Below are 61,868 nucleotides of genomic sequence, written 5' to 3'. Positions count from 1 at the left end.
CCCCCCCCTTCACCCCCCCCCCCCCCCCCCACAAACTCAACATCCTCAAAGAACCTAACATTTCCTATCTCGAAAATTGCCTTAGTTGTGGGATCATAAAACTTATAACCCCTAGACCTTTTAGAATATCCAATGAAAAAACAACTGATGGTCCTTGCGTCCAGTTTCTTTTCATTTGGCTTATAGGGCCTTGCCTCAACTGGATACCCCCAAATATGTATATGCTTCAAACTAGGCTTTTTGCCCATCCAAAGCTCATATGGCATTTTATCAATGGCCTTAGTTGGAACTCTGTTGAGTATATAAGCTGCAGTCTTTAATGCTTCACCCCAGAGAGATTCTGGTAAGGTAGAATGACTAATCATACTCCTCACCATGTCCTTAAGCATTCTGTTTCGTCTCTCAACAGCACCATTCATAGTGGGTGAACTCGGCATAGTGTACTGTGGGACGATACCACATTCTTCTAGGAATTTAGCAAATGGTCCTGGACGCTGTTCACCTGAACCGTCATATATGCCGTAGTATTCACCCCCCACGGTCAGACCTGACGCTTTTAATCATTTTGCCGAGTTGGTTCTCAACTTCAACTTTATAGTTTTTGAAGACATCCAGTGACTGTGATTTTTCATGAATGAGATATACGTAGCCATATCTTGAAAAATCGTCTATGAACGTTATAAAATATTGTTGACCATTCCAAGAACCCGTAGGGAATGGTCCACAAATATCCGTATGTATAAGTTCTAAGACGTTCGAAGTCCTATTGGCTTGAAATCTCCTTTTATTGGTTTGTTTTTCCCTTATACAGTTGACACACAAATCATAATCTATGAAGTCAAGAGGGTCGAGAATCCCGTCAGACACAAGTCTCTCAATTCTCCTTTTGGAGATGTGACCTAATCTCTTGTGCCACAACGAGACACAATTCTCGCATTTAATTTTTGCTTTACACCTTGAGTACTTACATGCAAGGTTTCATTATAAGAAGCAATTGTATCAATTGAATAAAGATTATCGTATCATGATAAAGAACCGGAACCAACCAATTTTGAATCATGAAACAAACTAAATTTTCCATTTCCAAATGAATAAGTATAACCAAATTTGTCAAAAATAGAAATAGAAATCAAATTCCGTCTAAAAAACGGTACAATAAATGTCTCAACAAGATCCAAATAAAATCCAGTCTTTAACAATAATTTAAATTTTCCTATTGCCTCTACTTCCATTCTTTTGCCGTCACCAGCATAGATGTATCTTTCACCATCACTTGATTTTCGACAACTCAGGCAACCCTGCATAGACATACTGATGTGAGTTGTTGCACCATAATCTATCCACCATGTATGTCTAGGTACCGAAGTTAAATTAACCTCAGAACAAACCAAATGAAGAAGAGTACTTTTCTTTACATGCCATGTATGATAATTGGTGCAATTCTTCTTCTTATAACCTACATCTCCACAGAAGAAACAACTACCTTCAGTTGGTTCCTTATGCTATTTCTTTTGCGATGCCGTACCTGCAGCTTCCTTATTAATCTTCCTTTTCTTGTTGCTTTTGTCCTTAGAGGTGGTGGCCAAAAGAGCAATTTCTGTCTTCTCATGCTTCAATCTTTCTTCTTCCTGGACACATTGTGAGATGAGTTCATTAAGGGACCATGAGTCCTTTTGACAGTTGTAGCTCACCTTGAATTGACTGAAATGTGCCGAAAGGGATATCAGAACCAAGTGCACCAACAAGTCTTCAGATAAATTCAACTTGAGTGCCTTTAGTTTTGAAGCAATGTGAGACATTTCCATAATGTACTCTTGAATGTTTCGTTTCCCTTTATACCTCATTGAAATAACATTTGTCAAAAGTGTACTTGTTTCAGCCTTTTCATTCTTGACAAACCTCTTCTCAAGGTCCTCAAGGAAACTCTTAGCCGTAGTCACCTTATCGGACATAGTGCCCCAGAATGCTTCTGGAATAGCACGCTTCATGACCATTAAGCTTATGCGATTCGATCGTTCCCACTTTTTCATCACCCTCTTGTCATCAGAGGCACTCTTATCAGTAAGTGCAGCAGGTTGATCGACCCGTAAAGCAAGGTCTAGGTCCATGACTCCGAGAACAATCATAACATTCTCTTGCCATGCCCTGAAGTTTGTGCCATTTAACATTGGAATGGAATTGATGCTAGCAGAGATATTAGCCGCAGAATCTGAAACTGAATTAGAGAACATTTATTATGAATAGCTCACATGAATATCTTTAATATGCAAATAATAATATTCTCAAATAGTGGTAGTGCCCATCACAAGATACCAAGCACAACATCAATATCTAGTCTTTGGATAGAGATATTGACTTGTAAGCGGTACTCTTGGCGTAGTGATCAAACATTGACGATAAAACAACGTGTCAATCAATAAATCTTTCTTTGGACCGATTTATTGATCACACATTAAACCAAATAATCATCACACATTTATCACCACAAGTGCCCATGTATTCGACTAAATATTGACCTTCCTTTGGACCAACCAATATTCCCATGAATAACACATGCACAAACACTTTTTAACATTCTAAGTTAGTCAATTTTCACAAGAGAGGTTGCTTCGGCAACATGTTGCTTCAATTAACCAACTTTCGAATATTATATCTCATAAAAGAGTCTTTAGTACCGAAATTTGAGAAAGAGAATCACCAATTTTGCATATTTTGATTAGTTTTAAACTCTAGGGGCCTTAGGATTAATAATTCAAAACTTTAAGGGGGCAAAATTAATTACTTCCAAACTTTAGGGGTCGAAATAAATAAACTTGAAACTTTATGGACCATAATTAATTAATTCAATACTTTAGAGGATCAATTAGAACAAATTTTAAAACTTCAGGGGCCAAAATTGACCAATTCAAAACTTTAGGGATCAAATTTTGAAAATTTGAGACTTTAGGGGTCAATTTGAATTAATTATGAACTTAGGGGGCCAATTTGAATTAATAATTAAATTTTGAGGGCTTTAATTACAGAATTCAGAACTTCAATGGCCCGAATTAATTAATTTTAAACCTTAGGGACTGAATTATTAAATCTGAAACTTAAAGGCCCAAATCTTAATATAACTTAAAGGTTAGGGACTGAAACCTTAATTTTATAACCCTAACCCTAATTGCAACCAGGGGCCTCAACTTATCTAATTTACAGAGGAAGCCCCCGTCCCCAAATTCAACAAAAAAATGAAACCCTAATATTTTATTTTTTATTTTTTTTCTCTTGGCGTGCGCCGCCCGAAGCACACCAGCGCCATAAGCAGCATCGGCAGCGCTGCTGTACGTAGCACTGCCGGCTGCGTTGCTGTAGCCTACTACCGGTACAGCCCCAAATTTTTTTTAAACTGTACAGAAATATAAATCCAAAATTCGAAATTCCAAATCTGAATTTTTCTTAACCATTAATCCGAATTTCGAAAATAACAAAAATTATACCGCAAAAGTTTTCAAACTCAACAAAATATAAATCCTAAATCATCAAATCTGAAAACTTTATAAAAATTGCAAGAACCAAATTAAATTATTCGATTCTCAATGATTTAACATGAAGAGGCTCTGATACCACTTATTGCATAATTTAATACTTTAAATTACCGAATTTTTCATGTTAAATCATCAAGAAATACAAGAATTAAAGCAGAATCGTACCTGAATCAGACATGGTTAATGCAATATGAATTTCGTGGTATAATCTTCCAAATCTACACGCAGTCTCCTTTTCCTCTCTGTGATGGGATGCAGTAGAGAATGAATAATACGTGCGTGTGATCTGAGGACCATAACCTGTTTATATAGGGACGTCCTTTGACCTAATTCGGCCCATCATAGAATTAGGACTTGGGCCCGGTCTCTACACATATGTAAACCCATACTTTAATTGGATACATTAAAATCCAAAACTGAAGCCTTATTAGATCACTTTAATTGGGCTCAACCGAATTCGATAGCCTATAATTTAACACACAATTATTCACACGTATAAGCCCATATATTGATTTAAAAGATCCTTACATAAGTGGGTTATTCCCACTGTAGGTTCAGATGTTAAGAAAATTGATAGCGAACATGCTGATGCGGTGCAGAAGTATTTTCTAGGTTGTTGATGAAATGGCCTTCAAGCAAGAATTTTGATGGGTTTCCTTTACCGTGGGGCCCAGGAAGTTGATCCAAGGGCTGAGAGGGATCCTGCTTTTGCTTTGGACAATTTCCCTGCGCAGGAGGATGAGGGCACTTCGTTTGCTCCAAATTGTTGCAATGACTTTGAAGTGGAGAGTGACATGAAATCTTCGTTATCTCGACATGAACTTGGTTCTCCTGATATAGTGCTCCTGAGAGAGAGAGAGAGAGATATGTACAAGAACTTCAAGACTGCTTGCCCAGTTGAGTGTCTCGATGCCAGATGTTGGATTTACTTGGTGATTCAAGCGGAGATGTTGAATCTGTTTCTGACTTTTACTGCTTTGGAAAGAAGTCAATGGAAGAAATGGCTATTGCAAAATCAAAGGAACTCATGGTGAAAAGGTCAGCCCATATTCTTGTGCTTGTTTATTAATTAAAATGCTGTATTACGTCATTATTTTTTGCTTATTCATGAACGTTCCTACAAGAAATTTTACTTTTGATGTTGAAATATTTGTTATAAAAAGTCGTCTTTTGGTTGTTTCAGCGAAAAAAGGTTCCTCAAGATAAAAGTATGTGTTCATTTATTTTCATGAATTCATCAATAACCTAGGAAGTATGAAAGCTTATTTGATGCAAATTAATTTGAGTTGTAAAAAGAAAAACTGTAATTAGTTATTGTTGAATAATCGACCTCCGATTATGGATTTTTCGGACTCAGTTGAACCAATCTCAACCTTATTAAACACACCCAACAATGGCTCCAACCAAAACAACGATTCTTACTTCGATTGCTCAAGTCAATGTGTTCACAAAGAACACAATATGGTGGCTGCAATGAATCACCAAGAATAGAGGAAGACAGATTCAATTTTAAGGCTCAAGAGAGAAAACTAGAGAAAATGTTGGCCACCTCTTTTCAATTGCAAAACACACGGCTCATTCAAAAAATGAGAGCAATATTTAGGTTTAGGGTGTAATAATATAGTGGGTTCATGGACCAACTAATGGTTAAAGGGGGCGGAACACAAATTGAGCCATCCAAGACGTAAATGGGCCGTCAGCAACATTAACTATATTAAGTTGCTTCAAACGACCCTCAAATTATTTTTTGGGTTGAGCCAATTAATCAAGTGTGTTAATAAATATTTCAATCATCGGCCGAAGCCTATGAAATCTAATCCGATTATCCGACACTTTTAACGTCATCGTCCAGGATTATTGGGTATCAAAAACCCAACAATCTCCACCTTGATGCCCAATAATCTGCAAGTAACCAAAACACAAAGTTTAAACTTGCACAATCAAGGTAATCCAATAAAATTGGTATCTCAGACCTTACCTCGTGTTTCGAACCGAAACACACACCATACCTTCTCCATGTACTCACCGGGGCTAAGGTCCAAAAAACACCCAAATAGAAATAAGTACTAATAGTGAACAATTAATCATGCGATAAAGATATTATATAGGATATCTCACACAGATCTTTTCAAATTCACGTTCACATAGAACCACCTATTAACATCAAGTTAATCAGCACACGATCAAACACATATGAAAAACATGCATAAATGACCTCACCAAAAATCTCACCACACTTATCCTATCCCATTTCGTGTTACTCCCACATCGAGAACACATATCTCCTCTCATCGCCCACCATGCTCACTAAATAGATCACACAACTTATGTCAAAATGGTAAGTCACAATAGATCCTAAGTTCAGGGATAATCCTCTATCACCACATCAATTCTCCTAACCTACGTGGATAATGGGACTCCACCTTGCAGAAGTGATAGAAGTGCCTCTCTCGCACTCCACCTGTACAGAGTCTCTTTCACAGATTAAGGATTCTACACATTTGATCATATCTCCATTCGTGATCCAAATGTCACACTCCACATCCCCTGGCACAAATCACCATGTACCCCTAAGCATCTATACTCCACCTTACCAAAAGACATCTAAAACACTGCTAATGCATCCTAACCCACTATGCATGCAAACGATCACACCAAGTAATTACATTACCTCAAATTTATGCAAACACACATATCAAACAAATTGAAATGCAACATATAGTCATGCAACAAATTAGGTAATCACACACATGCTGAAAGGATCACACACAGATGCATATGCAGTGAAGCCCGCATAATCGAGAGAGATACGAATTTACTGCTTTAGGACCACCACTATTCAACCTAAAGATTCAGCAAATATAACCGTGCAGCCTGCCAAGAAATGCAGTTCGATTTTCAGGGGCAAAATCGTCCAACTTTTCTGTATAACCTGAAACAGAAAACTTCCAACACGAAAAATGTTAAAAATAATATAAGGAACAAACTGCCTGAAGACAGCTTCCCCAAAATCGGCCCCACGCGCCACCGTTGGAGAAGCCACGCGCCGCTGTTGGAATCACATGCCACACACCCAGAACCGCCTCCACCTGCACGTCTCAACCCTGGTCTCCGTTTCACCAAAAGATGTCTGGATCGCCGGAAAATTGCGTTTGCAGGTGCGGTTTTTGGTGAAAAAACTGGGCAGTCCGATTTTTTGTTTTCTTCCGATTTTCTAGTCCGTTTCTGGTCAGATTTTGGCCGAAAATTCCACCCCAACCTCGCTCTGATACGAAATGTTGAATAATCGACCTCCGATGGTGGATTTTTCGGGCTCAGTTGAACCAATCTCAACCTTATTAAACACACCCAACAATGACTTCAACCCAAACAACGATTCTTACTTCGGTTGCTCAAGTCAATGTGTTCACAAAGAACACAATATGGTGGCTGCAATGAATCACCAAGAATAGAGGAAGACAGATTCAATTTTAGGGCTCAAGAGAGAAAACTAGAGAAAATGTTGGCTGCCTCTTTTCAATTGCAAAACACACGGCTCATTCAACAAATGAAGGGTGTAATAATATAGTGGGCTCATGAACCAACTAATGGTTAAAGGGGGCGGAACACAAATTGAGCCATCCAAGACGTAAATGGGCCGTAAGCAACATTAACTATATTAAGTTGCTTCAAACGACCTTCAAGTTGTTTTTCAAGTTGAGCCAATTAATCGGGTGTGTTAATAAATATTTCAATCATCGGCCGAAGCCTATGAAATCTAATCCAACTATCCGACACTGTTTAACATCATCGCCCGAGATTATTGGGTATCAAAAACCCAACAGTTATTGAAAGGAGAACGGTGATTATGAAAAATATATATATTTTTTTGATAAGTGATTATGACAAATATATATCAAATCCAAAATTTCTCCAGGGAAAATAAAACGAATATTAAGTGTCTGCTTTTGTTAGTTCAAACAAGTCTTTACTGTCATCTTGAAGTCACCCAGCTCTTTTAGGATGCGAATAAGAAGCCACATTGAATAAACTGAACAACAAACTTGATGAAGCATTTTTTTTTCTCTTGTGAAGACTTAATGGTTAAAAACTCTCGATGTAAATGCTGGATATACTCCATCAAAGCATTTACATGCCTGGTTGAAGGTATCATGTACAGAAGCTCTGCATTCCTAAACTAAGGAACAGAGAGGCTTTATTATTAAAATAAGTTACCCATTTTTGCAGGTCAAGAAACACTTGGTCCCTATTGGTGCTTGGCATGAAAAATAAAAAAAGCAGGATGGTAAAATTACGATATCTGATTCTCCTCCTCTGTTATATTTGAAGACAACTGTTAAAAAACATGAGTGAAGATGATAACCAAATTATACTGCATTTTTATATTCGAGTATGACGCGTGAGGTTAAACATGCAGTGCCAAGAAAATTCACTCTATGCTGGAGCAAAGCAAAGGCAAGGGAGCTAATAAAGGTGAGATAGTGCAAAATGCCAGAGGCACAAGCCCATACTATTCTATAAAGGAGCTTTGAGCGAGGGTGCATGCTTCACCCGAAAAAAGGGGGGGTGATACTTGAAATAATCAATAACCTTTCCCAGAGGCGCAGCCAATCTGGATAATATGAGAAAAAAAGGGCAGTGGATTGCAATTCTACAATTGAGGATTTTGTCAATAATCATCCATGCACACACAACTGACACAAGCATGGATTTGTTCTAGTGAAGGAAGTCTCTCTCTTGATTCCTCCCTATTCTGGTTATATGCAAATAAAAGCACTTGCGATACTGGCGCTTGATAAGGGGCAATTTTTTATGTTTTTAGGTATAGTCCAATCCTAATAGTCTGCTACAATCCTGAAACTGAAGAATTCTGGGATGTCTGCTGTGTCATGTCCTGATTTTCAGATGCTTTCTACATGGAGCCTGGAGGTAAATCAAGCTATTTTTTCATGTGCCTAGTTGTATTATTCACTGCTTGAAGCATTTCTTACACACAAATGCTGTTTTAAGTTTCGAGATGCTTATTGGTGTATTCTTTGTATGCTATTAGTTCTCCGCATCTGTATCAGAACCAGTAATTTTGTACACGTGGTCAGTTTTCTAATTGATTTTTGCGGATGAAATAGTGCTTCTCCGGTGACAAAATCTTTCCAAAAAACCATCATATTATCGAACTGCTGAGGTGCCTGATATGTGGTTTTCTCCTCCACTTGTGTGGAAGATAAAAGGGCGCAGACCTCACGGTGTCACCAGTTCATCATCATGCTGCCATTGGTTTGATTCATCCATCTTGTGGCATATCAATCAGATTTCCTAGATTTATTCGCTCCGTATTGGATATAAAAGTCCCGAGGGATGTACCACATCTACAGATGTAGTAGACATTTTCCATTCTCAGACTGGGAAAATGGATGTGAGTGGCAAATAATAAGTATAGATTGTAGTTCAATGTATGAATGTCATTTTACTTTATGTACAGTTTTTGAGAAGCATCCATTTATTTCTCACCATACTTCACCCCCATTTGAGCCTATTAAATTTATAGTACATTTTTCTTTATTCTTTTTAACCACACATTCTCCAATAAATTAATATTACACATAAATCAAAAAAAAATTTCTTCTTTTTCGATCACATTCTCCAAAAAAACAATATCCAAAAATTATAATATCAAATAATGGGCCCAAACGAGGGCGTAATAACATTGAACTCTTTTGGCCAAAGGAGTTTGATTAAGACTCCGTAATCTGTGTACATTATTGTTAAGTCAAAATTGAATTGAATACAAATCGTGTTGATTCAACGAAGGGTGAAATATGTGTAAAATTATTTTCGATAAAAAATAGTACTAAAGTTTGGGATTAAGTTGATGAAACATCGTTAACCTAAGTTGCTAGCTCAGGGATTTCCAAATACGACTCTATTTGGTCATGATATACTAATAGTAAGATTTTTATCAAAATGAGGGAATTTAAAATAAAAATTGGATATCATAATTCACACCATTAAGTAGTTTGACAAGTCAACATTCATGTCACCGTATAAGCGTTTACCATTTTTTCCCTTCTCTTGGCCCGCATAACAGTTATGATTATCAACTATCATTTTGGACCTCATTAAAATCAATTTTTTTTAAATAATCGAATCAAAGTTATCAAACAGAGTTTTGCTCGACTCCTATACCTGCTTTGGTTTGTGAGTAGTTTCGGAATCAATAATGAAAGGGAAGTGTTATATGTACATAATTGTTTACATAATGGTGTCCATATCCAACCTTTAATTCAAATCTCACACTTGCACATTAACAATTAAATGATTGTCACATCACATTGTGGACACTATTATGTACAATAATTATGTAAAAGTAGAATTTTCCATAATGAAATTATACTTCAATAATGTAATACTAAAAAAGGTACATAAAAAATAGAAATACGAAATCATTATAGCTTGTGCGCTATTTGCTCCCTTTCATATTTCAAAAGGGTAATTAGCACAAAACATCCCTACCTTTCGATGTTTTTGTGGAAAATGTCCCTACCTTTCATTTTTTGGTGGATTACACCCTTACCTTTACATTTTTTTGCGCAAAACGTCCTTCTGTCAACTCCCCGTTAAAATGCTCCGTTAAATCAAAAAGGTAATTAGCACAAAAGGTCCTTACCTTTCAAAGTTATTGTGCAAAACGTCCCTACCTTTTATTTTTTAGCATAATTAGCAGACAAGGTTCCTATCTTTCAATATTATTGTGCAAAACGTCCCTACCTTTATTTTTTAGCATTTTCACCCCTACCTTTCACCTTTTATTGCAAAAAAGGTCATTCTCATCCATTTTTTCAATAAAATGACGATTTTACCCTCCTATTCAAATAAAACAAAAAGAAAAGATGAATTACCAACTCCAACCATAATCCTTAAATTTTTAAAAAATTACAAAAAATCATAAATTCTCAACCACCACCATTTTCACAACCTATCAAGCTGCCAACTATAAATCCACATAATACCACCTTTCGGCCACCATGCCCACCGGACTCCACCACCGTAAATGTGGTTGTTTCGGACAGATTGGTGACCAATACTATAGAGGAGGATATTGGGAAGAGTGAGGCGACGCTGGTGGTGGTGGAGTCCTATGTGTTGTGGTCGAAAAGTGGTGCTATATGAATCTATAGGTGGTGGCTTGGTGGGGTTGTGAAAGTGGCGGTAGTGAAGAATTTAGGATTTATCTGTAATGTTTTGAAAGATTTAGAACTATGATTGCAATTAATTAATTATTTTTTTCTTTTCTTTTTGATTTATTTCAATAGGAGGGTAAAATCGTCATTTTATTGGAAAAAAAAAAGATAAAAAGGACCTTTTGCGCAATGAAAGGTGAAATGTAGGGGTAAAAATGCTAAAAATGAAAGGTAGGGACGTTTTGAACAATAATATTGAAAGGTAGGGATCTTTTCTGCTAATTATGCTAAAAAATAAAAGGTAGGGACGTTTTGCACAATAACTTTAAAAGGTAGGGACCTTTTATGCTAATTACCTTTTTGATTTAACGGAGCATTTTAACGGAGAGTTGACATAAGGACGTTTTGCGCAAAAAAATGTAAAGGTAAGGGTGTAATCCACCAAAAAATGAAAGGTAGGGACGTTTTCCACAAAAACATCGAAAGGTAGGGATGTTTTGTGCTAATTACCCATTTCAAAATGTTATTCATGATGATAAATAAATGGGCCGAACAATTTTATATAAATAGGCCCAATTAAAGCAAACTCCCGCCAAATTCCAGAACCGGGTATATCCGGTTGCTATAAATGTAGCCGGTCACTTGTATAAAATCCGCTCTAGGCAGAACACACGCATCACAAGCAAAACGAAAACCCCAAAGGCTAAACATTTCTCGTCCCAATGATTTAATTTTTGTACTTCTTCAGTTTTTTTCTCTTCGAATTCTTCTTCTCATCAATTTTCAAAATTTTCCATTTTATGAACTTCGTGTTTTGTACGATTTCATTCGATTCGTTTCTTAGCAATCCTGTTAGTGCTTCAAATCTCCACAGTCAATCCTGGGATAATGAGTGCAGTTAACATTACTAACGTCGCGGTGTTGGACAATCCGGCGTCGTTTTTAAGCCCCTTCCAGTTCGAAATCTCCTACGAATGTGTTACTCCTCTTAAAGACGGTACTTTCTTGTTTCTCCTATAATCTATATGCTTGGATTGTTTAATTTTGTTTGTTTAATATGTCACGTTTAGTTAAATTCGGAGCCTGTTAGGGTTATTTTATCATTTGAAGGTGAATACTAGGGTTTGTGGATTGGATTTTTGGTTATGTTTGGTGCTTGATGAAATAATTTCCTTTTAATCAGTAAATGACTTGCTAATTTAGCTAAAATAGATTTTGTTTTAAAGTAATAATTTTGGGAAGAACCAAGGTACGTTCTGTGTTCTAGTGCTTTTGATTTTAAATGTAATTTGGAATTTCATTTGAACTTTTGGTGATTTCCTTTGCATTAAGAAAACTTCTCAAGCGTGAAAGGGGGAAAAACCCTGTGGTTCTGAGTATTTCACCTAGTATCGGGACCTTTTGAATGCATAAAATAGATTAATGAATCTATTGAAGGGGCTTTGATGACCATGGCAATTGATTAGGAGATCTTTAGCTAAGTTTTTTAGTTAGAAATTATTTATTGCTCGTGTGATGTGGGATATGTGCAATGGGCCATTGTCACTTGTCAGTAATTTCTTAGTTTTATATGATATTACATTCTTTTATCCTGTATATATTTGAAAAGAGGTTTCACAAAAGTAGGTTTGTGGAAGTGCTAGATCGTAATCATGAAAGTCAACTACTCTGTATTACACGTGTGCACACTAGTTTGATGCAGTAATTACACGGACGGGACATATCATACTTGATTCAGCATAAGATTCCTTAAATAATATAGCTACAAAACCATTAACATTTCCATTCATCAAGGAAAGATCATCTATTTAAAAGCTAACGGGAAAACTAAACAACACGATTGAGAGAGGTCAACTTTACTGGGACTTTACTGTATTAAGAAACGAAAGCATGATAGAGGAAAAGGAAAAATGCGGTTTTGAGGATTAATGAGAGCATCAATTGTAGGAGGCTAAAGGATGTCAATGTATAACTTTATGAAAGTTATCTTTGTCAATTGGTTGTAATAAAGTTTACTAATATAGGAGATATATTTTCTTTCTTTCTTTTTCTTTGACTGACTTAGTTTATTAGTGATTATTTGGTGAGAGAATTGAAACCATTGAGTTGCATGCACTGAAATGAAAAGAGCTAGTTTCTCGTGGAATCAAAACGGATAAACTTAGCCCTGTGTGTGTGGTTATGGGTGAGGGGAGCCATTCTGTGTTCATGTCTGTGCTGGAGTCCAAGCTTGTTTGTTTATGATTTTGACCTCTTATCAGAGGTACAAACAAGCGGCCAAGGCTGCACTGTTCAATATCAGCTTTAGCACTATCTTCTGTCTCTTGTATTTCTAGTGAATTTAGTATATTTATGTTCATTTCCATGAATACTCTTTTATGTTTCAACTTTATAATCTAGCTTTGGTTGGAAAAAGTAATACCATAATTTTCCAGTTTGTAATTTTTGAAATGCATATGCAGATTTGGAATGGAAACTCATTTATGTTGGATCTGCTGAGGATGAAACTTATGACCAACTACTAGAAAGTGTTCTTGTTGGGCCAGTCAATGTGGGAAATTATCGTTTTGTTCTGCAGGTAATACACTAAATTTTCTGAAAAATAATTTTGCAATCGACTGATACTCGTTAGAATTTTACACTTCGTGGGATTGGTGACAGGCAGATGCCCCAGATCCTTCGAAGATCCGCGAAGAAGATATAATTGGCGTGACTGTACTTCTCTTGACCTGCTCTTATATGGGTCAAGAATTTGTTCGGGTGGGCTACTATGTCAACAATGATTATGATGCAGAGCAGCTGAGAGAAGAGCCACCCCAAAAGATCTTGATTGATAGGATTCAAAGGAACATATTAACTGACAAACCCAGGGTAACTAAATTTCCCATTAATTTTCACCCTGAAAACAATGAAAATGGAGACCAAGGCCCTCAACCTGAGAATGATACTGAAGGAGACGGACATGAAGAACAACAACTGCCTTCACCCAATACTCAATCAGACGGGGGTGAACCATAATTCTGATGACTTAATTTTGTCAATTCTTAGGCTTTGTCCTTGAAAATATGTTCGGCTATCATCTTAGGGTCGTCTTCGTTGTGAAAACAGTTCTTTTAGCTCTCAACTTGAATCTTAAATGAAGCAATTCCTGCAAGCTAAATCAAGTCTGAGGTCCATTTTGGGGTCGTTAAACTGGTCCTTTGATACTGCTGTCTGCTGTTCCAAAGTAGGCCTTCAATTGTATTTGGTACTGCAGAAAATACTCATAGCTTCAAACTTTAAGATAACATCATGAAAGACTCCTGTCATAGCGTCTGCATATAATGCCTCTTAGCTTCTTGGGGGAAGAATTCCATATTGTGGCGGTAAAAATTTACATCTAGTTTGAGGCCATTGAAATCTCTTTGCTTGGTTCTGATCAAAACATGGTTTGCACAATTTTCGTTGAGTTATGCAGCTGAACTCTGATCTTGTAGCAATGAAAAGCTCGCTGGAGAGCAGATCTTGATTATAATCAAACCATAAATTCAGCTTAATTTTAAGCGTTATTCAAAGTTAGTATGTGTACATGAATCGCTCAGTTAACGTATCCTTTCATGTGAATCAGTTAGCTAGCCTGGGAGGATCATATTACAAAACTTGTTTGCGTTGACAAGGAAATAAAAACCATGTATGAAAACTGCTTTTCCTGTGTCTACAATTTTTCTTTTTCCTACAGTATACGTGGTTGAGCCCAAATTGGAAATATGTCTCGACTGCTATCATTGATTTATAGCCATTTTGGATCTTCATTCTAGCCTTGAAGACAATAACTGAAAGATTATTGTTTTCTAAAACCGTCATTTTTCCTCGTCTTCCTTCCCTGGTTCTTTCTCGAACTTCCTTTCTCCAACCTTGATGCTTCCTTGCAGTTCACAAAAGTTAAGCCCTATTTGGCATAGTTTTTTGTATGGAAATATCAGATCGAGAAGGTAGCAAGATGCATGTTACCTTCCTTAAATCTTTTCTGCTGTTTCCGTTCTCCTTTGACTTTCTTCTTGAACTTGGTTGGCTTCTACGATGTCATGAAGAATCAAATTTAATGAGGTCAAGTAGTTTAACGTGAAACTTATCCATTCAACATTTTAGTGAGCTCCCAGAAGCAGGGTAACATACCTCTCCTTCTCCTGAAACTGATGCATCATGCATCTCAGAATGAGTCTCTCCCCTCAATCTGTCCATCACTGTTGAACATAAGCTTAAGCCTTCCCTTCTCTTAGTAATTTTTCAGAAAGGGCATGTCTCTGTGAAGGACATGAAGCAAAGTTTCTGTAGGAGAAGTCAAACATGTGCTAGATACTTTTAATAGAATAGAGAGGCAAGATAAGCAATTGCAGTCACTAAAGGCTCCAGAGCTTTTTAGTGACAAAAAAGTATCTCCCAAATACAATCTGCTACTTGTGTAAACAGATGTAAGTTTAAAACGATTAAAGCGCGATATTCAAATATTGGTTCATTGTCTTAATGAGAATGAAAAAGGGGAACATGATTATTGTTGCTTATTTACGACTATGCACTGTGGATGTAATATAGTAGACACAACAAAAGTTGGGAATCTTAATTCGCAAAACTCCTAAAATATGTTGAAAAAGAAATGAAATCACAAAGACATATTCAAATAAACAAAAGGATTATTTTGGATAAAAAGCACGGAAAGTGAGTTTTAGCCATTCAATTTTTTTTCTTGTTAGTCAATCATGGGCAGAAGTATGTATCCTCCAGCAATCTCCATATATACATAATTCGTAAGGGAGATGCATGATAAATATTATCAGATATTGCATTAAAAACAAAATGCACACCAAGTGAATACTCGCCTTGGAGGTGAGATGCGCCTTGAGAGTTTCCTCTGACAAGCATACGATCCTAGGGCACAGCCTGCACTTGAAAACTGATTTCAATTTTAAGATACAGTCTGCTGCATCCAATGGGATTTCATCCTTTTTATTACCATGCTCGTTATTGACAGGTTCAGAATTGCCTTCGCCATTTGGATGACTTTCAGTGATGATTTGCGTGATTTCGAGTTGTATTATCCTCATCACTAGTTGGTAAACATGCAAAAATTAATGTCATTGAACAATAAGATGGAATTAGTATTGATTCAAGCAGAATATGGTTCAAGTTGAACTTACATTCAACAAATCCAAAATCCTGCACAAAATTTCTATACAAATGGCTTTCTGTTTTTGATTCAAAGACTGGCCACTAACACCTCTTGATATGAACAGAACGGAAGATACCAGAGAAAAGAGTAATGACTAAAGAGCTCAATAACCTTGGACAAAGAAGTTGAGAAGGACAGGGACCAAGTTCAATCTAGAAAGATTGGATTGAAAACTGATTTTTTGGATTGACAGTCGGAACTTTCTGACCAGGAGTTAGCCTATTCTGGATTTGATGTGTATAATTGTTATTTTCATCACGAGAGGAGAACAGAAGTACGAATTAAGCTTTTCTACCATCACATAAACAGCATTCGCAATACATACACAAAAAGCAAAAACCATAATAATTGAAGTAGTTCAGTGCTCAAAACTCTGCACTATGTAATGAAGATAATGCAAAGACAAAGAACTGTAAACTAATTGAGGTAGTTCAGTGCTCAAAACTCTGCACTATGTAATAAAGATAGTGCAAAGACTGAGCACTGTAAACTAATATATTCAAGAAAACAAGAATAAAAAAATGGCCCATTCATTCATGCCAACAAATTTGCATTAGTGTATTTACCAATCCTATATTTACCCTAAATGCTCATAGATATCTCAAGAACTCGATTTTATAAAGAGCGAGATTAAATACCTAATGAATCAAGATTTTCATTTACTGAACTACCCTCCCGTTCATAACCTGAAAGAGCAAGAGAAGGAAAACCAATACACTGTAAATATAATCTATGAATTAAGTCATGCGGAAATTCAAAAACCAATCAATCTGAATTTCAGCAATTGTCAAGAAAAATAATTTAATCAACGAACATGCAGTACAACACTAAATGCTCATAGAACACTGCCAAGAAACAGATACTCAATACCGTATGAGTAATTATGAATCAGTTCTAACTGCAGGGAAATCAATATTTTACGTAAAGAAGCTACCTTTGAAGTTTCATCTCAAGAAATATGCAAAACACAGTGTTCTTAAAAATTTGACAATGCATAACTGCTAACTTATGAATACCAGAAGAAGAGGAAGCTTCGTTGTCCTTTCTCACTTCTGCAACCTCATTTTCTTCTTCATCTTCTGTTTCATCTGCCTCCACTTTGGAGACAGAAGAAGATGAATAATCATCAGAAGAAGCATCTCTGTCACCATGTTCAAGCCTGTAAAATCGACTTTTAATCATTTGCTTTTGTCTCTTTTTCTCAACTGCAACAAATGAAGAAAATCAATAAAGCCAAAGTAATGAAGCAAATGATTGAAGAATAAAATGTCGATACAGTTACATGTATTCTCGGCTGCTAAAATTTCCGCTTCTTTTTAATTATAAGCATTTTTAAACCCAGCAGAATAAATGGCTAATGGATAAGCTAAAGAAATAAGAATTAGTGTTGATTTGAAATAATCTATCGTTGTTTGATTTTCTCGCTTTTACTACAATTGATAGCAGTAGTTTTCTGAATAGAGTTGAAACGGGAAAAATCAAACCAACCCTCAATTGCTTCGCCAAAACAAATGAATCCCAAAAATTGAAGGAGCAATTTGTATGAACAAATACGTGTATACTCACAACAAGCGTCGATATATGTATTTAAAGAAAAGCTAAAGTGCGTACAGAGAGAAAGATAAGGCGAATGAGACGACGACGACCGGAAGGAATGAAACGGCTGATTGTAATACGAGAAGGGTGTTGCAGGAAGTATGCCAAAACTTTGTGTTTTCATGAACTTACTGTTTAGCCCTGTTAAAGTTTTAAGGCATCTTCCCTCTCCAATCACATGTTTTTCAATAAATATAATATTACATATAAATAATAAAAATTTTCTTTTTTTAACCACACATCCTTTAAAAAATTACTATTCAAAAATACATTTTTTGCAAATGGAAAAAAATTAATACATAAGAGACACATTTCAAAACTTCAAAAATCAGATTTTTAAAATTTTATTTGTAAAATAATTAATTAAATATATTAAGATCACAGTTCTATACAATTTAATTACAAATTATTAAATTAATGGATCACAAATTATTTCTCAATGACAATAAATTTTTTTATAAATCAATATGTATTTCAAGATCGCAAATCAAAAATTTCATAGGTTACAATTTAGTCATCGATCACAAATTTATCAAATAATAAGTCATATATTATTCATTTGTTTCAAATAACAATTTTTACAAGTCACGACTTATTTCATGATCACAAAATATTAATTAATTAGTTAAAAATTATTTTTCGATCACAATTTATCAAATTATTGGTCACAAAATAACAATTTTTTCTGTCACGTGTTATTTATTAGTCACGAGCTATATATTTCATTAGCTACATATTATTTTTTTGATCACACATTAATCCATTTATTGGTCACAATTAACCAAATAATTTGTGATCACCGTCGCCCCACCACCACCATCATTAATACCGCCTCACCAGCATTGCCATCTGTGACAATGACCACAATCATAACATCATTAGAGCCATTACTTCACCAACAACCAGCGCCACCACTACCTCACCGCTAACAAAATCAAATCCAAAGCTGCCAACACCCCACACCTCCATAACGTCACCGCTATTGTCGTTGCCTCCACCATCGCTGCCATTACGACCACCACAACCACCATTTCCAACCAACACTCCTTCACAGACTTGTCAACAACCAACACCTCACCACCACCACCACCAAACTGCTATTTTCAACTACAAAACAACCACTAGTGTCGACGCCAACACCTACACCACCATCGCTACCATCTCACCATCAACATCATGGCCAGTAGCAGCACCACCACCTCTTGTACCAAAAATCACAACCACCATCTCCATCACACCACAATCGCCACACCTACTAAAAAAAATCCCTAAATTCGATGCTACCATCGCCACCATTGCATCACTACCACCACCTTGTGAACAATCACCACCACAACCTTCTCAAATCCATAGCGAAAAGTAGTCTAACAACCGCAGAGCCACTGCAGACATAGCAGCACGGTGTCGTGCTCGACTTGACTACAAGAGGAACAAACCAGCGTCGAAATAGAGATGATGGGAAGGTAGAGAGGTGAGACCTCGAAATTTAAAGGATCGAGAAGTAGAGAGAGGGAATCGGCACCAAGTGTGTAGAGAGGGATAAAGAAAGAATGTGGAGTTGTTTTTCTCAAACCACACTTTCATAAGTGAAAATGCGATTTGTCCCATTTGTACTCCCATGGATAGTTGGCACTTGGGCATTGGCTAATAGATGGTCACTCGAGTTGTGCTTTTTCTTGGCTATTGTGGACCGTTGATCTAATCCTAAGGTTGAGATTTAGTCTTCCATTATTAATGCCTTTGGAGACTTTTGAGGCATTGAGTCTTCAATCAGTCGGTCACTTTTGAAGAATAGTCTCTTGGGTTTTCTGTAATATTCCGAAATTTTATAGAATGGAATTTGATTTATGTATGCTAAGTTTTAATACTTTAAAAGTTTAGGACTAAACTATATACAAAGTAAAATTAAATTTTATTCGGGTTAAAATGTAGATGTTGACGGAGCAACAATAAGCATATGAATGTTGGGCTCCTTGGATAAGTCGTAATTAAAGATGCATATTAAGCTCGAGAAAAAGTTGATTTGAATTAAAGGAGCTTAAATTATTGAGGTCGAAAGATTTAGCCTTAAAATATTATTATGATTATTCTTATTATTATTTGAGTTTGTAGTTGTGCAAGATTTTTGGTTAGTGAGTGATTGATTTTTTTTTGATTTTTTTTTTTGTTAAATATAGATATTAAAAAAAAAGGAAAAAAGAAAAGAGAAGATGAGACTTAGCCACGTGAGCGAGAGAGAGAGAGAGATGGGAAGATGTAAGTAGTGGTTGGAACTGATTCTTTTCATTTTTTAATTAGCACTTTGAACTAATGGGAGGCCACCACGTGTGCTGATTTTAAGTGAAAGGACTTAGTCAAATATCTTGTTTCAAAATTTCGTTTCTCTATTTTTATCCACAATTACATCCCACTTCTACACGTTTCCCCCACAATACACAAAAGGAAATTAAGGTATAATTACCTATAGTCTATGTATACAGATGCAATACATGAAAAAAGGGACACACAAAAAATAAAAATAAAAATAGTTGTACACGACTCATAATACAAAAGAGGCAGAAAAAGAAAGGAGAAAGGAACGTGATTTTCATTTTTCTCTTCAGATTAAAGCAGTATAACAAGGTAGGATATGATGTGCAGTATTTTTCTTTGTCCCGTTTAATTATTTTTTTCACATGTTGACGAATTTTATACTCATGAAAGTTAAAGTTATGATATGAATGCTATGATATGAATAATATGGTCATTCCGGCACAATGAAATGTTATGATGTGAGTTCTTACCGGATTTTAAACTTATGCGACGGTATGATTTTCTGACACATGTTTCCAAATTATTATTTGGGATCACACCATTAATTTTCATATCCTACTGAGTATTCCCAGGTACTTACCCTTTTCCCTACACTTCACAGGTTAGATCGAGTCGTGACAGAGCGTGGTGGTTCGATGGCGTTGTTGAGTTTCGATTCGCTGGATAAAGAACTAAATTAGCACGTAATTTTTATTTATTTTAAGTTATTGCAGTGGACATTTAGTTATAAATAAATTTTCGTACATGCTTAATTGTAGATGAACATATATAGTCTGCACTTTAAATAAAGTTCGAATTGGATGTTATATTTTTCTACAGATTTCACTGATGAAAAATAATTGAATGTGTCCGATTGTGGTGGAAAATAGGTCATATAATCGTATCCATATATTTATTTATTCTACCAAAATTTTCTTCCACCAGATCCGACAATTTGCCTTTGTTTTCAGTAGTTGATTTACGAAGATTTGGCTTTTCCATGAATGTTAGAATTAAATATTATTTCATTCACCAATTTCACTATATATATATGGAACATGTCTTTACTGTGATATTGTCAGAGTAAATAAAATTGACCGTTGGTAATTCCATGGTCATGCTCTGTAATAATGTCCCATAAATTTCTTCAATAAAATAAGGGAGACTTTGGTAGCATTCTTGTCTCCTTTGGAGACGTGTCCCATACTTCGAGGAAAGAGAAAAGTATAGTATGCTTGATGTTAGAGTTGTCTTGTCCTATATACGGTATTCATTACTACATGTGCATGCTTTTGTATGTAAAAGTCAATTGACAAACTATTTCACACGTTTAAAGAATGGCGCAGAAAAAATATTATTTCTTTCCTATGATTAATTAAGATATATTTCTTTTTCTACAAATTTGAGTAAATTACCCTTTTCGAAATTATATATATATTATGGCATGCCACGTTGTTATATAAAAAATTTTAATATGAAAATTTGGTAGCAATTCAAAACCTTTTAAAAATTTTGGGTCGTTTCATTTTCTCTCTCGTTCTATCACCTATGTTCTTCTTTTCTTCTTAAATTTGGAGATCTTTGGTGGTTTTGTAATAATCTTTGTAGTTATTTGATGATAGTAGAACGTTTGTACAGTGTTTTAGGCCTTGATTGTGGCTGGTAAACCTGTATTGTGTTCTTGACAAGGTTCTGTCTAGTCTTGTGGCTAGGGTTCGAGTTATTGAGAGATCCTTGTGAATTGATGACCATATAAAGGGTCTAATTTGGTTTTCTCAACGGTATGTACAATCTCTTGAAGGCTTTTTGATAGTGACGAGCTTACCTTTGAGCCTTCCAGATTAGGTCGTGTTTGACTAAATTTGGTGAACAATATGTGTGTTCGATTTCTATTCTTGCTTTGTTTTTTTTTTTTTTTTTACTATATTACGATTGCTTGTGGGGTTTGGGTTGAAAATCCTTACAGAGAAGATGGAGAGAAAAGAGATAAGGAAATAAATTTGGGCTTGGGTGTAAAATTGGTATGGGATAGACGGGGTGGGGTGGATACGGGTGTAATTTCCACTTTCCAAAATCCCATTATAATGAGGGCCAAACAAGGGCTTAATTTGATCCTCAAAGTTTAGGCACAACTTTTAATTGACACCAAATTTAAAAGAAAATTTTCAGATTGACCCATTGGTATATAATTAGGGAATTACGTGGAGCTCCCTAAATTTTGATGACATATCAAATGTACCCAAATTACACGGTTTAAATTCTAGATGACGTGATTATTATTTTAGGTCGGACATGAATAAATTGGAATTACATGCAGTAACCACACACAAATAAATGTAAGAAAAAAGTATTGTTCCAAAAAAAGAACTCAATTGTTAGTAACAAATTTACCGCAGAGATACTTACAAGTAAACAATGTTAAAAAATGGACATGATACCTAGCGAAAATATATGGTAAAACTAAATCTAAAACTTTAGATGTAAGTTATGTAAATACAATATGTTTCGTGTAATCAAGTGGAGAAATTGGAGATAAGATTAGTATATTTTTTAATTATTCCAAAAAAAAAAAATGCAGAAAATTTCTTGGCATCACACACTATTTTTAGTATTTTATATTAATTGTACATGAATTACAAGTTTTAAAGCTCCAATTTATTTAATTACTTAAATAATATTTAAATATTTTAGCCAATAAATGATATTATTTAAATTTTATTTGAAAAAAGATGGCAAAAACAATAAATACTTGTTGGAAAAAAAAAATAATAATAATGTCACGTGTTGCTTAGATTTGAAATTTTTATAGTATAGTAAAGATAGTTTCAGGCACAATTATTCTTGTTTCCAAATCATTATGCCTAATGAGTTAAGAGGCCGACACTATGTCTTGGACCAATATTAAGCAACGTACCCGATACACTTGCTATCATTAGTCACACAAAACTGAAGAATTAAGTTATGAAGATCGATATGTAATAAAGAATATGATTGAAACCAAAATTCTTTGAACACCTTTAAGAATGCGTTAGATTGTCAATATTTTTCATGAAAATTTTGATTTTTTTCACAAGGAATTCACTCTCTCTTTCTCTCTCTCATCTGTCAATTCTCTCTCATTTACCCATCAATAAAAATTGGACAAGTATAATATTTTCTAAATTGAAAATGAAATTAATCAAATATATTTAATTGATAATTTTCATACAAATAAGTTTTAGGTTACCTATAATTTATTTTCATTTCATGCAAATTCAAAACTGGCAATCAAACACACCTTAATTGTTACTTTCCAATTTATTTATAAATGAATAATCAGTTTTTATGAACTTGAATTTATCATCCCTCTCGGAGAATAAGCCCCTCTCAAATTTAAGGGCCTGAAATTGCCAACAACTCAATTCTCTCTTAGACTAAGATTGACACCAAATCCAACAAGGACTGCGCTATTTCACACACTTGTTGACGCATACATTATTGTTAAAAAAATTATTGGATGAAAAAATATTTTTTTTTTTAAGCTATCAGATAAAAGAATACAATGTGTCTCACTCATAGAATGTACATCAAGATATATACGTTAGACCCGTCTTTGGAGTCCAAAACAAATTTTGTTTTGTTCATTAGTACTATTTCGGCACGAGGCGCTAGACGAAACCAAATTGCCAACCTAGGGCTAGAAGCCTCCTTCTTGCCCATCCCATCGGATTTATCTCTATTTGGGGCAGATATTTTAGCAAACACCCTCTATATAAAAATTGCAGCAATTAACATGGCGGACGCCGATCAAGAAAGGTCAGAATCATCGATGGTTGACGGGAACACTTTGGTGGCCATGTGCCTGGCGCGTGCCGGCGTGGATAGGATGTTTGGGGTCGTGGGTATCCCGGTTACATCCCTCGCGAATAGCGCCGTAGCTTTAGGGGTCCGGTTTATTGCATTTCACAATGAGCAGTCGGCGGGATATGCCGCCTCCGTCTATGGGTATCTCACCGGCCGCCCTGGGTTGCTCCTCACTGTCTCGGGCCCTGGTTGTGTCCACGGCCTAGCTGGACTTTCCAACGCAGCCGCTAATGCCTGGCCTATGGTCTTGATTTCCGGATCCTCCGATCAGAGTTTCACAGGTCGTGGCGACTTCCAAGAGCTCGATCAAATTGAGGCAGTAAAACCCTTCTCCAAATTCTCTGCTAAAGCTACCGATATCAGTCGAATTCCCGCCTCTGTTTTCAGCGTCATTGATTGGGCAGTTGCAGGCAGGCCCGGTGGGACTTATTTGGACCTCCCGACCGATGTTCTTCGCAAAACAGTTTCGGAATCTGAGGCCGACAGATTAATTATCCAAGCTGAGAACGAAAGAAACAAAGAACTAATTGAAAAGCCAAGAATCAATTATTCAGAAATCCAAACGGCAGTTGAGTTGTTAAGGAAAGCTCAGAGACCTTTGATTGTGTTTGGAAAGGGTGCGGCTTTTGCTAGAGCTGAAAATGCATTGAGGAAACTGGTGGAGAGCACTGGAATTCCATTTTTGCCTACTCCCATGGGAAAGGGGTTACTGTCCGACACGCACGAGCTAGCAGCCACGGCTGCCAGGTCACTAGCTATCGGAAAATGTGATGTGGCATTGGTGATTGGTGCTCGGCTTAACTGGTTGTTGCATTTTGGGGAGCCGCCCAAGTGGTCAAAGGATGTGAAGTTTATACTTGTTGATGTATGTAAAGAAGAAATTGAGTTGAGAAAGCCATCTTTGGGGATAGTGGGGGATGCAAAAGATGCAGTGGAGAAATTACATAAGGAGATTAAGGATGATCCATTTTGTTTGGGGAAGACTCACCCTTGGGTTGAGGCGATAAAGAATAAAGTTAAGGAGAATGTGGCAAAAATGGAGGTGCAGCTGGCAAAGGAGATAGTGCCCTTCAATTTTCTGACGCCAATGAAGATAATTAGGAATGCCATTTTGGAGATGGGCAGTCCTGCTCCCATTCTAGTTTCTGAAGGAGCTAACACGATGGATGTTGGCCGCTCTGTACTGGTTCAGACGGAGCCCAGGACTAGGTTGGATGCCGGGACTTGGGGGACAATGGGAGTTGGTCTTGGATATTGCATTGCTGCGGCAGTGGCATCACCTGATCGGCTAGTTGTTGCTGTTGAAGGTGACTCGGGATTCGGGTTCAGTGCGATGGAAGTCGAGGTATGTAGCATTCATTGCGATGGTGTTCATTGTTTTCTTATCATTGCTGCATTTACTGTGTTCTATACTATTCAATAGCAATACTATGTTTTTGGTTACTTGACTTATACAGCGTGTGCATTTTGTTCTTCAGCGCTTTACTGCCATCATTTGCAATGATGTTCTTTTTGATGGTGAACAGGAATTGTCAAGGAAATAACTGCGTAGTCTTTTCTCTTTTAACTTATATTGCATTCTTTCTTCCTCTTCCAGTGCATTTCCTCCCCATTTGAAACACTTCTGTGTAACATTTTCTCTATATGCCCGAAGTCAGAGAGTTAGAGATTGTTCCTGGTGTAATAATTTTCTAATGTCCCATAATTTATGTTGCTCTTTTTCAAAAAAACCCTTTCCTTATTTCTGACTGCAAAGATTCATTTTTTTTTTTTTAACCAAGTTACTTACCTGGGATTATAGTAATTTGAAGCTTCTCTAGTCCTTGGTCCAAGGATTTGAATCATTAGTTCTTGAATGCCGTTGATTATTAACATTTCTTATATATATTCTCCGCACACTGTTAGTTTTTGTTTTCCAGGTGCTACATTTTCAGCTTTTGTTACTTCATTTTTGCTTGATTATTCCTGTTTTGTTTATTGCTCATTTATTTCGGTCTATCTTCTCTTTTAACTGTAATTCAATAATTAAGTCGTCATTTTAACTCGATTCTTGATTTAGATTATATTTCTTCAGATTCATAAAAGTGTTGAAGTTGTGGATCTTATTTTACGAGGCATAGCTATCATCTTGAATAAAAATATATTACTCATACATAGATGTACGAAATTCTCTCAATCATCTTTAGTTCTGTTCGTATTTAATTTGGAAGCTCATTTCATTGTGATCGCTCAGTTTATCTCCATTATCCCATTTCAATGTTTTCCTTTTCCCTATCTTTAGTTATGCCTCCTGTTCCCTTTTCAAGGCTGAAATAGTAGAGCTATTTATTTTGTGCCTATCCAGCTTGAACAAATTGCATTTATGCATCTTGTTTGCTTTCAAGGGTGAAATTTAATAGCTATTTATGTTGTGCCTACGCCGGGAATCATGGCATAACTTATTTCCTTCATGTATGTGTGCGCAATTGGTGTCGTAGGTTTGGTGGGGGCAATGACCTTTCTTGGGCCTTACCCAAGTCTGACCCTGGTTTTGGCCTCTTCTTTCATTGAAATAGCGATCCATTTCTTTGATTCAAACTTTTTCAAAATAGCATGCTCCACTATATACCATCTTGAGCGGAATGTAACTTCCCTGCCATAATATGCTTGTTTGTACTTTTGCAGACGTTGGTTCGATATCAGTTGCCTGTGGTGGTTATAGTCTTCAACAATGGTGGAGTTTATGGTGGTGACAGGAGGAACCCCGATGAAATAACAGGTCCTTACAAGGACGACCCGGCGCCTACTTCTTTCGTCCCTGGTGCAGCATATCATGTTCTCGTTGAAGCTTTTGGAGGAAAGGGTTATCTTGCTGGGACTCCAGCTGAACTAAAATCAGCACTTGCCGAATCTTTTTCAGCATGGAAACCTACTGTCATAAATGTTACAATCGATCCATATGCTGGTGCAGAAAGTGGAAGACTTCAGCACAAAAATTGAGGTCTGTGTGCAGTTAGTTTATGCACAGGGAATGTTCAAATTCACAGTTTTCTCTGAGGTTGTAGCCGGTATTTCTTGATATCCTAGCACATTGGTATCTTCAATGATAGTGTATTTTAGTTGCTGCCGCAGCATACGGGTACTTTTGTAACTTTACTTTGAACCTTGTTTTTTTTCCCCACAATTGTATTTTATTTTAATTTTTAATTTTAAATCTACAAATGCCACTGTCATTATCACAGCCGCCACTACTTAAAAAAAAAGGTTGAACCCCAATCTTAAGGGCCTCCCATCGCCCCTGTCCTGGAGCATCGTAAGGGAGGTAAATCGCAGGTTATGCCTCCAAGGGTATAGGGTGGAAGGCTGCTTGTGCACTTGCACTTACCCAAGAGCCAAATCCATATTTCAGGATTCGAACCCTTGACACAGCAATTTCAAGTAAAACTGGATTTCTCCACCCTCCCCTTTTACCACTTGGAGATGTGTCTTGGGGGCCACAGTTGCCACTACTTGTAACACTGTGTGGTTGTCCAATTGGTGGACTATTAATGTTAATGTATTTGTGTTACAGTTTGTGTTCGTGTTTGAGTGATTAAATAAATGAATAATGCTACTTGTATATCAAATAGTGTCCACCTCCTTCACATGGAGGGGAGAAATCACTTCAACTAAATTATATCACTTCCTTCACATGGAGGGAGATCCACTTCAGATAAATCATATTTCATTCAAAGTAGATCTCTGTCCATGTGAGGGTATGGACATGTCGATGTACATATGAAATCACCTTAAAAAAAAATTTATGATGAATAAAAAAGTAAAAACAGTATATTTGAAATTTTAAGGGTAATAAAAATTTCTAGCATAATTATTCTTATCTCCTAATCATAATGCCTAATGAGTAAAGAGGCCATGCATAATGAGCTCAATAAGCTACCTGAAGGTTGGACCAATGATGGGCTGAAGCACTAATCATGAAAAGGCCTGGACAATTAAGCATGTGTTGAACATATCAGAAGGAATTAAGCAAAAGTGATCGAATTAGTTGACATAATGGTTGATAGACCCTCACATTTTGAGCACGGGTCCCGCGTGCCGACCTCTCCATGCGTGTGTTCGGTCATCCCCTATGTTAGTTTAGCAAAACCCTATTAAAAGATGGTAATCTTTCTGGAGTATGGCAAGCATCAACCAATAATTAAATTTTTAGGACAATTCACAAATACCTTTAAAAAATTTACACTTTGCGTAATTACTTTAATTTTTTTTTTCTCAAAATACTGTTTTTTATTGCCTTTTTATTTTAATCTTTTGCAATGATTTTGAAACACAATATTACATTTTTTATGATTATATTATACACATTTCACCATTTGATTTTAGCGAAGTTTCATCAAACGTGCACTAACAATTGAAGGTGATAATAATCCGAGTTTTGCTACGATTAAAGGATTACGATGCCCCTAAACCTGTCTAACCACCAAACTGGCTAGCAAGTCTGCAAGTATTTTTAAATCCATTTCGTGTTAGATATTTGTCCAAGTGGCGGAAAGCATAGAATTTGTGTAGGAGGATGAGGGTTCGGATCACATCCAACAATATTTAAATAATTATTTGTTTCATTTTATATTGAACATTTTGGAATTATTTAATGGGTCAAACTATCTAGTATAATATGACCATTTTCTAACATGTAACAACTTACTATTAACAATCCATTACCCACTAGTCAGTAAATGTTGCAAATATTTCTGAATCATGGTAGAAGCGATTATATCCATTTTACCTATATATACACCCATCTGGTTTTTGAAAGTTACATCAAAAAACGATATTATAAATATTCATCTTCTGAAATTTTTATATTCAAGTTTTACATATTTTCTGAAGTATAGTTGAGAGTTTTGAGAAATCATTCGTGTTCACTGCACAAGTGGTTTGTGATCTCTGTATCTTGGGAGTGATTGTTCACAGAAGTCACAGTAGTTATTTACAGACAATTTCATTTTAAGACATCGTACTGTCACGAGACTCGATCAATCTTTAAGTTTTATTTCTGCATTTTACTGTTCTACAAGTTACCATAACTAGTTATCTTTCCAACATTCCGTACTATTTGTTTAATGACAAAATATGAGTCTTTTCCTCAATTATTTTATTAGCAGAACTTATTTTTCGAATTGCAGACACGTTCATACATAACTAATAGAGAGCAAGAGCTCTAGAATCTGGAGATATTTTGCCTGCAAAATGGATATTTTCGTATAAGATTTTAAGTTCTGTTCTTTATGATGGATTATGATTCCTCCTCTTGTTTTATCATACTGTAACTTTATCTTATTCAAAATGAAACACAGTTGTCGTAAATGGTCAACGACGAGCAAGAACCGAAAAAGATCACCCTTGAAAGGATTATGATTGCTAATTTGTCATGCCTAATGTATAAAAATAAATGCAAATACAAAGAGTTGGATTTAAATAATCACATTCACATGAATAGTCCACAGCAAGTTTCTATTTAATTTTTGCAAATTGTGATTTGTGCCATTGACCTAATCAAGATCTCACTGAACGCAAGTCATTTTATCAGTCTTGTTATACCTGTTTATATATTCAGTTTGAAGCTAAATTAATTATAATCACTTTAAATCTAGTTGATTAATTAAGTTTCATGGAGAAGCAAAGCATAGAAGAAGGGGTGTTGCCAGATAGGGAAGGAGGGAAATGGAACACAAAGATGAGTGTTTTTGTACAAGAACTGAAGAAGGTGAGCCATATAGCAGCACCAATGGTGACAGTTACATTGTTGCAATACATGTTACAGGTTGTATCGATAATGATGGTCGGACATCTTGGTCAGCTCGCGCTATCCAGTGTCGCCATTGCCACCTCTCTAACTAATGTCACCGGCTTCAGTCTTCTGGTAAGTCTAATAAAATATACCTCGTATAGTTTTGAGCATTTTTGCGTTTATTAATTGATTTACATTTTGCTGATGCCAAATAGTCAGGGCTGGTTGGTGGTTTGGAGACTCTTTGTGGGCAGGCTTATGGTGCGAAACAATACCGCAAGCTTGGTGTCTATACCTATACTGCAATAATCTCACTGATTATGGTTTGCACACCGGTATGTGTACTGTGGATTTTCATGGACAAACTGCTTATTTTGATGAAACAAGACCCTTCAATCTCAGGCGAAGCGTGCAAGTATTCAATATGGCTCATCCCAGCGTTGCTTGGGGCTGCAATTTCTAAACCTCTAGTAAGATACCTGCAGACTCAGAGCCTGATTTTACCAATGCTTATAAGCTCCTTTGCTGTACTATTTTGCCACATATTTGCGAGTTGGGCTCTGATATATAAGTTAGACCTGGGAACTGTTGGTGCAGCCGTGGCCTTCTGTCTGTCAAATTGGTTATATGTTGTTCTGCTTTCATTTTACGTCAAATTTTCGACATCATGTAAGAACACCCGCGTGCCTTTCTCAGTCGAGGCCTTTCATAATATTGGGATATTCTTTCGCCTAGCAGTTCCTTCTGCTGTGATGGTTTGGTAATTTCTTCTTTATTTTCAGTTTTTTAGTTAAAGATACGCTGAATTCCTCGGCTATATTTCCTGATCGCGTTATGATTGTAGTCTTAAATGGTGGTCCCTTGAAGTGCTTATTCTGCTGTCAGGCCTTTTACCAAATCCAAAGCTTGAAACATCAGTACTCTCAATATGGTAATGCAAAGAATCCATCGACTCCCTTATTTCATGAATTATGAGTTAACAGAAATAATGTTCTGGACTTAATTCATCTTCATAACCAGCCTAACAATCTCAACATTGCACTTCACTATTCCATACGGGTTAGGAGCTGCAGCAAGGTAATCCATTACAATATTATCAATAATTCCAAGTCTCAGTACCAAGATGCGCGATTTATGGATGCTAATACAGGCTTGATTATCATCTAGTACTCGTGTTTCAAACGAATTAGGAGCCGGGAATCCACAAAAGGCACGAGTGGCAGTTTCTGTTGTCATGTTTCTGGCTGTCGTAGAAACACTTACAGTAAGCATATGTCTCTTCTTCTTCCGCCACATTTTAGGTCGCGCTTATAGCAACGAGAAGCAAGTGGTAGATTATATTGGTGCCATGATTCCCTTTATTTGCCTCTCAGTAGTTACGGATAGCCTACAAGCTGTTATCTCAGGTCAGGATAGCAAATTTCTTACACAAATACCTCAAAATTTCGAGTATCTTGTGATGCAAGTTTTACATCAGGAATTGCAAGGGGAAGTGGATGGCAACATATTGGGGCTTATATCAACTTAGGGGCGTTTTATATAGTTGGAATTCCTGTAGCTGTGGTATTAGGTTTTAATCTTCATTTAAAAGCAAAGGGATTTTGGATTGGAATCGTTATTGGTTCAGTACTGCAATCAACTATCCTTTCCCTTGTTACAGCCTTCACAGATTGGCAAAATCAGGTGAATATCCCTTTCTGGACTCGTATTTGAATAGTTGTTTATGATTTACTTGCTCGTTTAGGGATTAGGGGCGGAGTCCAGTTTGAACTAAAAAATCTTTTATACTTGTATAAAATGAACCCAGCACTAAATCCGCCCCTGTTTCATGATGATATCTTTTCAACTATGGGTGAATTTGAATTTTGGCATTGGTTCTGCAGGCAATTAAGGCAAGGGAAAGGTTATCAGAAGGCATTGCCAGTGGAAGAGAGTGATAAAAAGAATTATGTGACAAGAAAATTTATACTCTATTTTTGTTTTTCTATTTTGCATTTTTTTTTCTTGGGGGCTTCCAGTAATATTTTTCATATCAGGCAACACAGAAATTGAACGAATTAGTTTCATGTTGGCAACAATCTTTTGATAATTAAGAAATCAATGTATTGATAATTTTCTAAATAGGCACAAATTGGACTAGTTGACAATTAATTAATGCACGTTCTTCACTATTTGTGTCTATTGAAGATTAACTTTTTGTGTCGATGGAAGATTTTCTTGAGGAAATTAGACACAGTAACCTTAAAAAAAAAAAGAATTGCTTAATACACTTATATCAAACTAAAGTTTTAATAACCATACTAATTACGTCAATTAAAAACATGAAACATTTGAAAGTCAGCAAAATCTATTAGAAATTCCAACAGATTTGGCTGAAATTTCCAGACAAGTAGTAGGCTGCCCACGCAATCAAAAAGGCCGGAAATGCCACTTCCGACGACATCCATCACCTGCCCATCCTCCAGCTTGACCATGCTCATCATTACGCACCAACAGATGTGAATATAACAGCAAGCAATGCAAAAATCTAATTCTCCAGCCCTTTTTTGCAATAGTGAACTCGGACCGTTCAACCACGATTTCTAGCACAGGCGATGCAACCCACGGTTGCGGACCACCACCCCTAGCACTGCCTCATCATGGCACATCCAATCAACCATGGGTCATCACCAATTTCGAACCAATAGGACCAAATCAAGCCAAGCAGTTCATGCACAAGTTGGGTCCGTCAATCCCATTTAAATTGAGGACTCCACAACACTTCAACCAAGCAATTCTAGCATCCAACCTTCAATTAATGTTATTTTGGTATTTGTCAATTTTTCGAGCGTCATTTTTTTTAAAAAAATTTTGTCACTTTTTTTTTTTGAATTTGTTACTTATTATGTCACTTTTTTTCGAATTGTGCTAAAAAAGTGACCGTGAATATCAAGCCCCGAAATTCCCAAAACGACATTGGAATTTACAGATTTAAATGAACAAGGCTCATTTCTCGTTGTTAGCTCATTGAAGTTGTGGGGCTTGATAAGTTGAGAACAGCAGCAAGAGAATGTGTGACTTTGCTCATTGAAAAAATTGAAATGGTGCAGGAGACTTTAGTTTTATTTAGATGAAATGTCTCGATAGAATATTTAGTCGGAACAGCCACTATGCTCACAAGGATTTGTCATGGACATGCTAATTAAGTTAAGAACATTTTATTCAAAAAAGAATTATCATTGTCAATTTCAAAAATCTGATTTTCAATTCATGGTTTACATAAATGGATGGTGTTATTTTGATGTTTGTCATTTTTTTTGAATGTCACTTTTTTTTTTTTTATCATGTCACTTTTGGAGTGTTATCACATTTTTTTTTTTTATTTTGTCACTTTTTTTGAGTTGTTTAAAAAAAAAAGCGACGATTTTTATAAAAAAAAGTATTTTTAATTTTACACAATATTTTTTACTTCCAATTTTTTTTTTTTTTTAAACACTCCTAATTTTAAATGTATTTTTGTAAGTTGCCCGATTTCCTTTATGTTTATAGCCCTTCACCGTGTTGGATACTGAGCCATGAACATTGTTGGGCTCTAATGCAACTTTTACAACGAAATTGGAGTATTTCCTATTGCCTAATAAATCGATGATGAAGCCCAAAACTCGAATCCAATAAGTTAAGAGATGCCAATTGGTCAGGATTTGTGTCCTTCATCTTTACATCTAATCAAGGATTTTTCAGGTTACGATTGGGTCCAGTGTACTATACAAGATACAATCAACAAAATGGTTGTGGATTCCATCCCAAGACATGCAGTTGAATTAAAATCTATTATTGCACCTTGTGACATTTATGTTAATAATGCATATGTACGATAGCCGATGAATTAATTTGAGGTTAATTTTCATTTTAATATAAGCCCCGTTTTTGGTGCAGGAAAAATCAAATTTTTAGTAGATTTTGATCAAATTTGATGAAATGTGATTGAAAAATTGATAAATTTGTGAATCTCATAGAATGTGTTGTTAAAATTAATTGCTGACTTAAATTTTTATCGATTTTTTAAGTTACATCCACTAGCGGACCCGCATGGGCTCATGCTGGATCAAATGACCTCACTATTTTTTGGATTTTTTTCCTCTTGCTTAAAACGTAATTTTCTGTCAAAGTAATGAGCCAACCCAATTAATTTCCCAAACCCAATGCCTAAAAAGTCCAAACCCAAATTCTATTGTAGTAGCATGTGGTCTTATTTTCGTTAATAATACATTGTTTGAAAAAAATTTCATTTTTGACTCCATAGTTGAAACTGTCTGAATTCGTCCTTGATTACATCACATAGGAGCTAAGTAATGTTTTGTAACACTACATGCTTAGCATCATTCTTTATTTCTATATTGGCATAGTCAAAGGGCATGGGAGTGGCGACCAATCCTAAAACATTTTGAAATTGAATTTTTTAATATACAAAATAAATGTATATTTGCCATTCATAACAATTTTTTCTTGCTTCCCCTTGTGAGAATTCTGACTTTACCATCACATATAAATTGGTATTATATAGCGAAAAATACTTCTTGTCCAGGCTCAAAGTCAGGGCTAAATACATGGCGCCCCCTATTGGAGGATTTGGCCCCCCCTGTATTTAGCCCAAGCTTTGAGTCTGGGCGTGCAGAACAACTGTTATATAGCCATTGTTCAATCCTGCAAAATCCTATATGGCAGTGGCACCATATGAGGAGGCCAAGAATTAGATACTGATGTAACCTGGAGAAGACTTGATTAGTCACAATTATTGATTTTAGATTGAAAAGCTAGACTTTCAATAAAAGAGTTTCTAGGAGTCAGAGTATCACTCATTACTCGTAATAATTAAATCACTCATAATTGTTTCGTACGATAGTATTCATATGATTGTAGCATGCGTGGACATAAACAAGGACCGAAAGACAAAACACAAATGTATGATATTTATCGCGTTTTCAAAAGTTCACATAAATTTATTTTCATTAATAACTTCAACTTTTAAATACAAATAAAATAATATTTATCAAGTTTAACTAGGTGAAGTTGAAGTACAATCCCAATTATTGGGTTTTATTGCTTTGTGTCTCTCTGTGTGTGCGTGTGTTATTTTACAACGTTCAAGTGTTTGGAATGAAACTGAGCACCTTATCATGATAAAGGTACTCTTAACGCACCAAATAAAGACATGGGACCGCATGTTGGTCTCTCACATAGGATTACAAATGAAAAAGAAAAACAAATAAAATGGGGTTTCACAATTGGATCTTTTACCACACAAGGTCTAAAATTGTGCATGTGCCTCTTCTTATCATCATTTGTACAATTAAATTTTGCCAGAAAATTTGTTTGAAAATGACTAACTATTAATAAAATATAAATAATATGAAGAGTTAAGTAGATGAGAAGCAAAAAATTTGTATGTCTAAATCTACCTGCAATTTTCGGTGAACAGTTAATGTGAAAAGTACTATATCATTTTCTGCGTATCGAGAAAGTCGTGAGATATGATGAATTGAAACATCCAGATACCTAACCAGAGGACCCCGGAGGGTCTTAGCGGGGTCACGTGACCCACCAACTTAATTTTTTTTTTAATAAAAAAATCAGACTAATTAAAACCATTCTGCAATTTGCTTTGATGGAAAACTTTTTTTGAGAATTTTAGTTTAATTTATTTATGTTGGGAATGAAGAATTATTTGGCAAATATGGCAGAGAAGGCATCAATTGAGGGTGTAATGAAAGTTTGATAGCTTCAAGAAAACAAGATATGCACTTGTTATAGACTACTTGTTCCCATCTTGCGAAATCTGGCCTCCCCCCAGAAGTTTTAGCCAAGCACCTCCATATTGATGTTGTAGCCAAAGATTTGAAGAGCTCCGTCTCAAGTCGTCCCTTGCCCGCTCCCTAATGCCACACTACGATGATCTCAGTGGTGCTGTCTCCAATCTTGAAGACCAAAAAATATGTCAAATTTTACGAGCCCTCTACTCTTCTAATGCGGAACTTAATAAGCTTATGGTAATGGAAGAAGGCCTAAATCTTGATAATGCATTGGCCTTGCACTATTATGCAGTTGAGAATTGCAACCGGGAAGTGGTAAAACCATTGCTTGAACTTGGTGTAGCTGATGTAAACAACTTTGCTGCCCAGCAGGCCAAAACCCCCCACTCCACATTGCCTTTGAAATGGTGTCTCTGGCCATGGTGGCTTTGAAGTTTTTAACAATTTTTTTGCAAGTTCGATCGTGTTCCCCTAATTTAAAATGTCTACGTTCGTCATTGGCTAATGTGTATAACTTTGATGGTGATAGAAGTGAATAAAGCTTTGGCTTAAAAAGGTAAAATGTGACATACTCTTGTTTAACGTCCAAAGTTTGCCACATAAGATTGTCATGCAACAAGTGGGCAATTTTGTCTAGTGGAAGAGATGGAATCCAAGCAGCGATGGATGAATAACAAAATGTAATTTTCTGTGACAATTGAGATACATTTTGAAATTCAATTATTAAGTTCCGTGATCGCTTTACCTCAATGTCAACAAAGCCAAAACAATTGAACTCTGGAAATCAAGTTCAAACTTTAAGGTTATTTGGTTATCAAACTTTTGAAATGTGTGATTTTAATCATTGAATTTTTGTTTAAAATAAATTATCACTGAAGTTATAAGGTTGAGTTAATTGCTCTAGTGGTCACCGAACTTAGGTCGATGTCTTTGATTGTGCACTAAAGTTTAAATGTCGAGTTTTGGACAGTGAACTTAGGTCCATGTCTTCAATGGCTCACTGAAGTTTAAAATGTCGAGTTTTGACCACTGAACTTTGAAAAATATTGTAAATCAGTCACTGAATTTTGAAAAATATTATACATTACTCACTATAAATTCGATATTTTTCAAAATTCAACAATCATGCTAGTGAGTAAAGTACGGCATATTTCAAAGTCTAATAGCAAAAACTCAACATTTTAAATTTCTATGAACAATCTAAGACATGGACCTAAGTTCATTGAGCAATAAAAAATATTGACTTAAGTTCAGTGACCAAAACTCAATATTTTAAACTTTAGTGACTAATCAAAGACATTGACCTAAATTTAGTTATTATTGGAACAATTAACTCTATAAAGTTATTTCATTTACGTTACTAATCACATATTCTTTCGTTGATTTTGACTAATTTAATCCTCATTGTGATTACAGATAAAGGTGTTAATTTCGCTCGTCGACTCGAGCAACCCATGACTCGACCCTAGAAAAGCCCGAGTTGAGCCCCATTTTAGGGCATCGACTCGAGTCCGACACAGGTCATTTTTTACTCGTAATGAGTCAAGCCTGAAAGATAAATAAATAAATAAATAAATAATTGCAAAACCTTATCAAAAAATAAAAAATTAGCTGCCAACTGTACAACGTAGGTAGCTACCTTGATTGGCAGTTGTATGTGCCGCCTTAACAAGGCACACTAAGACATCTTTTAGTTGTCTAAAAGGTAGGTAGCTCTATAATAAATAAATAAAAGAGTGAGCCTAGTAGGGATGGCAGTGGGTCGAGTTGAACCGGCTCGACTCGTTAACCCATGAGCTCGGCTCGGGCTAGGGTTCGGGCTCGTGGCTCGTTTTTTACGAGCCGAGCTCTGGCTCGGCTCGTTGCTCGTGGGACCAAGCCGAGCCACGAGCGGCTCGCGAACTCTTGAATTTTTATTTATTTATTTATTTATTTTTTGCAAAATTTTCAAATTTTATTGATAAAAAATTTTTTTTCCCACTTTTTGGACGAGCCGGCTCTTGGGCTCGTAGGCTCGGCGAGCTCGGGCTTGTCATTTGACCAGCCCGAACAACCCACGAGCCGAGCTTTGACGAGCCGAGCCGGCTCGATCCAATTGACATTCCTAAAGCCTAGGGTCGAGACTAAATTTTTTATTGCTCAACTTGGCTAAAGCTAGAAAAATCGAACCTTTTAAGCTCTTGCTTTCCCCTATCTAATAAGATAAGTTGTTCCCTACCAATGAAATCCAATCTGCAGGCAGCTCCAATTTCGAGTTTTGGCTCGACTTGATTCGTTAACATTCCTAATTACATGTATTTGAGTTAGATTTGATATACTTGATCAATTGATTGAACTCTAATAACATGTTTGATAATAAGAATTTGACAACACTTTTACAGTAAATACAGTCCATTAAATCTTTCATACACATTAACATGGTGGTTCTTATGCCAAATGGAGTAATACGAAATGACGGGTCCAATCTATTTATGTAAAATGAATCGCGATGGGCGGTCCAAATTATTTGAATTGGATTCTAATTATCGAATGGTCATCGTAAACAAAAGTTTTATGTCACTGCAATTATTAGTTAAACAATGCGTGATAGTATTAATCAACAGGGGCGGATCTAGAGACTTCGGACTGTGGGGTCAAAAATGAAATTTTTTTCGAACAACATATCATTAAGGAAAATAAATTCATAGGATTAATGGATTGAAGTGAATGATTAATTGGAATTTGGAACCCCAAACCCAAATAACCTTTTCAGCACCAGAAAATTTAAAAAAAAAAAAGGAAAAAAAGGGGGAAAAACTGTGGGGTCATTTGACCCCACATGACCCCGTGTGGGCCCACCCTGTTAATCAAAAAGTATTTGCATTTTCAATAACTACTCTCTGGTGGGCTCAACAATTAGATATACTCCAAAAAATGAGGAGATAGATTCTCTTAGGTTAGGTGTGAAAAAATGAAGTACGTGTCCAATTTATTAATTGCCTTCATCGGAAAAGGTTCGGATCGTTTCGTCTCTTTTGGGTATATTATTTAATTTCGCCATGTACTCTCAAATGACACCATCGATCAAGGTTAGGTGTACTGCAAAGTCAAGCATGTGTGGCCTTGGCATTCATTTTAATTTTCCAAGGAATTATTGGAGGATTAATTCGTATTAGCAAGTCAATTTATAAATGGCTTATAAATTTAGTTAAAATCAAATATCAATTTCAATTATAAATTCATAACTATTACACATTATTATTCATACATTTCGTCAGATTCATTATTCTTCTTTATAAATTGCTTATAAATTTGTAAAACAGAGGCTAAATAAATCGTTACAAAAAGTAATCTTATTTTTATGTAACTAAAGAGGAAAAAAAGAACATAGTAAAAAGTATTAGAGTCGACAATGGGAGTTACAATCTGAATAGAATTTTTCTAGAATATATAAAACTTATCTAATTATGCTAATAAATTACTAAAGATGCGTTTGATTGCAAGCATGAAATTTGTATGAAAACAAAATAAATTCTAAGTAATCCAACTGCCCAGACTTATTTTATGAAAATTGTCAATTAAATGTATTTAATTGATTTAATTTTCAACCTAGAAAATATTATACTTGTCTGATTTTTATTGGTGAGTAGATGAGAGAGAGAAAGAGAGGGTAAATTCTTTAGAAAATAAAATTATCCTTCTCTTAAAGAAAATATTTTCCTTGATTTTGAGGAAAATATGGTCACATGACTAAAAGTAGGAAAATATTTTCCATGGAACAAAAGTCAGTCAAATAGTACAAAAGTAGGAATTTAAGTGGAAAAAACACATTTTCATGAAAAATATTGGCAATCAAATACACCCTAACAGTTATTCCATAATTTTATAACATCTTCTTTGACGACTATCTGCATAATAATTGTCTTGTTAAAATTTAGTTTGACAAAAATTCAACAAAACAAAAATATCAAATGAAAGAAAAAAGGTACAATTAATTAGAAAAAATTAAAGTAATAAAATAATATCTCATTAAAATCTTATCAAAAAAATCCATTGAGACAAATTACTCTTCTTGATTTCCAACAATGCAAATTCTTGTATGGAGTAATCCACGTCTTGTAAGTCAATATTTTCAATATCACAATTCTAAAAAGTATGTTTCATGTCGTCTTGTTATAGCTTTCAAGCAATGTCATCTTCATACAATATATTAATCAATTTTTTTGTGACGTAGTCACATGATGGTCCAATAAAAAAAATAATTCTTTGTGTTATCTTTAGGAGTCTCATACACAATTTGTAACACATAAATATATATTTTAATGGTAAATGTCTTGTAAATTATGAACATTTATTATATAAAGAATATACATTATTTTTTTTAATATACTAAAAGAATTGTCTGATTAAAGTCTTTTTATGATGAAACTCGAAAAAGGTAAGAAGCAACATATGGTTGCCAAGTCAAGTGCAGAAGCAAAATATTCGATTATGGGTAGTACCAGTGAAATCATTTGGATGTGAGCTTTGTGGAAGGAATTGAAGTACTTCCGCATAATTTGGAGATACAAAATTGTTTTGTGATATCAAGCAGTCATGTATATTGAAGTATATTGCCACTTTGTTAGGACTAAGGTACAAAATAATTCAATTTGTATACCTTTTTTCAAAGTGATCAGCAATTAGCCAATAAATGCACTAGAACCTTGGCTACTGCCAAATTCTGAGAGATGTTGTCCAAGTTGTTCTCTCTTAATCTCTTTGCAACAACTTGAGGGGAGTATTGGTGGACAGATGGTTTACAATTACAAATGATGCAATATGTTATTCATTTATGTTCCTATAAGTACTAATCTCATGATAAGGTAATAACACAATGTTATATATTTACTATAGTTTTCAAATTAGCTTACCTTAACTTCAATAGTAAAATCATTTTCAACATAATGTTAAAGATAAATTAATTATATTATGAAATAATAGTTAGTATTTTTATTTTTGAAGTTATAGATGTACTTTGTTCAAAACATTAAAAATAAATAAATAAATAAATCATGCTCAAGCTATTAGACATGAATTATGGTTATTTATTTAAACTTAGTCTTTAACATATTTTTTGCGGACATAGTGTGTTCATTTTCTCATCAATAGCGTGTATGTACATAATTTTAACAAATGGGTAATGCGAGACTTAACCTTTTCTCATCAAGACCTATCACGTACATAATATTTTGCTGATATCAAGTAAATTTAATCTTCAATGACTTGTTTGGTTGTTTAATTTTTGACACTAGTAGGAAATAAAATGCATGTTTGCTACAAGTTGGTTGGGGGAGCTTTCTTGAGTATAGTTTTGTACAATTAGTGAAATCTCTATATGTTGATGATAAGAGTGTAAAATATAATATTTTTCCCTCTTAATTATTGCATTGGTGTGATTATTTGATGTTAAAATGCACTCATTATACTTATACTTTGATTCAGGTTGTATTTTGGTAGAAAATATGAAATTTAGAAGAAAAGAGCGAAAAAGACCAAAATGAAAGAAAGTGAAAGTTCAGGGATCAAGTTGTAAATAATCCAAAGATGAAAGGGCGATTGAATGATGATTTGAGAAAGTTAGGAGTCAATTAGGTGCAATTAGAAGTCAAAACAAGTGAAATATGACCATTAACATATTCACAAAACAAATTTCAACCATGTGAGGATTTTCCATATTTTGAACCAGAGATTGAGATCAATGTTTGACCTAGTAAACATTCGAATTTGGAAAGAGCTATTTAGCAAATTTGTAGCCCTTTGTGTTAGCTTTCCAACGCACTTTGAATTGCCTTAATCGGATATTGGGAAAGAAAGTTATAGCCAAAATACTGAAAGCAGTGACATAGAATAAATTTTGGCTGAAAATTTAGTTTCCTTAATTTGTCCAACCTGTTATGGAATCGCGTTTTGGCACTCGTTTTTAACCCTATTCCATCCCAGATTGTTTATTATTCATCTCCTATCAATTTTCTCTTAAGTTTGGCTCAAGAAATCCATGGAGAACTAAATTCCAAGATGAAGCTACAAAGAAACTCATTGGATTTGGCTATTTCACATCAATTATTCATGCAAATTGGTACTTTTATTGTCTAACACTTATAGATCTAGATTTTCTTTCATGAAATTGCTTGGAATTGATTTAACTTTTAATATACTCTTGATAGACTCAATTTCATTTTCTTTATTGTAAAATTAAACTAATTGTTGAATTTCAATTTCATTAAATTTTATTGGTGGATTATTTACTGTCTTATGCATTGTGTATATGGTCGTTTTTAATCTTAGTCCAATAAATATGTGTGAGAAGGGTTTCCAAAAGTCTAGATCTTAGAATTACACTTGAAAATTAATTGATCTTCATTGTTAAATATTCTGATTAGAGGTTTGTGATGAAAACTCTAATTGAGTAAAAAGCCATGAATTGTTGATATTGATGGCCCAATCCAGTTGAGGGAACTCCAACACTTCATTAATTTCACTTATTGATAATTAAATTTCATTCCAATTGACAATCTACATTCACATAAAATCACGAAAATCCTACTTTGTTTGATCCTTGGTGAAATTTTCCATCTTCCTGTGGAATCGACACCCAAAATCTATACTACAATCACCGCATTATACTTTAGGCGTAATCGGTTAACAACAAAAAATGTACCTCTAATGTGGCCAACATATCTCTCTCACATCCACGCAAGTCTAATTCTTACACATTTGGACAAACTGTTAGCCACACGTGACCTCATCCAGTGGGGATGGAATTGACTGCGCGCACTCTGACGTTCAAGTTAGTTGAGATAATGAATATATGAGTGTGAGGGGCTTTAGACACGAGCCTCCGATATAAAAAAGGGGGATCAACTTTGGGGAATGATAAATAAAACAGTGATACGACAGTATTATGGTTTGAGAGTTGAAATGATATTAAGTGTGAGCTTTTATAATGAAAGGAGAAGAATGGAAGTAGTTGGATGAAGAGGAATGTGGACTCATCCGTGTGGTTGATACCTCTTATCTTATACATCAATCAATTATAAGCATTAAATGTCAATACCATATTATCATTCTTAATGCCTAGCTTGTGGCTTTTAACTTGACTTGGTGGGTTGGAAATGGCGGTGACAGCAATGAATTATCACATCAATTACATACTGTAGATTATTTAGGAGATCTTGCCCTAAGTTCCCTTTATGCCCTCGTCTCCATCTGTAGCTCAACTCCTCCTCACGGGGTCAGCATGGTTAGCGGGGTTGGTAAACATATTGGCTCGGCCATCCCAAAGGAGTTCAGTTAGAATAGTCTAGCGATGTTTTTGACGTGGTGCAAGGGCTCCACATTTGCTTACCATGTAGGACATTTTGATGGCCTTATGGGTGAGGCGTAACACTATATAAAGAGTAAAAAATTTGAGTGATTAGTGAGCCAACTGTGAAGAAAGTGAGCAGTGAAGTAGCTCGTTTTCAGATTTATGGCAATGTGCTTTCCATCTGTTATTGCCGTAGATCATTTTCATGTATGTTAAAAAATTAATGCTTGGATAAATTTTTAATGTGATATAAATGAGTTGTTCATAAGTTAAAATCTCTTCTTCTTCCTTCTCTTTCTCCTCCATTTGTGTGAATGGATGCTATAACTTATGGAGTTGTACTGATAATTGCATCTTTGAAAATGATGGTTGTACAGGGCCACACACAACACATAGCAGGGTTCTTGGTTCTCAAACTTGGTGAGAATATGTCATTGATTAGTGCTGGACAAGGAGTGGCAAAGGGAGGTGTGGTCGTTAAGGTCCCTGGGCCCAATTAAATGTGGAAAATATATTTCTGTATGACTTTTATTTTTGTATTCTTTATATTATATTTCGTTTGGAAGAGTTTTCCGTAATTAAATTAGGTCCCCATGAAATTTAGTTTGTGACTCCACCAACCAGTGGTGGAGCCCAAAGGAGTGGGGTGTGATGACCTGCCCCGCAGTATTTTGAAATTTTCATAATTTTCATCAAATCTATGTAAAATTTTTGAATTTTTTTAAAATATACATAATACATGTATATTTTATCCCATTATTGACGTTATCTTCACTAGTCATCACTCGCAGCATTGTTTTGAAGAATTTATTACTTTGTTTTTCTTGCATATGAAATAAAAATCAAAACTTAAACTCTTCATACACTATTTATTAATATTATTATCTCTTACCACACAAACAAGTTCATAAAGATCATAAATCAACAAAAGTTCTCTATACGTATAGCATGTTTGGAACTATAAATACGCATTTAATTATAATATCTCGACATAACTAATGAATAAGTAGGTAGTGTATGTAAGTCCATCAAAATATGCAGACAAAAAAACTGATTTGGTATTTTTAAACAGTTCATAAATATCAAGCAAAACATAGGCTTAGACAAGTAACAGAGTAGTTTTACATATCATAAGGAAAGAAGCAATTATCATTTTTTAATGAGTTATGAAGTTCACTACAATCTAGACAGGTGATGATCACAATATATAGCACACGCCCCTGTTAAGATGTGTTAAAGTCGTCCAGACATCTCTTCAAGCCTCAGTATTTGAATTTCATGGTTGGGTGGTCGCTCGGAAAATATAATTGGCAGTTGTCTAGATGTATAAACTTTCAAACGTTGTATTTTAGTCCCCAAATTGAACTTTTGATTCTTTTAAATCTTTTTTCTTACAATTTTAACCCTTCAACTTCTAATGACATCCAATTGAACCTGTAACATTTTTAATCTTCATTTTATGGTCTGAATCAACTATTAAAATGTTACGATTTAGTCCTTATACTTTGAATTTCACCATTTCTCTTTTCCACTTGCTTAGAAATAGCTCCATCACTGACATAAATGAAAATTAACCAATGTTAAGTAAAAATAAACATTTTTATGATATAAAAACTTAGTAATATAGTTCAAATAAGTACACAAAATGCACTTATTAATATTAATTTCTGGTTTGGTAAATTGAATTCATATGATTTGATTAGAAAGCATAAACCAAGAACATTTAATGCATGTCCAATCCACGGGACCAGGTTTTTGAATATGAATGAGTCAGTGAATTATGTATTCAATCACACACTGGCTCTATTTTTCTATTTCCTAGTTGTCCCTCTTGTAAAATCATATCACATCATTAAAGGTCATAGTGGGTTCTAATACTTCATTTCCTTGAAGTTTTAGCCTTTCTAAGAATTCAATGTACTAGTACCTATCATCAAAACATCATGAAAGATTGGTATTTGAGAGTCATTTTTATGTAAAAATGTATTTTGAAAGAATAAATTGATGGGAAATGTGTGGTTGAAAAATAAAAAAAAATTTGATTTACGTGTAATATTATTTTAATGAAAAATGTGTGGTTGAAAAAAAGAGAGAAAAAATACATTTTAAAAAAAAGGACACCAAACGGGGCATAAATATTGAACGTCTTGAAAGGAAGTAACACAAGATATTAGGTATTGCCAAACAATTCCTCCCCCAACACTACTCACAAGGAAAATCAGGGATGAACTCCTTAAGTTTTTAGGTAGCGTAGAAACACATTTCCCTAACATTTAAAGTGAGGTTCTGAACCACCAACATATACAAAATTGTAATTTTAGGTCCCTAACAGTAAATAAAAATCACGGGAAATTGAAAAACAAAATAGAAAGAAATGTAATCGGTAATTTTAGGTCCCTAACAGTAAATAAAAATTCACTGTCACAATCGTCCTACGTGATATATATACGACGGTTAGTGATTTGATATATGAGGTAAGAAACAATTATCACATTAATACATCAAATTATAAACTGTCATGTAAGATATCAAATAGGGTGATTATCACAATGAACGATTATGAATAGCATTATTTATAAAATATTTTTTTACGTATATCTAAAATTCTTCCCTACTTTTAATCATACATTTTCAAAAATTTACTATTTGAAAACTTGTTCTTCCAAATAAAAAATATATAGAAACTGTCAAATAAGGGCTAGAGAAGATCCACTGGTGTCAATCAGTTTCGAAGTAGACAAAATTTGGTCCATGCTTGTCTTGCATTTGGGTCCACACTCCATGTGGCCATGTAATTATTGCTGTGCAAAAATCAACCCCACCTCCACAAATTCTGGGACCAAAACTCGAATTATTTCCATATAAATTCAAAAACGTGCAAATTGCTTGAAATTCAAAAATACGAAGGATTCAGCATAATTTCGCAATCTGCATTTAACCCAAAAACAAAAAGAGTAAACCTCTTGCTGGTCCCCTGCAGAATATCGTCACTGTTTCTGTAATGTTAGAAGTCGACAAGAGTATAGAGAAGGGACATTTTTTCAATTTGAGGTTGTGCCACATTTTAATTACGATGAATAGTTTTTGTTATTGCACTTACGCTTTCAACTTTCATGTCCACATTTTGTTTTCGATGATAGTTTTTGTCCAAATATTTAGTTATGTACTTTAAAATGAGCGGTAAATATTTTATTAAATTGTTGTTATTTCTATTTTTTTTCTTATTGGAAAAATGTGCCTTATATGTCCTCCTAATGAATTTTTTGTACAAAAAAAATAAAAATCATCAACAATTTGTGTGTGTGTGTGTGTATATTTGTTACTTATTTTGTCAAATATTTTTATTTATTATTTATCTTTCTTAATTAGAAATACGTGGATAAGTATTTTTTTTTTCTTTTCTAATGAATCTTTTGACTGTCGGGGACAAGATATTCTAATTATAAAAGTTGCGAATATACGACAAAATAAAATTAGAGATATAAGTGCAACAATGGGTAAAATTAGGCACCTTCACTGAAATTAAAATTGGTAAAAAAGATCAAAATTGTGGTATTGATATAATTACCTAAATTATTTAGTCTGCAAATTTTATTCCATGAATGCTCATCTTATTTTCTCTCCTTGAACCACAAATCTAGGAGGGGACATGATCCAAATTTGTCCAATTGCATTAATTCATGTAAATTCGTGTATATCTTTATGGCTGATATATTGGTTATATAAAAATAATTTTAAAACCCAATTAACGTTAAATTATATAGCTAGAACTAAAAATCAAATTAGAATTATTTATATCGAGACAAGTGGGTTTCTTGGTTAGGTCTACATTGACGAGATAGAGGAGAGTTCTAATAACTCTTGCGGGAGATCAAATCCTAGACTTATGTCGTCTAGTTTAGGGTTATGCTTAACCAAATTAAGGATCGAGTTTATCGTGTCGAGTAAAGTTAATTGTATTGGTCAATTTTACATGTTTATTGACTAAAGTAGGAATATTATTGGCTAGACTAAAAGATCTAGTCGACCAAAGTTTTTATGATTTTTTTTAAAATCAAAATCTTCGAATAATATGATGAATTATATGAAAGAAAAAGCAGATTTTTTAACAGTAAAATAATCTTGGATGATTTAAACAACATAGGATTTTCAAACAAATAAATAAAATTCCTCTAAAAGTTTCCAATTTATTAATTAGTCAATTTGAACAATTCTTGATGTACATAATTTATATACATAGGGGTGCTCACACCACTCAGATGACAAGTGGCTCATCTCGTGCAGATCCCACTCTTATGTACACAAATTTTGTTCACCAAGCACAATCCAATCAATTTTCGTTTTCATTAGCAAACAACCATTTCACTTGTTTCAGAATTTTATTTGGATATATAGATACAAAAGATTAAAGCAATCTTTAAATTTATTTATTTATTTATTTGTTCCTCTTTTATATTCTGGATCGTCAATTAAAGCATTTGAAATTAAGGTTGTATCTTTTGTCATTTTCCCAACTATTATTGAAACAATTTTTTAAGAACATTGGCCCACTGTCTAGTGACGGGAAACTAATTCCAGACACAGAGATGCTTTTCCTCAAATATATGTAAATTTATAACCGACAAGATAGAAGATGTAAGATTGAATTAATTACATGAATGGTTACTAAACTTTACCATATGCTATTATTTAATAAATAAACTTAAAAATGTATTACAATGATCACTGAACTTTGCTAAATGTTATTTATTCATAGCTGAACTAAAAAAATGAAGCAGTAATAATTTGAATATTTTTGTATTTTTAAAATTTTTTTAGATTCGATTATTAAGTAGTAATAATTTCTTTTTTCTCAAATCAATCTCCGTGAAAGAAGAAACAAAAAAAAAAAAAAATGAAGGAAAAAAAGTTTAAAATCAAATCAACCTCATTTACATTGGCACTAATTCGAATATTTTTATTTTTTTAAAAAAATTTCTCTATCATTTTCTTTCAGTGTTCATACTGTTTCTCTTTCAATCTTTTTATACGAAATTCGAGTTACAGTGAACTAATACTCGTTGATTTAAAGATTAAACGTACTTTTCATTGTGATGGGAACTATATATCAAATAAAAATAAAAAAATTTCCTTCATTTTCTTGAGCTTTTTCTTTCATAGAGGTCAATTTGAGGAAAAAAATTGTTACTACTTAATAATTGAACTTAAAAATATATCTCAATGGTCACTAAATTTCGCCAAGTGTTACTATTTCATAATTGAACTAAAAAATGTGTCTCAATTTTCACTGAACTATGTACCGTATTACCTATCCATCATTCAAATTGACGCCGTTTGTTGAACTTAATGGATTTTTCCATTTGAGTGATGGATGAGTAACACGATTTATATTTTAATAATTGTTGAGATACATTTTTAAGTTCAATTATTAAGTAGTGACGTATGGTAAAATTTGGTAACCATTCATGTAATTAACTCATATAAAACTGTACTCAAAACATTTACTTATCACCGATAAACTAATCACCTATCAACTAGATTGTCAAATTAACGTTGATTTAATATCATATCCACGTTAAATTAATGTAACATGAGTCGTCCATTCAAACACATCTAAAGTAGCTTTGGTACTTTGTTCGAAAAAATATCATTGCATTTTGTGCTATTGTTCTGTCAAAAATCAACGAAAATTTGTCAAGTATTTTTCTGTAAAAATTCTGTCAAACATTTTATGTGCCTTCAGCGCAAATGAGGAAAGATGGTTGCATTCAAAACCAAGTCGGCCAGATAACAGAAATGACAAGGACGAATCACAAAATAATTTATGCGATCCGCAAAAAAGTGGAGAAAGGTGGATGTTTAGCCACCCGGTCGTAGCAGAGAGTGACACTGTTAAGCCTTGGCAAAGTGGTTGAGACGTCCAAAAAAAAAAAAAAATCATAATAATAATAAATTAAATACAACTTACATTAGGTTAGCGGTGAGAAATGAATATATGAAAAATGATATAATTGATAAGAAATGAGTTGAATCACAGGTCTTTTCATAATGTAACTAATGATACTATGAAAAAATGTCGAAATCTTGGCAAAAAAATGTTGTTGCATAAATAGAGATTTTGTTGCAAAAATAATTTTGCAAGAAATATGAGTCACAAAATGTATTTTACTATAATTTTCGATCGTTCATTGCATTAACAAACTTCCAACATTATTCAATTAATGCAGAGAAGCATGAAATAACAATAACATTTTTGTCACAAAGTGCAAATCAATGAATGCAATTTCCATTGCGTGGCACAAGCTCCACCAAAGCGTTTTAGACAATGTTGTAATTATTTTCTTTTCAAATAGAATAGAGGAATACACAAAATTTTTCCTAATCCTCTTACATCAACTACCCAAAAAAAGAAAATAATAATAATAATTTTAACCAAATGTTTTATGAGATCCATAATTTTTATCAATTTTATAAGAATAATGTTGCATGTAGACTGAGTTTATCGATTGTGACATGGCAACATTTCATTGAATTTTAGACAACAAATAAAGTTAAAACAATCAATTAGGTGCTATGTATAGAATGTCACATGACAACATTTCATTGAATTTTGGACAAAAATTTAACTTAAAACAACCAATTACGTGTTGCTTATAGAATGCCACATGACAACATTTAATTGAATTTTGGACAGAAAATTAAGTTAAAACAATCAATCAGTACTATCTTGGCACCTGCAATTTATTGTACAATTATCATTTTTTTTTTTTTTTGCTTTTATAATATCTACTAAAATTTTTATCAAAAATTTTGTCGAACAACCCTTAATAGACAGCTTATACTTAAATGTACATACTATTTGTACTAGTATACATGAGTACATACACAAAATTAAAGGAAAAGAAATTCCTTTCATCAGTTACCCATTGCTGATATCATCTCTCTATATAAAGAGGAAAGCTTGGAATCACAGTGAGGCTGACAAGGGAGGTAAGCTTGAAAACTCTCTATTGTTTAGCTGCATGCTCTTTATTTTCTTTTAGCACGTGGTGCTGCAGAAATTCAGAAGGAAAGAAGAAGCAGAGCATAGTAGATGGATTACTCAACGGTCTCGTGGTTCTCAGAACTAGTAAGAAACTTCACCTAGCTGAAGTACGTCGTTCTATAATACTCTCTCTCTCTCGGGTTAATGGCTACTGAAACTTAGCCTTTCCTTTTCCTGCGATTCCTACTTCTGAAAGTGCAGAAGAAGACAAAGCTTTACTTTTCCCCTGGATAATGAAGTGGAAAACAAATCTTAACCCTTCGTATAATAGCTATGAATCTATGATCATCTCTTACATAATTATTACCATAATATTACTTATAATGGCCATAATGGTGTCACATTTACAAGCATTAATATGAATACACATTGAAGAGAAGAATATTTAATGCACGCATGATCCAAACAGACAATGCAAAATTTAAGAACATGACTGAGTCATTAATTTTACAGGGAGTGGAAAATTCAATTTTCGAGGATCGATGTGATTTCACTGACTCATTTGATGAAGACTTGGCTGCTTTTCTTGGAGAAGAATCCCCCACTTTGTCTCCACAAAGTAATTGCTCATCAAGTCTGATTCGGAGTAGCAGCTCTTCCACCAATTTGCGCACTTCCTCGTGCATGGAAAAAAATGAAGTTGCCATCGAACAACCGTCGAAGCAGAAAGAGACTAACAATTATAACTTCTGTAGGCCTAATCCTGATCCGTTTCCTTCTTCTTCCACTCCAATCATTCTCAATTTTGGCAGTGTGAATTCTTTTGAAAGTCCTCAGCCACTGAACCTAAGCACCATGAATAGTGAAGAAAAGGCAGCAGTTTCTGAAGTTTTGAGAAAGCCTGTAGAGGTTACAAAAATTGAACCAACAATAAAGAAAACCAGTCGTGTCAGGCCTCCATCTCAAACCTACGATCATATACTTGCAGAAAGAAAGAGGCGAGAACATCTCAGCCAGCAATTTGTTGCTCTTTCAGCTCTAGTTCCTGGCCTGAAGAGGGTGCTGAATTTTTCATTGACTTCTTATCTTTCTGTTTTTCATTTTAATTATTAATCTGCTAAGTACATATCTTTTTTTTTTTTTTTTTAACAAAATTGGTACAGAAAGACAACTGTTTTCTCGTGATTTGCTGTTGTCAAAAACTGTTTTTGGAAAGACAACTATCTTTCTATATAGCATCCATGTCTATCTTCCTTACCCGTGTGCATATTTATAATGACATTTATAGCAAAATAAATACTCATGAACAAGGACAAACTGATTTCGACTAAAATAATAACAAATATTGACGTTGCAGAGGGACAAAATTTCTGTACTGGGAGATGCTATCAAGTATCTGAAACACCTCCAACAGCGTATGCAAGCTATCGAGGAACAATCAACGAAACAAAACCTGGAATCTGTGGTTCTTGTCAAGAGATCGAGGCTTCTAATGGAAGATGATGGATTGTCCTACGAGAGTAACAGTTCCAGCGAGCAGCAGTTGCCGGAAATAGAAGCTAGAGTGTGCAATAACGACATTCATCTCAGGATCCACAGTAAGAAACACAAAGGGGTTTTGTCGAAAGTATTATGTGAGGTAGAGAAGCTCAATCTCACCATAGTCAATATTAATGTCACGCCATTTGGAAGTTTTGCCCTCGACATTATTATTATTGCAGAGGTAATTACTCTTCTTAGGATGATATTTTGAACGCTAGCTCGTGGATTAATTATTTCTACAAATTACTAATTTATACTGAACGTGTTAACTTGTAGATGGAGGAAGAATCCAGCTTGACCGCGAAAGAAATTGTAAAAATTCTTGATTCGACCCTCCACCGTACAGCATAGCCAGTGCATAAGATTAATAATGAGCTAGCCCGTGATTCTGAGACACTTTGTACATAAATTGTGTTGAGCTTTCCATATTCCAGGAAGAGAGAAAATCAATGGAAGAGAAACTAGAGAAAAGGGTACATGCAGGGTTGAGCGATATCTTTAAGCGTTCAAAATTTGAGCAAGGGAAAGTTGAGAGGACGAGAAATATTATATTATGAATTTTCTCAATTAATAGTCTTCTTTTCATGTGATTGTTCGCAGCTTGCCTAACCATGTTAATTTGTATTTCTTTTTTTCTCTTCTGGACCCTTTTTGGGATTATTATTTTTTCACTGTGCATTTGGTGGGAATATTTTCCGACAAATGATCCAGAGCTTGTCTGGGTTTTATTATGCCCCTGTTTGGCCCCATTACGGGGAAAATTTAATGTATAGAATAGTGTTTTTTGAAAAATGAGTGGTTGAAAAAGAAAGAAAAATTTTCGATTTACGTGTAATATTATTTTATGGAAGATTGTGTGGTTGAAAATAGGAGAGAGAAAAATGTAATGTAATGTAATGAAAATCAAACAAGGGCTATAATTTGTTTATAATTTGAAGTGAAAATCAAACATTGATTTTAAGGCTAATTAACATATAACGTTCTTACCTTTTATTTTTTTGATATTTCTCTCTTAACTTTCATATGCAAAAGATATTTTTCATCCATTTTTTCAATTAAAAGTCGTGAAATGAAGAATACACTTATCTATGTAAATAAAACAAAAAGAAAAAGAAAGAATTAACTGCAATCATAGTTTCAAAATCTTTTAAAAAGTGCAAACGAATTTCAAATAAATTATTAAAAGGATAATTAGTGCACAATGTTCCTACTTTTGACTATTAATACGAAAAAGTCCATGTCTTTTATTTTTTGATATTTTCAGCCTTAATTACACATTTAATTGTGCAAATCATCATTTCTATGCATTTTCATCCAATTTCTCAATAAAGTTGTGAAATGATGTTACCGTTTTATTTAATTTCTTATTTTTTAATAACTTATTTGAGACTCGTTTGTACTTTTTAAAAAAAAAATTTAACTTTTTAATAATTTATTTGAAACTTATTTCCACTTTTTTTTAAAAAAAATTGGACTATGGTTGCAATTAGTTCTCTATTTTACCCCCATTTTTTTTTTAAAGGGGAGGGCATATTTTCTCATTTCTCATCTTCTTATCGAGAAATTGAATGAAAATAGTTAGAAATGATGGTTTTGCACAGCCAAAGGTGTAAATAATGGTGAAAATACTAAAAAACGATAAGTATGGATGTTTTTCACAATAATAGCAAAAGGTATAGACATTAAGTTTTAATTACTCTTTACTAATTTATTTGGGACACGTTTGCACATTTTAAAAAAATTTGGGACTATGGTTCAGTTAGTTCTTTCTTTTTCTTTATTTAAATAAAAATGGTATATTCATCATTTCATAGCTTTTAATTAAGAAAATAAATGAAATGACTTTTTGTGCAAAGAAATGTGGAAATAAGAGTGAAAATATCAAAATAAAAAATTCAAAAAAATCATAATAATAGTGAAATGTAAGGACATTAAATGATAATTATCCTTAATTTTAATAATACTGAAATAGTTCTGGTGCAACTCCGTGTCTTTTTTAGTGAAAGAGTGGTCTCTTGTCCTCCAGTGATCCTACAAAAAGAGGTTGGGGCTCCCTCCCACGTTTCACCTCCGACGTGAAAATCAGTAATCGTTTTAAGATAAAGGATTTTAAAGAATTGCAATAGTGACAGAGGAAAGTATTTTTTCTGGAAAAAGAAATAACCTCTTTACCTGACACGTCCATGGGATATTTATAGGCGTCTGACATCATGTAACCGTTGGGCAGTTGTCATCCACATGTCCCCATTAGTCTAGCATCATGTAACCGTCGGGCAGTTGTCACCACGTGTCCTCATGAGACCTGGCCGCTCCTCAAACAATTTTTTCCATTTATTCGAGTCCTGACGAGTTCCAATTGAGAGTGATGGTTCACTACTTCCAGATCTTCAATTTCCTCCTACTCGAGGTGTGCATGAAGTTCATATGGTCGATGTTTTCATTATGTCTGATCATGCCAAAGCTTTGTCTAGGCACCAGGTGGATGATGTAGAGAGGGTCTTGGCGATTTACAGAAGAAGGGTACCCCCCTCTTTCTATTTCTTCATTTTTATTCACATTTATACTTCGTGTAACAATCTTGCGTTGTTTCTACTATTTGCTTGATAGGTCTTGACAATGCAAACTTCTTTCGTCAAAGCAAGTCGCCTTCTCACTGCTAAATTAAAAGCTCTAGAGAAGGAAAAAGACAAGGAGGTGGGCGATCTCAAGAAGTCTCTCGATGTTGTGGAGGCTCATAAGAAGGAGATGGAATTTCGCATCAATGAACAAGAGAGAGAAATTGACAACCTTCGCTCTTTCTTGGCCCGTGCTCAAATCGATATAGCAGACCGTTATAAGACCTCTTCAGAGTATGCTAAGGACATGAACGATTATGGGGCAAAAATAATGGCAGCCTCTATTGCCCTTACCAAAGAGTGGGTAACGGTCGAGCATCCATCCATTGATCCCTCTGACTACGATTGCTTCTTGTTGCAACGTAGAGATAAAGAAAAAGTGACTAAGCAGACTAAAATATTTGGGCACACCAACACACCACGAAGAGGAAGTGGAGGAAGTTCAAACCCAGAATGACTTAGCTTTTTATTACTTGTTTAAGCTTTTCGTTGTTATCCCTTTTCGCCATTTGACTATTCAATAATTTTTTTCTTGGTCTGGGATGTGGAAAAGATATTATCTTTACATTTATTATGATTGATACATCGTGCGCTCAGTATTGTTATTGCTATTATTAATTTTCACTATTTTGATATTGCTAGTTTTTTACATTGTCATTTATTTCCTTTTTTTTTTTTGAGCAATTTTGAAGCGCAGAGTGCTAGTCACAGCTATCTAGCACCTTAGCAAATTTTAGCTCGAGAGCTTTTCGCTAGACCATATAGCGATTTTGAGCTAATCGATCGTTCATTTGGTTGCTCATTGCTGCCCTTTAAATGCCTTAGGATTGTAGAACATGAGATTTAATAATTTCGCCCTTTATCATTTTTTCTTCCACTATCAAACTGTAGAGCGATTTTGAGCTAACCCCTTTTGTTGGTTTTACTGCTCATCGCCATTCATTGATTGTCTTCATAGGGCACGGGATCTGGTGATTTTGCCTCTCATCCATTTGTTTGATTTTGAAAGCTTATCATCAGATCATACGGTGATTTTGAACCAACCAATTTTGTTGGTTTTACTGATCACCGTTATTTGTCGAACGCTTTCATAAGGCATGAGATCTAGTGATTTCGCCTCTTAACCACTTGTATGGTCTGGGAAGCTTACCATCAGACCTTGGAGCTATTTCGAGCTAACCATTTTTGTTGGTTTCAGTGCTCATAGCTATTAGTTGAACACCTTAGAAACTTTAAGGGGTGTTCTACAACTCATTCTTCAGTCAATTATATACCCAACTCTTGTATAGACACATAAATTTACCTAGATTTAGCGACTCAGAAGGTGCACCAGGACGTCCCAGCTAGGCTGGCCCTTCCTTAGCACTCTCATTATCTGCCACCATCTGTACCTTTCATTAAATAATTCGAACGATTACAACATGATATGCCTGCAATAGGCAATACATTACGGATACTAAAAGAAAATACTAATGACCATATTTACAAGAGACATTTGCTTATACATTACGAAAGCTAGTAAACCATCCTAACGACTATATCTACAGAACCTCTGGTATGACCTTCCTACTCGTCAACCTATTGATGGTACTTCTTGAGATGCTCGATATTCCACGGCCTGCCGAGTGGCTTTCCTCTCAGGTCTTTTAGGCTGCAAGCTCCTTTTCCAAGGTTGTGAATCAGCTCATATGATTCTTCCCAATTTGGCCCAAGTTTGGATGGAGGGTGCCCTGCTGCTACTGCTTCTCTTAATATGAGATCTTCTGGTTGAACAGTCCCTGGCCTTATCCTTTGATTAAAGTATTCAGCAGCCTTTCACTTGTAGGCTGCCATCCTTACGACTGCTTTCTCTCTTACCCCATCGAGTAGGTCGAGTTCGGCACTGGTAGTTACGACGTCAAGATGTTTAACTTTCATCCTATTGGTTTCATTTAGGATTTCTACGGGGACGATGGCTTCCATCCTGAAAGAGAGCTTGAAGGGTATTTTTCCTGTAGATTTTTGCGGAGTGTTGTGATATGCTCACATCACATTTGACAATTCATCTGCCCAAAGCCCTTTTCCATTTCAAATCTTGTCTTTAAATCCTCTAATATCGCCCGATTGGTTACTTCCGCCTCCTGCCTATTGGATTGGGGGTGAGCAACGGAAGTGAGTCTGTGATCGATGCAATAACTTTCACAAAAAGCCTTGAAGCCGTGGTTGTCGAATTGTCTATCGTTGTCAATTATAAGAACTCTTGGTATGCCAAACCTGCATATTATATTCTTCCAAGTGAAACTCTGCACCTTGGCCGTTGTGATAATGGCCAAGAGCTCCGCCTCAACCCATTTGGTGAAATAATCTATGGCCACTAACAAGAACTTCCTTTGCCCTTTGGCTATGGGTAGAGGCCCCAAGATGTCCATTCTCCACTGGAAGAAAGGGCATAACCCGAGAATGGCAGACTCCCGCTCCGCGAAAACATGAATTGAATTTTCGTGACGCTGACATACATCATACTTTCTCACGAACTCTTTGACATCATGCTTCATAGTTGGCCAATAATATCCCTATCTTAAGGCCTTGAATGCAATGGCTACCGCCACCTAATGGTTGTCACAGATCCCTGCATGGATTTCTAACAACATCTCATGTACCTCAGTTGGGCGCAAACATTTTAAGTAAGGCATGACGAAGCATCGCTTGTAGAGCTGCCCGTCGATTATGGTGAACGAAGTTGCTGGAGTTTTCAATCTCTTGGCCTCAAGAACATCCTCTAGCAATTTATCCTCCATGAGATGATCAATTATCGGGTCTATTCAACTTTTCTCATATTTCATGTGTACCATGTTGATTACATGCTGTACACTCGGGTGTCGTAGGACTTGCACGTTTGTTGTACTGTGTAGATTTTTTGGGTTTGGGAATGCGAACTTGGATAAAGCGTCTGCTCGCTCGTTTTTCTTTGCGAGGGACCTTGGTTATCTTGAAACTTGTGAATCCCCTTTATAGGTCCCCGACTTTCATCAAGTAAGCTGCCATCTTCCCCTTTTTCGCCTCAAATACCCATGTCACTTGCCCAACTATAAACTGAGAGTCACTTCAAATCTCTACTGATGTCACCCCAGTCTGGATGCCAAGCTCAGGCATGTAATCACTACCTTATACTTAGCCCCATTATTTGTTGTCGAAAACTCGAAACGGAATGAATATTCCAGTTCCTCAGACCCTAGTCCTATCATAATAATGCCTGTTCCAGATCCTTTACTATGTGAGGATCCATCCATAAAAATTTTACAAACTTTCTCATGCCCCACGGGTTGATCAATCGAGGTTGGAAGCTCTGCGATAAAGTCTGCCAAAGCTTGCGGCTTAAGCCGTCCTCGATTTGAACTCGATGTCAAATTCACTTAATTCGATTGTCCATTTTAACATCTTCCCAGACGTCTTGGATCGATGCAAAATTTACTTAACGGGCTGATTGATCATGACTTGTACTATATGAGATTGGAAATACGGGCTTAACTTTCTGACGGCCACAATCAACGCAAACAACAATTGCTCTACAAGGCTATACCTGGTTTCTGCACCTCTCAACACTTGGCTTATGTAATACACTGGATTTTGTGACTTTGGAAATTCTTTCACGACCACCTCGTTGACTGCAAATACAAACATAACACGTCCCCTTCACATGGACTAGTCAGGACCGAGGGTTGCTGGAGCGACTGCTTCAAGGATTCGAGGGATTCTTTACACTCCTTGGTCCATTCAAAGTTGTTTGAGCCCTCAATTGCCTTGAAGAAGTGGTAGCATTTATTAGCTGCTCGACTCATGAAACGATTTATTACCGCTACCCGCCCTGTGAGTCGCTAGACCTCACTTTTGCTTAAGGGGCTTTTCATCTCCAAGATAGCTCGGATCTTATCTGGATTTGCTTCGATGCCTCTTTGTGAAATCATGAAACCTAGGAACTTTCCACCTGCTGTTCCAAAATCACACTTCTCAAGATCGAATTTCAGCCTATTCCGTCGAGCCACGTCGAACACTTTTCGCAGATTAGTTACGTGGTTATCAAACTTAATACTTTTGACGACCATATCATCAACATAAGCTTCGATTATATTTCCAATTAGGTCTCTGAAGACTTTATTCACCATTCTCTGATAAATTGCTCCAGCATTTTTCAAGCCGAATGACATAGCTGTGTAGCAGTACGTTCCCAAGTCAATTATGAAGGATGTTTTCTCCTGGTCCAACTCGGCCATAAAGATCTCGCCTTTGTTTGACTTAGCAATCCCGTGTATTAGTCAATTATGAAGGATGTTTTCTCCTGGTACAACTGGCATTAGTCCTATGGCGGTCTTTCTCCTCCTCTTGTTGCTTATTAAATATGTTACAAAACTTCTGGAGAGCTCATCAAATGTTCTTATTGATCGTGGCGCGTTGTAACCCAATCTCTTGCTTCTCTTCTTAGCGTCAGCGGAAAGGACCGACATTTCACGACATTTGGGGCTGCATACAGTCTCATCAAATCAACAAAAGTGCATAGATGATCAAGTGTATCAGTGACTACATCATATGCTTCTATCATTGGCTATTTGAAACCTTTCGGTAGGGGGATTGCCATGATTTCTAGGACGAACGGGTCTTCTTCCAAAACCATCTGTCGTCGCCTATCCTTCCTCTTTGACAGCACATCGTCAATCTTCCAAGACATTATTTCTTCCATCCTGCACTCCTAGTCTGCCATAGGACGCATGGCCCGTGTATGTGTGACTTCATGTGACCCTTGGTCGGCAACGGTTTCCTAAATGACTGGTGAGACAACTGCATGGTTTTCCTAGGGTTGCCTACTTGTGTCTTGCGACGATGCTTCTGGTATATCGTGGGATGGACCAGCTACTCTTGGCGTCTGACTTTGCAAGAGAGTTATCACAGTGGCCAACTGGGCCTCCAGAAGATTAAATTGGCTCTGTGTCACATATTGAGGTTGATGCTGTAGATATTGACCCCTGACGACAGACTCCAACTCCATAATGTCAGTATCCGCACTCTTAGTTCGTCTTCTCAACAAAGCTTTTATGTTCGGTGAAGATTCCTACAGACGGCGCCAATGAAATAGTTCTGGTGCAACTCCGTGTCTTTTTTAGTGAAAGAGTGGTCTCTTGTCCTCCGGTTATCTTGTAAAAAGAGGCTGGGGCTCCCTATCACGTTTTACCTCTGACGTGAGAATCAGTAATCATTTTTAGATAAAGGATTTTAAAGAATTGTAATAGTGACAGAGGAAAGTATTTTTTCTGGGAAAAAAAACCCCTTTACCTGACACGCCCATGGGATATTTATAGGTGTCTGGCATCACGTAACCGCTGGATAGTTACCATCCACGTGTCCCCATCGGTCTAGCATCACGTAACCTCCGGGTAGTTTTCATCCACGTGTCCTCATGAGACTTGCCCACTCTTCAGACGGTTTTTCCATTTATTCGGTTACTCGGGTAGTTGGTTTAATGATAATCGTTCGAATGATTGTTGATCGATTCCAATGTTGTTCGGGTAGATGGCAGTCGCTCCGCACATGGTGGGAGTTGGACTAGCATAGCACTTAGCACTCTAATATGACGAGAGTCACCTAATATGTTAAAGCTGTCTGTACCTTATGAGCAAGCGAAGGTAGCGTTGGTCGAGCTGACACTACGGTAGTCGTCATATCATGATAAGCACTACCTAACATAGCGGGGGTCATCCTCTCTCTACCAGTCGTCCCAATTAATTATTTGAGCGACATGATATCAAATACATTCTCAACCACAACATATTTGTTATTTACATATTTCATGAGATTGTAATGAAATTCAAATAAGCACATAGTAGCTCGAAAGGGTTACCAACCATGATAATATATCCCAAACTCATTTTTAATCACATATTTCATCAATTTTATCAAAATCTTCTAAAAATTTGATTTTTAACAAAATCAAATAGGGGCCAAGTATGCATCGAAAGAGAATTGTAATATATGTTACTAACCAAAAGTGGTAACATCATAGTGTGCTTTAAAAAGGCTCACATTGATCAAATTTATTGTCTTTTCAATAATTTTCTCAATAATTTGTAATTAATTTGATGGTTGTATTACACGTACATCACCACTTATAGAATGATTTACAAACACATGATATGACGAAATATGATTAAATTAAAATCTCTTGAACCAAATTAAAAAAAAATCTCACTTTCTTTTTCTCATCAATCTGTACAACTTTTTGTAACTCCTCATGTGCACAGAATAATATTCTTAATTTAAAGTACTTATTCATTTGTGGATAAAAGAAAAAATACAAATTAACTAAAAAATTAAAATAAGGGCGTGAAATAAGGTGATGATGTACGGAAGTACCAGATATCATATGCAGTATTCATGCAGAGGAAAGTGTGTGCGCCATAGACAAAATTGACAGGTGAATACGACTCTTAGGATGTTTTCTTCCATTTAGAATCTGCATATCTGTTTGACAATTATTCTTTCAAAAAAAATTTCATACTCATTTTTAATTATACACCATTCAAAAATTTACTATTTAAAAAGTCATTCTCTCTCCAAAAATAATAATAATAATAATAATAATAATAATAATAATAATAATAATAATAATAATAAATAAAAGCGCCATAATACAGGGGCTAAATATTGTGTAAGATTTTCAAACTTTCACAAAAATATTATTACAATTGTTACCACTTCACTTGTTCATTTCACTATGGTCCGACGCTCATTTTAAAATCTCTGTTTTCACCACATTCACTCGTTTATGGAATATTATAATGAGGTTTTCGTATAGTTTCAACAATTCTTCTACTTTTAGAATAAATTTCCCCTCTTTCACATCTCCCGTGAACTGTCTATAGTTGATGAATAAATCGATAAATGAACAATTTATTATTTGTGGTGCAACAATTCTTTCTTTGTGGTTTTGCCGTGCAATTGGTCCATACTCCATAACCATACCATCAGGCCGGTCTTGTGGCTAGACAAATGAAGCCTGCACCTCAGGCCCAAAACCACAGGGGGCCTATTTTGACCCAAAAGTTTTTTATTTTTTTAATATTAAAAGAAGGAAAATGAAAGTAGTTTTTTTCATTAATTGTGAGATAATTGAGATATTTGTTTATTGTTTTACTGTTAAGTTTTAAGTTATCAATATGTTGCATAATACACCATTGAATTTTGCATTTATATTGATTTTGAGGGTCCTACTATTTGGACTTCGCCCCGAGCCCCGACAAACATGGGATCGGCCCTTCAACCACACATAAAACACCTACGCCGATGTTTAAGCCCCATTTTGTAATAGTGTTTTTTCAAAGTATGTGTGGTTAAAAAGTATGATAACATTTTGAATTTATGTGCAAAATATTTTATTGAAAGAATGTGTGGTTGAAAATGAATTTTGTAGAAAAATGAGTTATGAGATAATTGGGCTCAAACAACGGCGAAACAACAGCTAAATCATGCCCTTGTTTGAGTCGGCCTATTTTTTTAAAAATTCATCTTTTTCATAACTCATTTTCAATTATACATTTTCCAACTCATGAAATTTCACAAACGTCAAATTAACCTTTGCAACTTGTATGCATGTAATTCAAGAAGCTATTATCATTTTTTCGGCCTTATACCTATATCAACTACAAAATCTTACCAGCTCAACATCTGTAAGCTCATCTGTTAAAAATTTGTAGAAGTAGAGCAATTGCTAAAGTAAAATTCTACTTCATTTATAAAAACAATATTCATATTTTAAGATGGTATTTTGATACATCTAAAAATTTAAATCAATAGTTTGATAAATCTAAAATTTAAATAAACAGATGAATCTCAAGATTATAATTCTCACATTAAGTTAAGAAAACATGTAAGGCATGTATGGTTCGTATTAAAATCTGATTTTAATTTAATGAGTCTCACAACTTTTCAACGACACATTTCAAAAATTTATATCACAATCTATTAAAAAATCTAATTTTATTCCTCACCAAACATTCTCTGAGAATTTGAATCATTTCTTTTAATAAAGTTGTCCTTGTAAAATTGAATTAGATTCAAATTTTTAATATTATATAATGGACTATGTTTGGTGTACATAATTTTTTTTACATTAAAGTATTCCACTCATATGGGATGGGACTTGCTCGAATATTTTATTCGAGTGGGCCCCA

At 35.1% G+C, this 61,868-nt stretch overlaps 6 protein-coding genes across 8 annotated transcripts; 5 read left to right on the top strand and 1 right to left on the bottom strand.

Moving 5' to 3' along the window:
- Positions 1-11,367: 11,367 nt before the first annotated feature.
- Positions 11,368-14,241, top strand: LOC111401035 (histone chaperone ASF1B-like). Its single transcript, XM_023028569.1, has 3 exons — positions 11,368-11,702; positions 13,168-13,283; positions 13,367-14,241. The coding sequence occupies exons 1-3, from the start codon at positions 11,594-11,596 to the stop codon at positions 13,721-13,723; spliced, it is 582 nt and encodes a 193-aa protein (XP_022884337.1). The 5' UTR covers positions 11,368-11,593; the 3' UTR covers positions 13,724-14,241.
- Positions 14,242-14,317: 76 nt separating this feature from the next.
- LOC111401034 lies at positions 14,318-17,692 on the bottom strand. 2 transcript variants are annotated; one of them, XM_023028568.1, is made up of 6 exons: positions 17,523-17,692; positions 16,928-17,116; positions 16,550-16,597; positions 14,861-15,788; positions 14,696-14,759; positions 14,318-14,609 (listed from the first exon to the last, which is right to left on the bottom strand). In XM_023028568.1, exons 1-4 carry the CDS (start codon positions 17,629-17,631, stop codon positions 15,436-15,438), a joined length of 699 nt encoding a protein of 232 aa, XP_022884336.1. In that variant the 5' UTR covers positions 17,632-17,692; the 3' UTR covers positions 14,318-14,609; positions 14,696-14,759; positions 14,861-15,435. The 2 variants fall into 2 exon arrangements, with proteins under 2 accessions (XP_022884336.1, XP_022884335.1); XM_023028567.1 differs by having other exon boundaries at positions 14,318-14,759.
- Positions 17,693-23,362: 5,670 nt separating this feature from the next.
- Positions 23,363-26,862, top strand: LOC111401032 (2-hydroxyacyl-CoA lyase). Its single transcript, XM_023028566.1, has 2 exons — positions 23,363-24,987; positions 26,307-26,862. The coding sequence occupies exons 1-2, from the start codon at positions 23,572-23,574 to the stop codon at positions 26,619-26,621; spliced, it is 1,731 nt and encodes a 576-aa protein (XP_022884334.1). The 5' UTR covers positions 23,363-23,571; the 3' UTR covers positions 26,622-26,862.
- Positions 26,863-29,276: 2,414 nt separating this feature from the next.
- LOC111402618 (protein DETOXIFICATION 12-like) lies at positions 29,277-31,474 on the top strand. Its single transcript, XM_023030998.1, has 7 exons — positions 29,277-29,544; positions 29,628-30,172; positions 30,257-30,343; positions 30,433-30,489; positions 30,580-30,818; positions 30,890-31,095; positions 31,296-31,474. Exons 1-7 carry the CDS (start codon positions 29,293-29,295, stop codon positions 31,347-31,349), a joined length of 1,440 nt encoding a protein of 479 aa, XP_022886766.1. The 5' UTR covers positions 29,277-29,292; the 3' UTR covers positions 31,350-31,474.
- Positions 31,475-33,074: 1,600 nt separating this feature from the next.
- On the top strand, positions 33,075-35,633 carry LOC111400222 (regulatory protein NPR5-like). The gene is made up of 3 exons (XM_023027649.1): positions 33,075-33,260; positions 34,295-34,353; positions 35,279-35,633. Exons 1-3 carry the CDS (start codon positions 33,075-33,077, stop codon positions 35,631-35,633), a joined length of 600 nt encoding a protein of 199 aa, XP_022883417.1.
- A 13,787-nt stretch (positions 35,634-49,420) lies between these two features.
- On the top strand, positions 49,421-51,696 carry LOC111401031 (transcription factor bHLH18-like). Of its 2 annotated transcripts, XM_023028565.1 has the most exons (4): positions 49,423-49,657; positions 50,027-50,572; positions 50,871-51,236; positions 51,332-51,696. In XM_023028565.1, exons 1-4 carry the CDS (start codon positions 49,622-49,624, stop codon positions 51,404-51,406), a joined length of 1,023 nt encoding a protein of 340 aa, XP_022884333.1. In that variant the 5' UTR covers positions 49,423-49,621; the 3' UTR covers positions 51,407-51,696. The 2 variants fall into 2 exon arrangements, with proteins under 2 accessions (XP_022884332.1, XP_022884333.1); XM_023028564.1 differs by having other exon boundaries at positions 49,421-50,572.
- Positions 51,697-61,868: the final 10,172 nt, after the last annotated feature.

The sequence above is a fragment of the Olea europaea genome, chromosome 10, assembly GCF_002742605.1.
Source record: "Olea europaea var. sylvestris chromosome 10, O_europaea_v1, whole genome shotgun sequence".
Taxonomy (NCBI): domain Eukaryota; kingdom Viridiplantae; phylum Streptophyta; class Magnoliopsida; order Lamiales; family Oleaceae; genus Olea; species Olea europaea.
The sequence above is the reverse complement of the archived record's forward strand: the minus strand, read 5'-3'. Positions and strand labels throughout refer to the sequence as shown.

Bases quoted from the DNA above. Each gene is read 5' to 3' on its own strand.
- LOC111401034 (XM_023028567.1), bottom strand. From the start codon at position 17,631: ATGAAAACACAAAGTTTTGGCATACTTCCTGCAACACCCTTCTCGTAT. The intron at 17,117-17,522 runs GTACGCACTTTA...CATTTGTTGCAG, and splicing joins TTCGCCTTATCTTTCTCTCT to TTGAGAAAAAGAGACAAAAG. The intron at 16,598-16,927 runs GTATTCATAAGT...TTGCTCTTTCAG, and splicing joins CGAAGCTTCCTCTTCTTCTG to GTTATGAACGGGAGGGTAGT.
- LOC111401032 (XM_023028566.1), top strand. From the start codon at position 23,572: ATGGCGGACGCCGATCAAGAAAGGTCAGAATCATCGATGGTTGACGGG. The intron at 24,988-26,306 runs GTATGTAGCATT...GTACTTTTGCAG, and splicing joins TCAGTGCGATGGAAGTCGAG to ACGTTGGTTCGATATCAGTT.
- LOC111401035 (XM_023028569.1), top strand. From the start codon at position 11,594: ATGAGTGCAGTTAACATTACTAACGTCGCGGTGTTGGACAATCCGGCG. The intron at 11,703-13,167 runs GTACTTTCTTGT...ATGCATATGCAG, and splicing joins TGTTACTCCTCTTAAAGACG to ATTTGGAATGGAAACTCATT. The intron at 13,284-13,366 runs GTAATACACTAA...GATTGGTGACAG, and splicing joins ATTATCGTTTTGTTCTGCAG to GCAGATGCCCCAGATCCTTC.
- LOC111401031 (XM_023028564.1), top strand. From the start codon at position 49,970: ATGATCCAAACAGACAATGCAAAATTTAAGAACATGACTGAGTCATTA. The intron at 50,573-50,870 runs GTGCTGAATTTT...TTGACGTTGCAG, and splicing joins TAGTTCCTGGCCTGAAGAGG to AGGGACAAAATTTCTGTACT. The intron at 51,237-51,331 runs GTAATTACTCTT...GTTAACTTGTAG, and splicing joins ACATTATTATTATTGCAGAG to ATGGAGGAAGAATCCAGCTT.
- LOC111402618 (XM_023030998.1), top strand. From the start codon at position 29,293: ATGGAGAAGCAAAGCATAGAAGAAGGGGTGTTGCCAGATAGGGAAGGA. The intron at 30,490-30,579 runs GTAATCCATTAC...ATTATCATCTAG, and splicing joins GGGTTAGGAGCTGCAGCAAG to TACTCGTGTTTCAAACGAAT. The intron at 30,819-30,889 runs GTCAGGATAGCA...GTTTTACATCAG, and splicing joins CCTACAAGCTGTTATCTCAG to GAATTGCAAGGGGAAGTGGA.
- LOC111400222 (XM_023027649.1), top strand. From the start codon at position 33,075: ATGCCAATTGGTCAGGATTTGTGTCCTTCATCTTTACATCTAATCAAG. The intron at 33,261-34,294 runs GTACGATAGCCG...TTCGTACGATAG, and splicing joins TTTATGTTAATAATGCATAT to TATTCATATGATTGTAGCAT. The intron at 34,354-35,278 runs GTATGATATTTA...TTGATGTTGTAG, and splicing joins CCGAAAGACAAAACACAAAT to CCAAAGATTTGAAGAGCTCC.